We start from the raw sequence: 60948 nt of genomic DNA, 5'->3' as shown, positions 1-60948 counted from the left end.
GTGACACTGACAGCGCATCTGTATGGGAACTGCTGAGTCACGGCCTGAACCTCTGATTAGTCACCTGAGGTGAGCAATGAATCAGCTCTGGGAGCACAGGTGAAAGCAATTCACCTGTGCTGCAGGAAGGGGTGGAGCCTGGCTCCACCTCTCCTAGACCCATTTAAGAGCTGACTACCAGGGGGGAAGGATCTCTCTCTTTGGAAGATCTACTCCACTGAGTTTCCTGAGTGAGCCTATGACGGGGTAAGCATCCTATTTATTCTCTTTGTCTCGCTGTGCCTAACTCTCTTGCTTATTTCATTATTATAACATCTTAATATTGTTAAATTATATAATATTCCTTTATATAATTTTCATTGATTATACAGCATCACCTCCACTTGTGCAGATTCTTATGCATGTGGTATGCAGGCTCCTGTTCATTGTTGGTGAAAATGCCTTCTTGGTGGTGGGGTCTAGGTTGAAAAATAGTGTTTTGTAGCTGAGAATTTGCTCTATAAAGAAGTGCTGTTGTGCTCTTTGTTGAGTTTCCATGGAAATAAATGGGAGTCATTACTTTGGGAGCAACCTATATGCATACATATACTTGTTTGTTTTTTCTAATGCATATGATAAACACAAATATTTTCATGTGTGATATTTTTGTGTGTTTAAACCAGAGATTTAGAAGAATACGAATTATACTAGTGGTTTTAAAAAATATATTCATCAGTAATATCTCACACAGTACGTATGCTGCTCATGGGACATATATACATAAATTTTAGGTCAGTGCTTCAAATCCTATAATGGAAACCATCTGCTGCAATGTGCTTTTCTTTGTGAAAAGGTCAGTTTCAATGGGGAACTCTTTGAACTAGAAGTTCAAAACTGCTAGCTTTCTCTAGGAGTCTGGATTATTTGAAATAGATGATGAGGCTGTACTCTGTGGAAATATTCAAGCATTTCAATTGCTTGAGCTGACTAGACAGAAAGACCATGAGGAAACTTACAAATGTGTGTAAACCTGAATTAAGTGGCCCCAAAAAGGGAATGTAATTTTGAAAATGACGTGGATGGTGCCCCATGTCTGAGTAACACTGCAAATCCATAAATATGGTACACTGAGCCCATATCATATATAATGTGTTTGTATATAGTGTATATCATATAGACTGGGCTCATATAAAAAGCAGAAGAAAAGCTGGAAAACAAATCTTTTAAGTTTCTTAGAGAAGAAACATAGAAATGCTAGGTGAAGGAACTACTCACCTTTTTAAATCTGAACAGGATTTTAGACTGTGATTCTGTCACAGCATGGACATGTCTAAAGGGTATGGTATGTGATACTTCAGCTGGGTGTCCAAGTAGCTCTAAGACTAAAATAAGTTACTAGCCATCTTTTCCCTATGGAGTAAAGGGTTCTCTTTTGCCTACTGCTTACAAAACAGTACAGTACAACCAACTCCATTTAGACACTAACTGCTAATGGTTTCCTTCTTATCGATTCTAAATGGTGGATTTACTGAATCATACTAAGCTTGCTCCTCCAGGGGGTATGTAAAAACAAGCTTTTGTATCCTTAGGAACAAACTGCAAATCAGCAGTTTTAATGCTGCCTAAGGTCCACTGTTTTCTTTTCCTGTGTTTTGTTTTAATTACTAACATACATCAACTCTGTGTTAATAGTATGAAAACAGAAATATTCAGTAATGTTTAAGGAACTAAAAGTAGTTAACCTAATTCTAAGCTGCAAAATATTGGAAGAGTCAGCATGTTAAAGGAGTTGCAAAATTATAGTGGGACTTTGCCTTTACTGGTGTTCAGCTTTTGCATGAAACTACATTAAACTTAATTTTGCTAAATTAACCTTTTCCAAATATCATTTCCTTTACCCTCCTTCTCTCTCACTCCCACAGTTTACTTTTTCACCCTTGCGTAATCATCTAACAGGTCACCTTTGCTTAGTTGAAAATATAACTTAAATTTGTTTCTCCTCTGGTGTGCAATACAAACACTTATTTTTCATTCTGGATAATGACTTTGTAAATTTTTATTCAGAATGATAAAGAACAAACATTCTTGTAAGAAAGAAAATTACTCAGTGGCTTGTTGCCCTGCAAAAATCAGTGCGAAAAGATGTGGTGTACCACTCACTGGTGTACTCCCAGGAGTGCTGATGCAGTAATACTGTACTTTCTGTACTGTCCATTCTGTGCAAATCTGCAAAGGAAAAGGAAAACCTTAAGTATGCATATTCACTTATACGGGTAAATAGATTTGGGTAATATAAATTAATGGTTACTTAATCTTCTAGAGTATTGATTTATTACTTTCTCTGAAAATCCAAAAAGCTGCATAAATTGGTGGCATTCAAAACTGTGCAGTAGATTATGTGGCTACAAGTGGCAGTTCAGAATAATTTCTAGGACTATGGACATAGCTGAGCTAATTCAGCTTATTTTATGGCTATAGGCAAAGAAGGTTGGACTTAATATGTGCTTGATGTTATTTTGTTGGAGTAAATGTCTTCGAAATACCTCAACCTTTGCATAATACACAGCAATGTGTCACATCTCAGAAACTTTTACACTGAAAAACATTAATTAACATTTGAATAAAAGGCACAGTGATAATAGAAGTAAGCAAGCTTCTTTATTTTCAGAGGATGTTGATGTTTTAAATTTATAAGCATACTTTACAGTGTTTATAGGTTCAATAGCTCTATTGAAAGGGTTCACAGTTGCACAGCGTGACAATGCTGAGATATCCTCATGCTGAGTTATGGAAAAGGTAAAACAGGAGAAAGAGAGAGAAAAGAACACCCTAAATTCTTCTGGGTTTTGCAGAAATAGATGAATCAACATGTATTTTTATGTTACTGAAAATATCTGTACACCAATTTTAAAGAAGGCATTCTGAAAGAAGATGCTTATCTGCCAAGTTAGAAGTATCTTTAAAAATAAAAGTAAAGGCATAGAAAGTTACCATGCAAGCATTTTCTTTTACCTGTTAAGACAGAACAGATAGGGAATAACAAAGATCAACACAAACTACCCACCTACTGGTGAGTACTTTCAATAAAAAGTATGTCTAGCTTCTGTATTGCAAAACTGCTTGAGTAAGAATGCAAAAGTCATGACAAATCACTTTTTCCTATAATGTAAAAACATCATTTTCTCCTTAATTGGTCCCTGTGAAAAATCTGTGGCTTTGCTTGAAAAGTGGTCTTTTTGTTTAGTTTTAATGAATACGGTGTCTCTGAATGGTCCTATATTGACAACCGTGAAGACTTGTATCATCTCTTTTTTTATCTAAGGAAACATATACCTGGGGCAGTGACACTGCTTGTATCACCAAGGTGCCATGCTTATACCTTTATCTCAAATAATGACAGGTTCTGTCTCCTTGACTTATCATTTCCTTAGCTCCCTATTGTGAGAGAGGCCCAGCTTATAGCCAATTAGTATCAGATGTTGCAGTGATGTTTCTGAGCCTGTATATGTTTGGTCTTTGGGAGCTGAGTTGAATGCTCCATACTCCTTACAGAAGGAATGTTAACTCCTATTTGATGACAATATGATTTGCTCACTCTTTTGTTTGACCTATGACCCTATATATACATATGGAGTCATTCAGTTCATTTGGAAATGGATTGTAAGAATTAACAAAAAAGATTAGGAGGCACATTTGTTTCTTGCTATAGCCCTTTGCTAGGTGAGTCTGTACTTTAGCAACGAAATTAGAGAGACTTTTAGAAGATTTCTTTTTGGTAGATAGTGTTCATATAATCAGAATAGCAAAATGTTTTTGCAAAAGCATTTTTTTATAGAGTGAATAACCATTTCAAAACAAAGGAGCGCTATCTGCTTATTATGTAACAAAACCAACTATATTATAGTAAGCTCTAATAAGTCATTTAGTAAAAATCCAAGCTTTGCAGTTCTAACTCTCAACAGGTTTTTAAATGTAATCTTATAAATTCAAAGCATAGTATTCACATCATCCTGATTATTGTTAGATGGGAAGAAAAATGGTGATACTGCAAAAATCTTGTGGTTTAATTTGCATTTAAAGCTCTTGCAAATGTATTTTAATTAACATTATGTTTCACATCGCTTCTTACTGACAAAGTGGTTTTAATCTGTACATTTTTAAAGAGTGCTATTCAAAACTAAAGTGTACTGTAGAGTTCTGTAGCAAAGCTCGAAGAATTAATTTCTTTTCAACACATTAATAGTCTTTAGGAATACCTGTGTCATGCTTTGCTAGTGACTGTAATTAAGACATGGAGAATACAGTCCAGTCTCCTCCTGGCTGTTTTGTGAATACTCAGAGAAGAAATAGTGCAAGGAACATTCCTGGGGGCAAAATTCCTATTCTACTCCATTCATGTACCCATAAATGAAGAGATAAAGAGTACTGCCCACTGATTCTGTGTCTGCCCCAGTGCTGATAGTTGAATAAATGTGTAGAAAGTATCAGCAGTGGGCCAGGAATTCTTTTCCTCTGTGTAAGGAAGACAATTCTCTTAGGATGCAAATCTTAATTTTCAGAGAGATTACTGCAGCCTCCAAACCTGGGTTCTCCTTACAAAAAAGTGGTCATGGTCTGCAGTTTTGCTAAATCTGGTTTATGCAAAATATCATCTTGGCAAATTTTAAGCAATTAACAAGTTGCTCTAAAAATCCTTCCTCTCTGATTCTGGTATTTCTGAGCTGGTAAAAGACAGTAGAATCCTACCTCTCTTGCTTGTCTCAGAAAATAAAGGACAAAAATGGATTTGTAGGCATATTCTAGCATAGGAAAAACAATTCATGATTAAGTCTGTCTTCCAAATGCCTTCTTTATGCTCCTTCCCCTAGTGGCAATATCATTTTAGATCCTGATCTCCTTTATTTCCGGTCTTCTTTCCCCTCTCCTTTCCCTCAGTTATGCCAATAATGTTCATGGGACTGCACTGGGAACAGAATACAGTAAGTACTGATGTTAAAAATACTCCTACTGGGAAAATAATAGGTTTCTTAAAAGGGTTTCCAAATTGTACAATTAATATTCTTGTGGGAATGGGTTTCCAAGAGTGAAGTGAGGAACAGAATCCACATAAACAGCAACATCTGCTAAGAAAAGAAATACTGTTCATATTATTAAAGAATTCAGATGCAAAGCTTCTGGCGGAAGTTTTGTGTTTTGCCAAAGGGAAAACTAAGTATTCCCAGAATCTCCTAAATTTTAGTTTTAGATTTTTCTTCACATATTTCCTTTCTTCTATATTTTATCATGGTCTATTTGTTCAGGAAGATAAGTATGTAAAATGAAAGGATTGAAATGTATTCAGTTGTGGAGATCCCTATTACAAACTTAAATTGCATGCCTAACTTAAAGGCTAGATACCTATCTAGAGGACATGGGCACGCAAGAAAGGATTTATAGCTTTGTCTCTAGTTTAGCAAAGTGCCTTTGAAGTAGCTTGACTACTTTGATGGGCAAGTAGACTTAAAATTAGAGCTTATTTGACTTGTACTGAATGCAGGCAAATCTCTCTGTAAACATTAGCTGCTAATATTAATGGAAAATGCTTCTAATCCTGACATAGATAAGGTAACAAATAGGAAGGAGCACTTGTTTACATTATTTATAACTTTTGTGAACAAGGTTCTTCTCATTAACTAACCTAATGTAAATGGAGACCTAAAAAGTTGAACCTAAGTGTTTAGTACTTTTATCTGCTTACTGAGAAGGGGGAAAAGCAGAGGACAAATCTACAAAATCTCTCTACCAAGAGATTGTCTTAAATGTATTCTAAGGTTGCTAAGGATGTTAAATGATGTAGGAGGTGCAGCTCAGTTCGTTGTTTTTTTTCTTTTTGTTTCCTTTCTTCCTACCTAGGCTCCTCTTTTCTGATTTACACCCTTTGATAGAGTCTGGATGAGAACAGAGACCAGTACTTGTGACAATATGCTTGCTTCCCCAACATTCTCCTTTGACCTGGCCATTACGTACAGCACCTTGCTCAAGCAGAAAATGAGTGCAGTACTGGTAACGTTTCAGGTGTTGCTAAGACTGATAACAACCCCAAATTTTTCTCAAGCTGACAGGTGAAAGAACTGATGGCAGACACTTGGTTCAACAACTGAGGGACAACTGATTGTGTGCTAAATACTACAACTATATACCAATTATCTTACCTTATAAATAATGAGCAGCTGTAAGGGATAAGCCCCAAGTGACTGCAAAGGTGAGCCCAGAATACACTCTGGAAGACTATCGAGTCACAGGGAGCAGCAGGCTGTCCCTTTCCTTAATTTGACTGGTCTCTACCACTCCTGGCAGAGTCTGTACTCTGACTATATTCTAGGATTCAGTTCTTCTGTTTAAATGTCCAAGGAATAGTCAACACACAAAAGGGGCTTGTCTAATGCCTCAACCAATCCTGGCACTGGAGTAATTATCAACAGGAAGAGAAGGGAGGCCTTTTTTCCCTTTCTGCACTGATACTATACATAGAAGCTGGGGAGGATGGGGAAGAAATTTTTTACAATAAGGACTGTGAGACACTGGCACAAGTTGCCCAGAGAGGTGGTGTATGCTCTGTCCTTGAAGAGATCAAGGTCAGGCTGAACGGAGCTCTGCACAACCTGGTAGAGCTGTTCACTGCAGGGAAGTTAAGGCTAGCTTCCAACTCAAAACATTCTATGATGAATCCTGTGGCAGCAAATAATCAAACATACCTTCCCTTTTCCAGTCCTCTTAAGTTACTGTCTTACAATTAAGCTTTGTTAAATTCTATTACATTATTAAATACATTCCTGCCTCTCTCTTATGAGTACAGTGTGGTTTCCACCTGTGACAATGCCATGTAAGACTATGTATGATTTGCATGTTTTTTTTACATTTGTTTAGTTTTAAAAAAAAAAGAATAGTTCAAGTCATTCTAGGAATAAAATACTATCTTTCCAATTTCCTGAGGGAAATAGTTTGTTTTGACTCACTTCAAAACAGACAGAAAATTTGTCAATATTCTGAGGGAGGGAGAAGGAGGAGCTGAGGAGGAGAAAGTGAAGAGAGCTCATTGCTTCATAGAGAATTTTTTATCAAAAAGCTTTGCTATCATCTCTTTCTCTTGACCAGTCAGTACGGAAGATGTTAAGGAGCTTGTATTTAATTCTATGGGGACTCGATTTCCCACAGTTCTGTAGGAGTTCACCTCTAATATTCCTTGCATTTCTTAATTGGTGGTTTTACGTGACTTTATGCTTTTAATAAAGTCTTATTCAGTATCCCTTGCTTTTTGTTGCCTTGACTTGTAATTCAGTTGAGTCTAATGCATCGTGCTGGCATGCAGGTAGTACAGGTAGATTTATTTGAGCTCTGACTTATTTGAAGGCAACTCCTGCATCATGTGTGGTTATCTTCTGCCATCACTGTTTTTCAATATCTTTCAACCAGCAAGACATGATAACATTCTGACAGCATATCAGACTCCCTTGTGACATCCTTCTCACCAAACTGGAATGATATGGATTTGACAGATGGACTGTTTGATGGATAAGGAACTGTTTATAAGATCATACCCAAGGAGTGGTGGTCAATGGCTCAATGTCCAGTTGAAGATCAGTGATTATTGGTGTCTCTCAGGGCTCCTTACTGGGACCAGTGCTCTTTAATGTCTTCATCAGTGGCATCAACAGTGGGAACTAGTGCACCCTCAGCAACTTTGCCAATGACATCAAGCTATTTGATATGTCTGAGGGATGGAGTTTCAGAGAGACTTAAATAAGCTCAAGTGGTGAGTCCAAGAGAAACTCACGTGGTTCAGCAAATTCAAGTGAAAGACAGCAACTCCTGCTGTCAGTATGTGCTTGGAAAAAATAGAATGGAAAATTTTCTGTTACTCATTGTGTTCTGTACTGTCTGTGTTATCCTGTTATAAATAATCTCAGACTTCTTGTGGTAGTTAATATATTTAAAGGATGTTGAAGTTCTGGAAATCAATGCGATCCTCTAATGTAAACTTTTTCATAGCAAAGTTGTAGGACTTGACAGTATCCATTCCTGTTAAAATCTAGACAGCTATATTTGAACTAGAGGACACCTTCTTAAAAATAAATAAATCCCATGTTGAATGAAAGCCCTTCAACAATTCTTAAAAAATACATCACTAATTACTTTCATATGTTATCTGACTTCTAGGTTGAATTTTTCAGATTTCCGCTGCTAGCCATCTGGCATATTAACTTACATCTGCTAGATTTAGGTGTTCTGTTCCGCATATCAACTTCTCTCTTTGAGTCTCTTTTGAAGACTTTTGCTCAGGATGAATTTTTCATCCTCCAGTCATTCTTTGCCCCTTTGTAACTTTTAAACATTTTTCTCAATCTGTATATATAGGACTAAACCTGACAGCAATCAAACTTGTTTTAGGTAGGTGTGCTCTTATTTCATGTTCACTTACTTTTACATCTAAGGGGTTGTTCTATTCTATTGGGCAGAGCATCACACAAAAAGCTCACATGCAGCCTAATAGTCACTGTAACTCTTTAATCTTGTGGAGTTGTTATTAGGTAGAATATAGTAGTGTGGAAGATTTTTGCTGCTTCTATGTCTGCCTTTATAATTTGGCTCATTGAAATGAAGCAGAAGTTGAAATGAAATGATCATACTTCCATTAATAACATCATATCTATGATAGTCCCTGCCAATTAATGATCTTTAATAGAAGAGAACAGAGAGTATATACTAAGAAACACAGCTAAATAGTAAAACTGCTTAGAATAATTCTTCTGTTCTTACTGATATTCTAATACATGTATTTCCTGTTTATTTTGTATCAGTTTACAAGTTGTGACATCCTATAGCAGGAAGTCTATTACCTTACTGATATCTGTATATTGCAACAACATTGTCTTTCACAAATTTGCCAAGTTGACATTTTGCAGATTTTGTGTCTAGGTATTTGAAATTATCCAAAATGCAGTTTCACCTTAGACTTTATTCTTGCTAACCTGGAAGCAGGGCTTCATTTATGTGGAAAGAGTTGCCAGAACAAGGCACTAGAAAACTAAACCATTAAAAATTGCAGCGCTGACAGGCGAAAGAGGTTGCAGCGTACATTTCAGAGGATTTCATAGATTTAGACTTGCTCTAAGGAAAACATCAACTTTAAGAGATTTTTCCCTTGAGCATTCCAGTCTTGCACCGATTTAGCTTGATGATGATCTAAAGTTGTGTGTACATGTTATATACTTGTACATAACTTGTAAAGTTACATGTACTCTACTTGAAAGTAGAGTACAAACCGTGTTTTTGGCATCTGTGAGCTCTATCTGCTGCATTCATTCCATAGATCAAGTGTTCAAAGTAACATCTTCAATTCATAATATATTAGATCCAAGCAATAGCTATATTTTCCCCCAGTAAACAGTGATTGATGTCAAAAAGACATCCTACTTCTCCTTCTTTTCTGTTTGCAGTTATCATTAACTAGGACAGGGAAAAATGTAGTATGAACTAGAAGTGGGAAGATGCTCCACAGATAATGTTTAGGTTGAGTGGGGGTTGTCTGACAAGGGAGATGATATTGACCATTTCTTCCTCATGTGGGAGTGGGTATTTGCTGCACACAAAAGATTTCTGTGACCTCTGCTTGCTATCAGATGGAGAAGATAGAAGCATTGAAAATACGTTTACAGTTAACAACGTTTCAGTTGAGGCTTTTCTTGCTTTGTTGCTGACTTCTAAGTAGCAAAACTGAAACACATCTTCTAATAGATTCAGTGTCATTAATGGAATTATACCCATTGAGTATTTCCTAGAAATTGTGTCCACAATATTTCAGAATTTAGTTCATTAAATGGAGCATCAATCTATATATGCCCACATGAGTAGAACTACAGAATAGGGTTTCAAATCAAAATCAGGATTAGTATCAAATTAATATAAAAAAGTAGTATGTCAAAATGCATTTGAGTGAGGACAGAAAGTGGTTTGTTTCTGGCAGATTCATGGTAAACACATTACTTTTAGGAGTGTCCCTGTAGTGATGATGTCTTGGGTGTCCAATTTCTAAAGGCAGTTATTCAAAAGAGTTGTACACTTTGTGTTCCACTATATATTAGCTATGCTGAATGCATTGGCAGATTTCTTTGGAAGAAAATTTCCGATACTAAAGCTAGTATAATGTCATTGTTATGACTTCAGTCTTTCAGTTAGAACCTCATTTAATGACGGGACAGAGAAAGCTACAGAATGATTCAGTACAGGAAAGGAAAACTATGAGAACTAGAACACAAGTGTAAGGTACCTGTGGTATCTTTAAGGCTATGCAAAACAGAGATGGTTTTCCTGATATTTTTATGTTTCCCTTGAATTCACTGCTGACTTATTTAAAGTCTTGTTTTGCGTGAAAACTAAAAGTGAGAACAGAAGGAAGAAAAAAAAGTGACATTCAGCTCTTATTGGAAAACTTCAATTTACTTACACTTTCTGAAACAGCTGTTTATCATTTCATTGTATCCAGGAGAGAAATGAGATGTTATGAGCTCTAGACAAATAAGAACAGTCATGCTGTCAATTACTGAGTAACGGAAAGAAGTGTAATTGAGGATGTATCATCAGAAAGCATGCAAAAGTGTTAAACAGCTGTTTATCTTCTCTCTATTATTCTAACTACTGTTTTCATTATCTGTACAAACTCTCTTAGAAGAGACCATGTCTACCTTGATTTTGATGTGCACCTTCAGGCTTGCAGAGATCTTTCATGTGATTCTTTGTTCCTCCTATGGTTAGGTTCTGCACTAATATTTCTGTGGAAATGATCCCTTCTGAAGTCTGACAGAAACTTGTCTGTCTTTGAGTGCAAATACTAAACAGAAGACATTGTGAGTAGGATATTTCAATGTTCTGACATTGTGAGTAGGATATTTCAATGTTCTGACATTGTGAGTAGGATATTTCAATGTTCTGACATTGTGAGTAGGATATTTCAATGTTCTGACATTGTGAGTAGGATATTTCAATGTTCTGACATTGTGAGTAGGATATTTCAATGTTCTGACATTGTGAGTAGGATATTTCAATGTTCTGACATTGTGAGTAGGATATTTCAATGTTCTGACATTGTGAGTAGGATATTTCAATGTTCTGACATTGTGAGTAGGATATTTCAATGTTCTGACATTGTGAGTAGGATATTTCAATGTTCTGACATTGTGAGTAGGATATTTCAATGTTCTGACATTGTGAGTAGGATATTTCAATGTTCTGACATTGTGAGTAGGATATTTCAATGTTCTGACATTGTGAGTAGGATATTTCAATGTTCTGACATTGTGAGTAGGATATTTCAATGTTCTGACATTGTGAGTAGGATATTTCAATGTTCTGAATATATACTGTATTCTAAACAGTATCAGTTGGTCAGTATTTGGACAGGCACATTCAGTGAGCAGGATGCTCATAAGTGCCATGCCCAAATCTAGGAGGTAGGAGTATATTTCAGGAGTAATTATTAGGAGAAATTTCGGATTTATGCTGTTAAAAACCAGCCACCTTGGCTGGGAGGATAGTAATAAGGTGCTAATACTAGAGTCCTGTTATGAGTGTCATTTTAGGGGCTAGAATAACATCACAGGGAAAAATATTCCAACCAGCCCTAAAGAGGAAAATGGTTAAATTTTGTAGCCTAGAGAAAAATACTATGCATATAAGCAGATTTAGATGGATGGCTGAATTCACAGCTAATTGAGGAGAGGTAAAAAAAGATATGGGTGAGCTGTTAGGAGTTTGCTATTTATTGTCCAAAGTATGATGGTCCCTCCCAATATATGTTATAGGAATGCAGTGGCATTGGCTACTTAACAAGCTGCAGTTTCAATTTGGATTGGTTTTTTTTTTTTGTTGCTTTTCCCCCCTAAGGTTTTCTTTCTGAGCCTGTTATTCCCTAATCAGACTGAGAGTATGGCCTTAAGGCTGCTTGTCCAGGTGCAGGGTCTGCTTCATCAGGGAGATCTATTTCAGGGGTTAAGTGCTTTTTGTTGCATGATTTATTGATGGGCTTCCCCTTTGATGCTGTCTGTACCTTCTGCCTGTTGTGCAAAACATCTGACTAACCCTGCTTGAGGGCTTGCCATGCACAACAATTAGCTTGGAGTTGAAGGCAGGGGCCAGCACACATTTGCACTTCCTACTGAAGGGGGATTGAGATGAAGCGTGCCAGGGCTCACCATTGTACAGGCATCCTGAGGTTTTTGCAATGCTCTTTTAGTTGTACAGCTGTGCATTTAATCCTTGCCTTTGCAGGCTTTTCAATATACTTTTGTGCTGAAGGTGATTAAGAGTGGACTTCCCACAGTTGTGTTTGTAGCACTCACATGATAACATGGCTGGGATCCTTTGGCAAGGTAGAACACACAGGGACAGATCTTTATATACAGTGAAGGTGAGGACCATAGAAATGGAGTTGGTTGAGTGGAGTGATTAATCAGCTGTATATGAACACACATGTGGCTTCCAGGGCATTGGAGCTCAGAGTATAAATGCTTTCAACAACATAGAAACCTGGACAATTGTGAAATGACATAGGAAAAGAAATTGAATTGAACATTTTGGAGGCTGGGCAAGAGACAAATTATGAGAGATAATCTTATGCTATGATAGAGAGAGCTAGTATGCAATATCTCTTGGAGCTGAAAGTCAAAGTTCTTTCATCAGAGAATTCTTCCTCAGAACTTTTCACATTAAGGAAAAGCTGAAGCCCTTCTTTTTGGAATGCTTCTCTCAAAGAACTATGAGAATTAAGATAATGGCATGAAATTATATCCTTCTAAAATTAGATCAAATTCAGTGGGAATAGATTTTTTTGTTTGTTTATTTTTAAGATAGAGATCAGGGAGACCATGTGGGTTGATATAATCAATGTGAATAATTAATCCACTTGGTATACCAACCTAAGTGTTGATATAAACAGCAACAAGGACTCGGTTCTGTCTTGGAATTAGCTTACATTCAGTAGTGCTGATTCTGATTGCCTTTTTCCCTGTCACATGCAGGGAAGTGACTTCCCCATTTAATATTAGACCAGGCTGCTGAAGGCCCCTTCCAATCTGGCCTTGAACACCTCCAGGGACGAGGCATCCATAACCTTTCTGGGCAGCCTGTTCTAGCACCTCACCACTCTCTCTGTAAAGAACTTCCCCCTGACATCCAACCCAAGTCTTCCCTCCCTCAACTTAAAACCATTTCCCCTTGTCCTGTTGTTTGGGCTAAAACAAGTTTTGCCATAATTCTTCATCTATATTTGTGGACTGATCTGTATCTGCTCAAGCACTCTTTAAAGAGTTATTAGTGTTCCTTTTCTTGTCTTTCCTTTTCTCTTCAAGTTTTCTATCCCTTCTTTGAAGAACTATTTAATTCCATTAGGAGCTCTGAGATGATGGGCCACAATCTTCCGTATATATGGCTTGTTACTGACTTGACCAGTAAATCTTTTTGTAATTTTCTTATTTGTTTTATCAGGTACGTATTTAAAAGATCTGTTATTTTAAGGACCTATTTGTATGTTGCAAGTGAATTCTCAGAAATGAAACATGCTTCTTACATTTGAAGTTATCAGTCCTTTAATATCATGTGTTTGTATACGTTCTAAGCCTCACTTCTAGGACTGCTGATATAAGTTCTCAACCTTTAACTTAATATCTTTTATAAAAGTATATATGTTTTTTATGTTGTAAAGGAGAGCCTAAGGAAAGCTTAGAGGTATCTCCAATAGACATTTCGTTCTTTGTATGACATTTTAAATTAAAACAATATTCTTATGATATCTTAAACCAGTCTCTTGTGATTTGGGGAGGGAAGAAAGAGTTCTTAAGCCATGGGTCTGAACCTTCGGGACCAGATAAAGAAGCCCTTATAGGCACACTTCTTCCTCTGTTCTGAATATCTGTAATCAGCTACTTAGCATTCCTCTATGAGTTTAAAGGAGAAAGCTTTGTTCTCTCCTCTATCTATTTTCAAATAAGTCACATAGAGCTTTCAGAAATAGCATCTTTCTCCCTTGTGTCGGATTCTCTGTGGGATGAAAGTGAAGCCTTTCTAAAAAAGAGTTATTACTGAAGACTCTCATAAGGATGTCAGAACAAAAGGCTGCTTGTTCATTTCCTATTATTAGTTTGGCCCACATTAAAGTCTTTTCTATTTCCTCAGAACAGGGAGTTCAGAATCAATCACACTTATATATGTCTACAGTAAACACCTCTGTCTCACCACACCCACAAAATATGCCATTCAGTTTTCCTCAATTAATAAATATAATAGAAGAAATCCAAAATTTGAATTGAAAAGTGAACACAGGAACTCTTTCCTCCATCACCATCTTGTAAGCTACAAAAGTCATGATAAAAAAAAAAAATCATTCCCTGCGACAAAATTTCTTTAAAGTAGGGCAGGTAGAGCTGATGTTTCTATTGTTTTCATTTGCTCCTGTCACCTGTCTTCCTGGGATTCCATCAGTTTCGTAAAAAGCAAATTGTTCTACCTGTCAGCTTTTATCAGAAAACACAAACACATCAAAACTAAGCTTGGAAAAAAATGCTTGCGTGTGATTTGTTCGTTTTCACACTAGGCTTGAGCTACACCTTATTACTTTCTATACATGCTGTTTTGCTATTCAGCTTGGGATTAAAAAAGTACATATTTATTTTGGGTTAGAGTGTCACTACATGCCCTGCAGTGCTGTAAACAGAAAACTAAAGAAAAAAACTCATGTTTCTGTACAAAATTAATGACAGCTGAAACTCCAAAGTCCTAATTTCTGTATTTAATGTGAACCCCTACCATCTTGGCCTCGCAGAGGGAGTGAAATAGTTTTAAAAGCATCACTTTATAAACTTGTAAGCATGGAAGTGTTTGCTTACATTGCTATAATTATGTCAGTGCTTCTACTGCCAACTCTATTTTTTATGGATATAACATTTGACTCTCAAAATGATCCTGGCTGAACCTTTTAAATTAATGTTGATCTATCCCTTATGCTGTCTCAAGCCAAAGTTATTATATGGGAGCTGAGAGAGAAAAGGAAGCCATTCTTAATAGTTTATACTATTGATTCCTGTTTCTATGATTAAAAAGAAATAGAACCCCAGAATCTATTTGCACAAGGGCAGCTCTTTCTCTGTTGGCTGCATATGTTCCTAATGATGGTATATATGCCATCATCTTTGGAATGTAGGAGTACTACTTCCCTTGCTACAAATGGTTTTATCTCCACTATTATAGAATATTACAAAATGTGTTCATTAAGAAGGCCGTTTTAATCCCTACTCCTTTTTTTTTTTTCTCCCCCCCCGCCCTCCATACAAAGAAAAGTATAATTCACCTGAATTTACTGCAACCCTTCCTAGCATTTTCAACTTTGCTAAATTATGTTCTGCTTCCTCTCTGCCCTGTTTGGCCTTCAGCATTTTTATGTGAACTTCTTTCTGCTTCCTTCCCTTCTGCATGCCAACCTGCACTCCTATGTGAAATGGGACATGATGGAATGTTCAATATGTTGTTTTCAGAGCCTGGATCTGTTGATCTGGCTCTGCAGCTCTCTTTGGTATATGAACATTTTACTTCAGATAGATTTACCTCTGAATTCTGGTCAAGTCTAAACTGCTAAGGAATCTGATATTAAATTAAAAACTACAAAATGAACTGATCAGTCCATACAATTGAGATCAAGATATGTAATGAACAGGTGCCACAGAGCTTATGAACAGTTCACGCTGTTAAATGGTAAAGTTGCCAGCTACAGATGATATTGGAACAAAGAGCTATGTGATAGCAGATTAAAGAATCCCTTCCCATACCAAAATACAGTATTTCATCTTTTCATGTCCAAGGCATATAGTATGCAAGGTGAACAAAATGATTGGCTGGGATGTGTTTTCCCAAGCTGTAATGGAAATGCTGAGTCATGGCTTGAATCAATGAGCACCTAGGGGGAAGGCAGTGCCAACCCAGGGGAGCTCATGTGCATGCAATTTACTTGAGTGACAAGAAGGAGTGGAGCCAGGATCCACTTCTTCCTATACCTCATTTAAGAGTTAGCATTCCTAGGTATTTATACAACCTTGGGGATGATCTCCCTGAGAGCAGTCCTTTGGAGAAGATTTTGGGGGTTCTGGTGGATGAGAAGCTGGACATGAACCAGCAGCGTGTGCTTGCAGCCTGGAAAGCCAACTGTGTTCTGGGCCCTATTAAAAAGGAGTGGCCAGCAGGGAGAGGGAGTTGATTGTCCCCTGCTACTCAGCTCTTGTGAGTCCCCATCTGCAGTACTGTGTCCAGCCCTGGGGACCCCAGTACAGGAAGGACATGGAGCTCTTAGAGTGCATAGAAGGTCCATAGAAGGGCCACTAAGATGATCAGAGGGCTGGAGCACCTATGACGAAAGGTTGAGGGAACTGGGTTTGTTTAGCTTGGAGAAGAGGCGGCTTTGGGAAGGCTTCATTGTGGCCTTCCAGTACTTGAAGGGAGCATATAAACAGGAGGGGGGATGACTATTTACAAGGGTGGATAGTGATAGGACAAGGGGGAATGGTGTTAAATTGAGTCAGGGGAGATTTAGGTTAGATATTAGGAAGAAGTTTTTCACACAGAGGGTGTCAACACACTGATACAGTTGCCTGAGGAGGCTGTGGATGCAGCTCTGGGCAGCCTGGTCTGGTGGTTGGCGACCCTGCACATAGCAGGGGTGTTGAAATTAGATGATCATTGTGGTCCTTTTCAAACCAGGCCATTTTATGATTCCTGAGGCCTTCTGAAGTTAAGTAGCTTTTTTTTTTTTATGTCTTCTGTTGTTGCATTTGAGTAGATCCTCATTTCCTGCAGCCTAGGGCTTTGCTGCTCTGCTGTCACTGTTGTGCCTTTCCATCATGTTACACACATTTACAAGGGGAGAAAGCAGTGGTTTTTCATATGGAAGAGGGGGAGGAAATAAAATATAAATAAATAAGGAAAGAAAATTGAAACACTAGCAAAGGAGAATGCTTCTTATCACTGAGACAGTTAACAAAGTAGTTATTTAAGCCTTAAAGAAACATTCAAGAGAATATAGAATATTAGTAAAAACTGCTCTGAGAGATTGGTTGGGTGCTGGAACAGGCTGCCCCGGGGTGGTCATAGAGTCCCAGTCCCTGGAGGTGTTCAAGAGACATGTAGACATTGTACTAAGGTACGTGGCTTAGTGGGGAAATATTGGTGTTAGGTAGACTAGATGATCTTGGAGATCTTTTCCAACCTTAATGATTCATTGTTTCTTTCTCGATCTACAATTCAAAGGAATAGTTAAATAGTTACTCCTCTTATTCTAAAAAATAAAAGTTTCTAATACAATGAAATAAAACCAGGCCACTTTATCTTAATTTAGATTTATGATACATTTACACTAATAAAATATGAACTAATAAGAGATTTAGAGAACAATTATTAGTGTAGTCAACAAAGAATTATCTCTAATCAGCAAATGGAATAGCATGAGCCTGTAAAGTAGAATTAATTTACAATATCTACAATTTTAATCATCTTATGTATTTTAAATAAAATTTATAAACAAGTTCCATATGTATATGATGTTTATGTTCATGTAGTTGATGAAAAATGCATAGGAAAAATATGGCTGATATTGGCTTTCATATGTAAATTACTTTTTCTTTCTCATATATATAAATTCAACCAATACATGCACTTAAATCACAGATTTAGTAACAATATTCCCAATAAGGCTGAAGAGCAAACAGTTCAGAAGCTCAGTGAGTTAAAGTTGTTTTATGTTAATTTTCAATAACTAAATACAGTAATCCTTGCTAAAACTTTATTCAAGGCTCACATCCACTTCTATAGTGTGTAGCAGATGATGATTAGCAGAGAAATTTTGACAAGAGAAACAGTTCTTGTACTCTCTGAAGATCTGTGTTAATTTCATTCCATTAGAGTTTTGACAGGAAAAAAAATACAAAAACCTTAGTAAATCTTTTGTATTAAATAATGTGGGAGTCATATTCACTAGAAATTGTCAAATATTTATTCAGGAATAGACTGTTTCTTGTACATGAGGGATGCTTTAATATGACAGCCTGTCAGTGAGGTATTGCAATAAGATGGTGTAGATTTTGGTTAATGTTGTTATTGTCTCAATAAAAGATGGAAAATACTCTGGTCACATAGTTGAACGTGACAGGTAATTGTTTGTACTAGTTGCACCATTGTTAATGGTCTGAAAGAGTGTGTTTCTAGGTACATTTCTAAAACCTATTTAGATTTTAGGTCTGAATAAGTTTTGTTAATTTGTCTTGCATGTTGTTGTTTCATTGCCTCAAAATATGAGCCCCAAATTTTTAGTTAAATAACAACTGGAAGCCTGAGCAAATATATTTATGTGTTTATTTGCTAAAACTGCTTATAAAGTTTTACTTCCCTGAATGTAGTAGGGGAAGAGGAACAAAATGAGAACCAAGCATACAAACCGCTATTTTTTTCCAAGTATTCAACTTGCTGCCAACCTATGCAGAAGATGATGTTTTCTATATTCTTTTAAGTCTTGCCAAAAATCCTACTTTCACGTTTTGGTTAAGCAGGAAACTTTAGGCTTGTCAGACCTTATTTTCTTATCTATTTGCCTTTGGCAGCGAAAGGTTCTGATTTGCTATTCAAAAAGGGGAAATAACTGTGGCTTTTCTTATCCCTGTTAAGGAGTTCTTGACACATCCTTTGATTTTAATGAAATAGGAGACTTGACCCAAGACTTCAATTAGTACTTTTCAGCTTAATATTGCACTGTATTAGCATGCAAAAAATTTCCTATGAAATCTCATCTTCTTGTGCTGGTACCAATTATATTTGTTATACCTATTGACTACTGAAAGCTTTACTTTATGTCCACCAAGTGAAATGGTGTAGAACTGCTGTTATTACTAATACTCAAGGAAGTTGTGAAGACTTTGAAAGACTTTCATCTTTGCAAGCACGAAAGAACATTACTAAGCCACAGAGAAGTTTGTTCACAAAAGTAATTATGTGTGTATATATATGCTTTTGTCTGAAATGGAAAAAACAATGAAATCCTTCTGGAACCATACAGGAGAAACTAGATGAGGGCTAGTAAGTGATGTAGATAGTACAGTTTGTCACAGCAGAGAAAATGACATAAATTATCAGCAGAGTAATAGAGGTGATACAGCTCATAATAGTCTGGATTAGCTCATAAGAAGTGTTATAGTAGACCTTGTGATTGTGGCCTGTTTGCATAACAGTCGTTGAGAAAGAATTGAAAGGAATTCTAGAGGGAAAACTTAGGTTTCTTGGAAAAAAAGCTGAAAAAATAGTACTGATTAGTGGCATTCTATCAAATACTACATTTCAGAGCATATCTAGAGATAGAGGATGCTATTTTTTCATATATATATATATATTTTTTTTTCATATATATTTTTTCAAATATATAAATCATATAGTCAGAACCTGCTCAGGAAGGATAGCATTCAACAGAGACATGAGGGATTGAAGGTGCTGTCCTTTGAAGGAGTGCTTGAATTGAAGCATCAAGGTGCAGAAGAGAACAAGAAAACACCTACAACAGAAACATTATCCCAGAGAATTAAGATATTGAAAACAAGCATGTTCTGGTGCTATCTTCTCAACAGGTGCTGTAAGCCACACCTTGACTGATGCCCATGATCTCTGTGGAGCATCTCTGTGAAGTGTTTCCACCATATGTTCCCAGTGTGCCCTGGAATCAGCTCTGAGTACAGGACAGCTTGCTGAGGTTCTTCATCCTCTCCCCTTGGACAAAGGTGTAGTAATAGATAAAGCAGTGAAAGGGATGGACTGTGTGTAAGGAGATGACTGTAGCTTTTTTTTTTTAGAGGTAGACTGGGTGGGGCCTGCTAACCCAGTGTGTGGTTTGGTGGAGGAGAGCTGTGGGGCACATGCTCAAAGGACTTCAGTGGCCCCAGGATGCTAACTGGAACCCATCTTCTGGAAATGCTGCTAAGTATATCTCTGTTCTGGCCTGCTTTTCACTGATTTTGTGTTCTCAGATAACCTAGTGTGCACTCAGAATTGTGTTACTGATCCTGAGTATAGGCTCTAGCTGTCTTGACAGCCTCTAAATACGATATTTAAATACCAAGCCTTTAAATACTAAGGCATATGAAATCTTGGTAGTGTCTTGACCTATAGTAGGTAGGAAAAGCACTCTGGAAATTTCCTCACAATCTGATGAGATAAATGTAGGTCAGTCTTTGTAAAACTGAAATGAGCAGAAGGAAAATCATATCTTGTCATATCAAGGGATGCACACCTGGCAAGTTAGTATGAGCATATATCCTGAAACACCATACGCATTGGTGATATGTCATCAAAATGTGACAGGAGCAGTACAGGCCTAATAAAGCATAAAGTATGTTTGATGCTATTACTGTTTATGGAGAGAGAAGAGTAAAATTTAAGAACATTACAAAATAAAGAAGCGTGAGAGAACAGTCAAAGCAAAATTATCTCTTCATTCAGAACTGGAATGATAAAAATATTTACAATATGTCTGGTCAATAAAACGGGATTATGTATTTCCCAATACAATAATTTCAGCTATATTAGATAAACAGCACTTATGTTACAACTGATTTGCAGATGCTTGACAAAAATAAAATCATCTGGTCAGTTCATTTAGGTGAAAAATCTTAACAGCAGTAGAAAATCCAGAGGCAATTATGAGGCTGACAAGGAATGAAAATATTTCTAATGTTAAAAAAATATCCGAAGACAGGCTTTTTTTTTGCGTGTATGTTTATCCTTAATTAGTCTTTCCCTGGGCAAGCTGAATGTTGCAAAACTGAATGTTTGAGGGTAAAATTGAGTATTTATGCACACAAAAATGACTTCATTCTTTTTTATTTTGAAGTTGGGATAAAAACAATGAATTAACAAAGGGCAAAGTAAATGGACATATAAAATGCTCGAGTTCTTACAGAAATAGGTGATATCGATTACAAAGGCAAAGGCTCTTTAAAGAGATATAATTTGAAGGTGACAGTTTCTCTCAAAGTAAAAAACAGGTGGTAGATGAAAACTGCCTAGGAATCAATGTCCTATAATACTAATGTGATGAATTAAATGGAATTTTGAGGATTAAAATAAAAATCTGAAGTAAAGGAGAGGTAGGGTTGTTTTCTGTGTATCTCAAATCCATTTTTCTGATTTTGCTTTTGCAATGAAAGTACTGCTTTCAAGGATTTAGCAGAATATTAAGAGGTAGCTAGGATTCCAGATAGGAAGGATTTTCTTTTCCAAAATCTATTATACATTTCAAGTAATTCTGGTAAACCTTACATGTGGTTTATGGATAATAGGCAATAATGTAATGACTTAGATTAAGTCAAGGACTTGTTCCATAGAATTAATTCCCTAAATTAATTTTCTCTAGTTGTGAGTTCTGTATTTTTTTCCAGAATTATTTGTACGGAGACCAAAGTATTGCTCCATCATCTATTATGTTCTCATCATAATTCCCCTAGTATGAAAAATTTTAAAAACATCTGGTAAACATTAGATTTTTAAAAGTGAATGTTGTAATTTTGGGACAGGACAGGTGAGCTCGACAAAACAAAATGAAGATAATGAACAGATGCAGCATATTGGTTCGTTGTTTCCAGAGGAAAAAGCTGATACAGGGAGTGAAAAATGCAAGTCATCTCTGAGTATTGGTATGAGCAGGGCTTGTAGGAGTCATCTTAATTTTGTTTGTTCAATGTGAAGTTCTGTTTCAGGAGAAAACCTTCATAAAACAATTCCATCCTTGCCTTCCTGGGTATTATTCTTGAAACCTATATGGATAAGGATGTTGTGGATGCCCCATCCCTGGAAGCATTCAAGGCTGGGCTGGATGTGGCTCCAGGCAGCCTAGTCTAATGGTTGGCGACCTTGTGTATAGCAGGGGGGTTGAAATGAGATGATCATTGTGGTGCTTTGCAACCCAGACCATTCTATGATGTGAAATTACAGCTTAGTATTTCTAGTTCTTTGCTGCAATTAATATATGTTATAAGATACTGAGAACAGATGACTAGAACCAATATTTTATTCTTGTTTTGTCCCTGGGATATACAAGCAGGGTATCCTGAATGGTAGGCAACAGTATAAAATCATAACTTTGGCTGTCTCCTGGTTAACAGTATAACTCCAGGAAGAGACCTTATGCATCCCTGCCTTTCTACTTCTATGGCTTGGGTCAGACAGAAGCTTTCCTTTGGCAGTCTGTCTTGGTTCTTACAGGGTACTCTATGTCTTTTGAACTTTTGGTTTTTATTTCCCACATGTGGTTTCCTGTGTTGTAGCATCCTTCAGAACACTAGCAGTAATGTTAAGCTCATCTATTAATCTGTTTTCCATAGGGTTTTCCATGATAACATAATGGTTTTATGTTGAGCTGTGGAGAGAACAATTACAGAAGTACTTGTTGCATGATTGAGTAATATGGGGAAAACACACAATCTTTAAAGACGACTAATTCCCATTTTTCTTCTGGTAGAGCTATAATAAGTTGCTTGCATCTCTGGTATTAAAAATGGCATGCCAGATTCTCAGCTGGTGAAAGCCAATGATACAGATCTAATACAGATAGAAACTTGGCAGGCTGGATGAATGAGTTAGGCATTTTCCAAAGGCAGATTCACACTGACTGCAGACAAATTGTTTTTTACTATCAGATAATTTATAATAAAGCTGCAAGATGATAGAACTATGTTCAGCATCTTTCAAGAAGCTGTTTGTCAAAATTGACCTTTCCTTTGGAAATATCTACAATTATTAGTTGATTCAATTATCAAAGTCATATCAGGAAAGAAAAACTGTGTCTACCAGTCAACATGGTTTTGATCTAGCAACTACTTTAGAAATGTGAAAGTCCTTGTGTCTATTACACCAAGGCTGAAAACGCCTGTAGGGCTAAATAGGGCACTTCATTCAGTACCACAGTAACATAAGTGAAGGATTTCTTTCCTTCACTAAGATAATCAAGTACTGGGGAAAAATAAATTACTTTTTTTCTTCTGCCAGGGAAGGAAGCTTTTATGGTGAGATCGCTTGACAGGGCATCCAAATTTCCTTGCCCTCAAAATAATGCTCTGTGACAGCATTTGCACAATGCTGTAAAGCAAGCCACTGTGGTTTATTCAGGGAAAGATGCCACAGGAGATGGAGTAAAACACCAGTTAGTTTTCCATGCTTGAGTCATAGCCTCAAAGCCCTAATCCTTATTCTCCTGCATGTGGAGAAGGCAGCAGCTCTAGCTCCCTTTTTTTCTGCAATAGTATTTTGTTCATAGTTATCTCTGTCAGAAATATTTGTTAGTTGGAGATGAACTTAAAATGGTTATAGCAATATTTCTGTGGCATTGACTTGGAGAGAATTAATATGTATAAATAACTAAGAATTTGCATTAAATAAAGATCTCTGCAAATGCCAGGTTAGCTAATGTCCATTGCCTCCAAATCTGTAACAATAATTTAAAAACTCGTATCACAAAATAACTAACGATCAAAAGTATAAATTATAAAGGATAGTGAGTGGCAATGCTGGAAGAAAGAAAGTCTGTCACTTGAAAAAAGTTTCATAAAGATTTAACAGGAAAAGCAGCTTAAAAGAAGACATTAAGTGTTAGACTCATCAGTTTACATGCACAAATAAGCCTGTACCCTTTGTATAGAATGGGCAGAGACTTTGTTATGCAGAAGGTGTTGAATTCAACATAAGATAAATCTGGAGGTAACTAAATCACCTAGATTTTGGTGATTGCCTACTGACTAATCTTTATCAACTGATTATTTACAATGCAAGCAAGCCAGTGAAAATGCCAATCGGTATACATTTTATAAGTATATACATGTATATGCATTTAAACAGTAAGATTATAGTTTAGAATTTTCCAAATTCTGGATGAATGAATATGATTTGCAGAAAAAAAAAAAGAAATAAAGACAGAGAGAACAGAAATAAACAGGGAAAATTCTCTAGGGAAAGATTAGACATCCAACATCTATACCACTACAGTGAAATGGAAGACAGATTTGGTTAAAAGCCTGTGTTAGTTCTAAGAGCCAATAATGGCAGCAATTAGAAATAAAGACAACCCTATCAGGTTTCAAGTAAGTAGAAATAAGGTAAATTCTGTTATAAATGGAAAGATTTATAAGATAAAAAATACATAAAAATATCAGGAAAATATCCACAGCTGGCATTGCAAAGGATAATATAAATCCAGTTCTATAGTACAAGAGCTGCTCCAAAATGCTTCTTATTTTTATTATGTTGGCCCATAATGTCAGAAGCAGCTGTTGGTGGCATGGCAGTAGAGGTTGAACCTTCACACCAGTTTTCAGTTGCATTTTGTTACTGTGCAACAGATGGCAGCAGAAATGCAGTACAACAAAATGGTGTCTGACATAAAAGTGTGCACATGAGGAAAAAGTAATTTAGTTTTTCTATGTGGATAAAATGGCACCTATTGACATTTATCAACCCTTGCTGAATGCCTATGGAGACCAAACAATGGATGTGAGCACAGTGAAGCAGTGGGTGGTACATCCTAGCAATGGTGATGGTGGCAGCGGGTCACCCCTGCTGGTGCAGGTACTAATGTATGAAATGTGTAGGCTCTTCTTCATTGCTGATGAAAATCCATAGCTAACTGTGGTGACTTTGTTGAAAAAATAGTGTTTTGTAGCTGAGAATTTGCTCTATCAAATAGTTGTCTTGCTCTTTTCGTTTTCATAGAAATAGGAAGCATTACTTTCAGAGCGATCTATGTACATTTGAAACAAAATGAATCTCAGGTTTGATATGAACAAGACAAGAAGTACAGATGGTAAAACTGTTAGCAGTGATGTAGAAAAAACTGAAGTGCTGAATAAATATTTTTTACTTTCCTTGGAATAAGGAGGATAATACACTTATATAAAGTATGTTCTGGTCCATTAGTAACTGTAGAGAATAGAATGAACTGCAGGATAACCTTTTAAAATTTACAGGTCCAAATAACTCCCAGTTAGGAGTACTAAAATCATGAGGCAGGTACTTCAGAGACCTACTGGTGATAGTTATTACTATGTATTAAATAATGGGGGTAATATGAGATGCCAAAAGAATGAGAACACTCTGCTAAGCATTCAAAGCACTCATACCAACTGTATGTACCAACTGTATATGGGGCAGGGCAACTCTGGAGATAAATACAGACTGGGGGACAAGAGGTTGGAAAGCATCTCCATGGAAGAAGGTGAGTGGTAAACTTGGATTGGCTACTCTTACATTAGCAACAGATTACATAAGCAAAAAGTGACAAAGAATTTGATTTTTTTAAACATCAGAATGAAAGAATGTTACTATAGCCAATAAGAGGTGAAAAAATTATATGGAAATAAAAATCTAACCAATAGATCTAGTTTTTTATTTTACAGATTTTTGTGATTTCCTGATTAAAATTAGTTGTAGTTACTCTTATGTTTTTGTTTTAAGCCAGACACTGTAGAATAACTGTAGAATTTAAGAATTAGGTGATGGACTAATATGAAAGACTCTAAAAAGGATTCTGTCAGAGTAACAGATGTGGTGTCATGATATGTAAAAATAGAAGGGAATACACTCCAGGTGGAATTTAATATATGGGATTGAAGAATACCCTGTTATGCTGTCACTTTAAAAATGATGTTGAGAACAAATGAAAAAGATACAAAAAATTTTTGGTAGCTTTTGGTTTTTATTCTTTTAAAGATGTGTTAAAGAACATAATGAAGGTGTGGAAACTTGCTTAAAGGGGAAAGAATGTATTAATCTGTAATAGCATAACAAATAAACATTGGCGAAAACAAGACTGAAAGTTGAACAGGAATACAACCTACTTTTAGAAACATTTTTAATGTTGATGACAATTCACACCTAAAACAAGCTGCTAAAATAGACAGATTATACATTTTGGTGTGACGGTAGAAAAAAAAGATGGCATGTTTCTGAAAAGACATATTTTCTAAAAGACTTGACCGTTGCTGATTTAACAATTGTCACAAAACAAACAATTGTCACAATACAAAATGGCCTTGAACTCTAAGAAATCAGAGCACACGTTTATTCAAGTTTTCAATTATTTGAATGTGTCAATAAGTTACTCAATCTTAATATGGACTTTTGAAAGCCATTGGTGTCGGTTTCCTAAAATGTAGTAAAAGTGACCCTAACTTCAAAACATGTTTAAAAAATAAGCAACAAAAAAGCTTTTGGAAGAAATACTTGGAAAAGTATTCAAAAGAATGATGGAATAGAAAACAAAAAATGCTCTGAAATTATTGGAACCTGATCACACCTGTGTGGTGTACAAAAAAAAAAGAATAGGATAGGCTGAAAGAATAAAATCATAGAGTGTGATAGGCCCCAAGTCTACTTTTATTACTAAGAACATCCCTTTGGAAAAACTAATGTGCTGTGTAATGGCTGTGGGAGAGCTAAAAATACTTTTTATCTTTGAGCTGCTCTGTAGCATGGGGGATGTCACCTTGAAGGAAGGAAGAAAACAGCTCTTTACTTTCTAGAGCAGCAGGAAATAAGTCTTTGCTGCAGCTGCAAAATGGGCCTTTCCCAATTAAGCACAGTGTAGTTGAGGAGTAAAAGCTTTGAATAGGTTTGCTGCCAACACTTCCTAACTGGCCTTGTTCACTTTTGTGTTTAACAGTTTGCCAAACTGAATATATATTCTCAAATGGTTAGTATTTGTAACTAATGATGATTACAGGGACAGGATAAAGCTCAAGAGCTGCAGTGGAAAAGCAGTATAATGGTATATAGAGCAATCTTGTCTTGGTCTACAATATGAATCAATAGCTCTGAGAAGATTTTCATATATATATAAATATTTTCTTTCAAATATATACACTGATCTTTTTTAGAAAATCTCTGCTGGTAGTAGCCGTGCATAACTGGGAATCAAATTGAGATAAATGGTAGAGTATTGGCAGTGTTAATTGTATATGGAAATTGGTAGAAAGAGCTCACATTGTAAGCATTAAGAAAAGTAAAAAAAGTTTTGCTCATAGGATCTCTAGTTTACTTTGGTCTATGTTGAATATTTTTTTTCTTACATTTAGTATTTTGCATTTGTCTGTTTTCTGTTATTTTATAATATCAGGAATTCTCATTCAATTTCTTTCAGAGCAGTACTGAAGCTAAAAAATGCTTGCAGTATATATAAATTTTGCTGGCTTTGCTTGAGTTCAATTTTAATAAAAAGTAAATTTAGAAACATTTTCCCTTTGGATATTATCACCAGTTGGAATAAGATAATTAAATTAAATGACCGTGTACTCCCTCAAGGAAGCTGTGGTTTCCTTTCAACCAGTCTCTTAGATACTGTGACTTTACTTTATAACTAAGCAATTATTACAGCATATAAAAATGGATTTATTCCTAGATAGTGTTTTAATATAAAATATTTCAAGTCAATTTTAAGCTAATAGCAAATAAATGTATCTAAGAAAACTTATATTAAAAAAACGTATTTCTGCTGTGTTTGTATCCACTTTGACAACCTGAGGTTTTATTTAGAGAAAGTCTTTAAACAATTTGCCCGAGATGAAGTTTTCTTTCTCAGGTATGTATGAGGTTTATTGTTTTCCTGGAGGCTTATATTACTTACTTATGGCAACAGTCTAATGAGTTTATGACCTCGCCATAAGCTTCCTCACTGAAACATTACTTTTATATTTGTATGGTTAGATAAAACATGCAGTGAGGGAAAATTCTAAAAAGAACTGATTATAATTCAAAGAAATGTATCATAGATTTTATCATCTTTACTGACAATGAGAACCCATGTGTAATGATGATGTCAAAAATAATCCCTGTTAATTTGATCTCCTTTTATATTAGGCTTGACAATTCAGATCTAGTGTAACAAAATGAAAAAATCAGTGATACATATTCCAAAGTGGCAGATTAGAAACTTATCTACTTGGTTATATTATCAAACTATGACTGCTACAACCATCAGTGAATTCCTCAGTGGTATATAAGTGTTTGAAGTAGATTGTAGGCAGTAATGAAATAACCCTGAACTGATACGGCACCCATGGGCACCAATGTAAACATCTGTTTCTTTCAGTTAACTTGATGTATTAAGATTCTATTTTGTTATAAAATGTGCTTATATATATGTACATCAGTATGGATCATAATCATTTTGAAATGTCCGAATAAGTTTTCATGACATTTGTGCTTTCTCTTGTGATGTTACCTCAGAGGGCATTGAGTTTTGTATGTACTGTTTTGTTACTGATAGTAGGAGGCCTCAGAATATGTACTGGCTTGGCAAGACCATACATCTGAGATTTATCAGACAATGCCTTTATTTGCCATGGCCTGCCTGAAACTTTCGTGTTTTGTTGTTCCTATTTTTTTTGTCTGGAACAGCCATTTTTCTGATGGCCTGTGGCTATGCTCAGTTTGTTTTACTTTTGAACAAGCAATTGACAAATATAAAATGTGTAATATGGGATCAATGTGGATAAATGGTCAGAGAAGAAAGAAGAGATGTAGGCATTATCAGTAAGCACATAAGAAACCGAAGTGAGTCCTAGAGAGTGAAGGAGGAAACTAAAACCATCACAGTCTTCCCAAGAGGGTGCTGATGTTATCAGAGAAAAAGGGAGTAGGCGCTCACATTGTGTAATGATTTTTATTTTATTATTGGTTATTAAAACTCTTTCTGCAACCATGATTTTTTTTCTTGAATAACTCAGTATGAGCTGATTGTTCTTTTATAGACTGCTAAGATTTCCATAATTTTAACAATCATTGGCATTGCATATGATGTGTTTTCTTTTTGCTCCTTACATGAATTTGAGAATAACAGTAAGTCTGTATGGCACAGTCCAGAGATCTTTGAATTGTACAGGGAGTTCAATGTATCCACATAAAAAAAAATGATGTCTAATATAACATACCACAGTGGTGCTAGCTGTAGCATATGCATATCTATACCCAATTCTATACCATACTCTAATGTGTGGGACAGCAGATTTATTATGTCAGTATTCATCAGAATTTTGTCTCAAATCTATCAGGCTTGGAGAAAGTAAAGAATGGTGGAAAACAGTTTTAAAATGTCCACTCCTGTTATGGCTGCAAAAAGCCATATAAACATTGTATTGAGTCCATGAACACTGTGGAATTTATAGATGTTTTATTTACAAAACCGGCTACTATGCTTGTATTTAATATCTCAACCTAAAATTTAGCTCTTTATGGGAACTGATATCTCACTTTTTTGACTTTTTGAACTTTCTATCTAGATTGCCAATACTGGCTGAATTTTATAGTGGTAGATTTGGTAGTGGAAACACAAGTATCACAACATTTCATGTAGGCACATAAATAACTATTACAGCTAGACAAACCAACCGGCAGACAGATATAACAATGTAGTGCTCTAAACTAACATGACATCTTGAGGGAAAAAGTTCAGAAATGTTTTAAATCTGCACTGTGGGAAGGCATTTAACTCCAAATGAAAGCACAAAGGTACTTTTAAATGAGATTTTTTTTTTGTTGTTTTTAATTTCTTTTCACAGACACATCATTTTCAATGTCTTGGTGTTAAGAAATACATTACTTTAAAGGAATAACGAGTGGCAGTGTATGAGGGCTGGAACTAAGGGACTAAAGTTTCATGTGGGTTTGTGTCTTGTGGCTAAGTCCTGATTCAGGAAATTTTCTCATTAACAGATCTTAATGATGAATAAAGTAAGAGGTATTACAGATATTTTCCACATAGACAGCTTAAGGTTTTGTTTTTTTCCTGAGGTGAGCCAGTGGACTGAATACTTATTGCAGTAACAATACTCATACATAAGAAGAGACAGCTATCTGTGCAGGTAATATCTTTACACAAGCCTTAGTTTACAAAAAAAAAGTCTTTCTTCCTAAGTGGTAAAGGTAATTTGAACTTGCTATAAAAGGCATCAGTGTAAAAGTTTTCATAAGTCTATGCTACTCACTTTATGGAATGGAAAGCCTTTCTGCAAATAAATACAGTATGTTTTTAGGGAAGATGGTAGCTTAAATATCCATCAGAAATAAAACATGGAGAGTTATTATGAACAATTCATGTTTTCCAGGTGTGATATCTAGTCTCTCGCTTGAAATAACTTAGCAAAATATGTTAGATGCAATTACACATGCAGGCACTAATGGTATAAGAATGTGTGCATATATCCACATCTAAAGGGGTCTGAAGAAGGTAGCATAGGAAAAACTGGGAGATTTGTTATGGTGAACTGCAGATTGGTCATTCTTTTCTAAAGCTTCCCTTTATCAATGCCTAACTTATACCTGCTGTGTCTTTGTTGAGATTTTCTGTCAAGGTTTCACATCTTTGTCATTACACTTTATATTTATTTGTACATATAATTTTACCTAGTATCCAAGCACAGATTCCTTAGTTGCAAGAGACAAGCATCTTATTTGTATTGCTTCCCTTGGGGAAGGAAGACTCTTTTATTGCAGTCTCTCTAACTATATTTCCCTTTTTCCACAAATTTGCTCAAAGTCAGAAACCTCCTGCAGTTCAAGTATGCTCTGATGCATGCCTAGAGCTCAAACGTTCCTGTAGATATCAGAGCAATATGCAAATTTCAAGTCACTTCTGTCTCAAAATGAGAATTTTCATTTATAATTTCTCTCATGATTGTGAGGATGAGCTTCATGGGTTGGCTGAAAAGAGAAGCGGTTGCATTCAGAAGCATGAACACCTCAAAAGACACTGAAAAAAAAGGGACATGTATGTATAGTTGTATCTCCAGAGGTCTTTATGAGGGTGGAGGAAAAGGGAATAATGTCAGCATCAAGAATCTCATAAACTGAGTCTCCTGTATCCTCACAGACTTGTAAGTTCTAAAAGGAGGCTAAAATCTACCTACTCTATTCAAACTGTTCTAAGCGGGAGGTAAAGAAAAAGTCTCCTTATCCTAAAAATTGAGTTGAACTCTAAGTGCAAGAAGGCATGCAAAGAAATACTGTTAAGCTCAAGCAGAAAAGCAGATATCCACAGCTTCTTAGCTGCTTACACAAAGCCACATAGTGAAAAAGGGTTCATTTGTTAAAATCTAGGAATTCCCAATGAAGCCTTCAGTTCACCCAATGAAATAAAAATCTGTATTTCAACTTCCTCCTAAGGCAATGTAAAGGCTAAGCTCTTCAGAAGATTTAGTAAGAGGAGAAAGGAAGTTCTTCAGGAGACTTATTCATTTTCTTTCTCTTGAAACTCAGGAGTTATCTTTTCACAGCTGTAGAAGAAAATCACGATGTTGTAAATTTTGTATCCACGTTTCTTATGGTGCAAGCCTGTAAAAACTCCTATGTGTACTAGATGTCTTTATCACTGACTTCTGCTAGGTCTCTTTAACTGTATTATAAACAGTTAAATCTTGAAGAAAGACTGTCAGCTGCTGTTAATTTTTAAAGCTGCATATATGCATATATTGCATAAATGTCTAGAAGTCCCATTCATATATACTGGTTTTTCTTATTTCTTGTAAATATAATATTGCATTGGAATATTTAATCTTCTCATGCACTATGCATGAGAAATCTTTTGGTTTGTCTGTGTTATTCTTTGTGGCTACTTTATCTGAGCCTCTGTGATATTATCCCATCTCCAGGCTCATCATGACTATGTATTCTGTGCAATAAACTGCAAGAACAATTTAGCAGACCACAAACTAAAACTATTAAAAATTAATTCATTTGTTCTGCTTCTCTATATTTTTTTTTCAACACTATAATAATCAGTTTTACACAGCTTTGAAATCACATAAGAACTTGTGCTTAAATTTACTGTGTATACGAAAGCCATGACTGATTAGCTGTTTCTTCAGTCTCTAATGTGCAGTTTAATCAAACTGGGAAGCAAATTTGTGTCAGGTCCTGATCTTTCTCCTTCCAGGCCAATAATATTTCCTGGAAATATAGTTTTTAAGTACACAAAATCTGGTTTCCACTAGTTTTCATGTTGGTGTTCTCCATGCAGTGCAAAGTGATAAGTGTATTCACCAGTGTTTGGAAATTTCTGCATGTATAATATGAAGGCTGCTCTGAATGTAGTGCCTCCTGTTTCATTATGGCATCCTGCAATGTCGGAAGTGGATGTTGTTGGTATGGAAATAGAGGTTGAACCTTCCTACCACTATCCCACAATATTTTGTTGTTGTGTGGCAGATAGGCAGTCTGACAAAATGGCACTGAACATGCAAGTGCACGTGAAGGAAAAGTGTGTCACTGAATTCCTCCCTGTGGAAAAAGCACACGCTGGCATTCCTCAATACTTGCTGAACTTTTATGGAGGCCAAATGAGGAAGTGACCACAGTGAGGCTGAGAGTGGTGCATTTCAACAATGCTGCTGTCATTGCCACTGTGAAATAGTGGATTGTCTTTGCTGGTGCAGATTTTTTTACATGCGTGGTGTGGCGTGCACGCATTTGTTCATCACTGTCAAAAATGCATAACTAATTATAGTGACTTGAAAAATAGTGCTCTGTAGCTAAGTATTTGCTCTATCAAATAGCATTATTCTGTTCTTTCTATCTGCTCTAACTTCTGTAGAAACAAATACTAGAAATAATCACTTTCAGAACAACCTATATAATTGGATATACAGGCTCTGAATTAGATGGGGGTCCATGACATTGACACTTTACAATGAACAGCTGTTCTCTATGTAATTTCCAATCTGAAGTCAATACTTGGCCAGTGGGTTAACCTCATGTGCATTTTCCTGCATACAAAAAAGTAGAGAAAATATGGAATTATTACTACCATTCTAAGTGACAGAACTTAAGCCCAAAAAAACTTCAATTTATTTTGATAAAGTGCTTCCAGTTATTTTTAAGTAAATATTTGTTCTAATTCTTACTTAGTGAGCTTATACTGATATGTTTTCCATATCTAAATGAAATATGCAATTCACAAGCTTTAATACATTTCAGGATTTTTTTCCTAGCTATTAGTAAACCTTTCTATATGTAGAAAGGAATATTCATGAACTTAAAGTATAGTTACAACCACATTGCTGAGCTCTGGCTCAAATGGCTTGTTTATATCCATATTTGAGTCCTGAACTGAATTAGGTTTTCTGATTGATAATCTAGCCTTTACCATAAAAAAACCTCTGTAATGGTAGGTGTTACATATGCAAAACCTACATAAACAAGTGAAATTCAAATGTGAAAATTCTCTTATTTTGTATTGAAAAGCAATATTGCAAGAAAATTAATCACACAAAAAGATCCTAGAGAAACTGAAATTGCAGTCTAAATCCTGACTATAATTCAAGCTTTTCTGATGCACGTATGTTTCTGATTTTACATACAGACTTCATATTTACTGTTTCACTGATATTTATGAATCTAGCTATGAACATAGGTAAATGATGCTCATTTTCTGCCAGAGACTAGCTTGCACAACAGTAGTTTTTTAAGCCTCGCCCTATCATAATCTTCATATCTTCAATATCCTCTTCATTCCCTTCTTCAAAACTGCCATAGTAGCTTGTGGTAGCAAAGGTAATGGGAGGATGGTTGGACTAGATCGTTTCCATCCTTGTGATTCTATGATTCTATGATTAAGTTTAGCTGGTAGTTTTCTCATTTCTCTCATTGACTTCTGTAGAACTCTAAAATGGAATTCCTCTGAGCCCGGAGCTTATGTTGCTTTGTATAGCTGCAATTGCCTAATTATCTACTATATGTAAAATTGCAAAATGGGAAGAACTTTTAAAATTTTCCTGCCTCCTTTTGGGTGTTGGTTTCTAGCCTCTTCTTGTTGTTATGTGTGATGTTATGTTTATCCATCTCCAACACCAGAATATACCTTTACTCCTCTTTTTCTGTTTGCTTTCTATGGGTATGTAAATAGAAGAATATTTTACAGTATATCTTGTTTTATCCTGCTATCTTTATTTTATTAGGTGCTTTTCTGCAAACTTACTTATTAATTTTCTATAGACTCTCATAGATGTCTGTACACCATTCATTGTTTTCTTTCTTTGGGCCTTTAGATGTTCAACAAAGCAAATCTTTTTCTCTATACACTCTTTAATTTGTGTTATTTATACCCATTCTTTGCTTTATTTCTGATGTATTTTTACTAAGTGTCATTATTATGCATGCATCGTTTTTCTTTACTAAGTGTGTCTTCCATGCGTCGTCCACCCAGATTGACTTAAGGAAGCTTCTTTTATTTTTCCTTTTTTTATTTTGATTACAAGCACGGAAATCTTACCTTCTTTCACAGATTTTCTTTTGCTTTTATATCTTCAATCATATTCTCTGTATTATTTCCTATCAAGAAAATTACTGTGGTGTTATTTGTTTTCAGAATTGAATTTGAATGCTGCTTCGTATTATACATGTGTGTCTATCTGTTCCTACAATCTCATTACTGCACTTAATGTACTCCCAGCTTTACCTAGGTAATAAAAATCTCCTTCTTCTTAGTACTTTGGCCTCTTTATACTTTTATTTGCTCAGTCAGTTTATAGTCTACTTGCCCTTTCTTTGTTGAGGAATTATAATAGGTTTCTGTAACTACAATAGTTTGCTCTTTGGAACATCTTCAGTCTCAGCTCATAAAGACTTCAGCTGATACAGTTTCCACCTAGCCTAATAGTTGTAAGTAGATCTAATAAAGACACATATTGTTAGCAAAATACATGTCTTCTGCTGTTTGCATTATACCTTTATGCACGTGATAGAGATAAAATGCTACGGTAACCCAAGATTAACTTGCTTCTCTGTTTGCTGAAATCTGACAAAAGGTATATTGCAATACATCCCAATGTCAAGGAGATTGATACTGACCCATTCTTCATTATTCTTTGGAAAAACATTATTCTGATCACTTCAAAAGAAATGAAGAATTTATACTGAGTTGGGCATGGACATCCCTTTGAAGAAAGAAAACTGTCTGAAGAAGAAACAGTCTTGAGTCAGAAAGAGTGTGATATTTTAAAGAGCATTAAAATCAAGTGTAGATATTCAGTATCATTCTTTGGTATTACACACCTGAAGTTTAAGATCACAACATGAATCTCTCAGGGGAGCATTGTTATGCAGTCTAATACTTGTTCAGTAATTCTGCTGTAAAACTACTTTCTTTCATATTTCTGCTGAATTTCTTTTGTACTACTTGTGGGAGAGGTTTATCTTTGAGCTTGTGTGTTAACTTGTCTGCAAAGAATGTTCTGATATAAGATTTATTAATTTCCAGATTGTAAAGGTTTTTGCACTAATAATTCAAAACCATTCATAGTGAAACAAAATGCCCACCATCCTCTGTCACAGAACCTTTCCCCAACCCACACCTGACCCTCCCCTGACACAGCTCCATGCTGTTCCTTTGGGTCCTGTTGCTGTCACCACAGTAGAGGTCAGGGCTGCCTCTCCACTCCCTGTGAGGAGCTGTAGGCAGCCATGAGTCCTCCTCTTGCCTCCTCTGCTCTGGGTGAGTAAACCAACGGTTCTCAGCTGCTCCTGATGTGTCTTGCACTCTGGACTTTTGTCTGTCTTTGTTGCCCTCCTTTGGGTGCTCTATTGCTAAGTCACAGCCTGAACCAGTGATTGAGCACCTGGTGAAGGAGCAGTGCCCTGAGAATACAGTGAAAGCAATTTACCTGTGCAACCAGAAGGAGTGGAACCTGGTTTCCCCCCCTCCCTAAGCCTCATTTAAGGGCTGGCTGCCACAAGGGAAGCATCTCTAACTAGGAAGTCAATTATTTTCTCTTTCCAGAATTACATTTTACCTGTTATGGCGATCATTGCTTGGCTGTTTTAGAAATTGAGCAGAGTGTTATATAACTTTAGAGACAATGCTTTGGTATTTTGTTTCTGAAACTGTCCTGTTTTCTTTAAAATTTTTCAAAGTATGTATACGTTAATTGCTGTCCCTGAACTTGACACTCTCTTTGATATGTGTCGTTATTTACATATAATTTATTTTAATACTGTATTCTTTGCAACGGTCTTTCCTTTCCTCAATAGCACCCTCTAAAAGTAATACTTGTCTAAAGAACCTCAACAGTGTGCCTCAACACACATGTTGTGTCCAGTGCACTCAGTTTTATTTGTAATAAAACAAAAAAAAATTGTTTAATGTATTTTTTTCTTATTTTCTTTAGGGCATATTTGCTAGTCTTAAAACATTATGATTTTTCAATCTAATACTTTATAGATTTTTAAGTACCCTTAGTTGTTGTGCACTAAAATCATTGTTTAAAATGTTAACTGTGCTATTTTTCAAGGCAGGAATTTTTGTGCTAGTTTTTGTTCATAATGGTAGAACTAACTTTGCTTGCTGAAACATTTTCTGATGTAGCAGACCATACACTGTGCAGATGGTGGAATGAGGGAAACTGATAATAATCTCAAGAGACGCTAGAGTATGTCTATAATATGTGTGCTCTGTTGTGAAGAAATCCCAGAGCTCTGAATGAGATGATTTTGGATCTGGGAGCACTATGTCATGTGTGAGGTAATTGAGGACCCAAGCTTGGCATCACTGGATGTCATGTCGTTATATTACTATGCTTGGCATTAATGCAGGCATCTCTAACAAAGCACTGCTATGAAGCATCTGTTCTTAATTTCCTATCCATTTTTAATCTGTGGGATTAATGCTGCATACTGAGGAATTACTGTGTGGGCTGTGTTCCATATAACTAGGGGGTAATCTAGATTGGCGTCAGTGGATGTATGTTTCAAAACTTTAAATAAACATCATAGAAACACAGTTTTCTCTAGGAATAACTGCTGTAGAAGTTTACAACTGCTGAATTCTGAAGTTGGTTGTTTAAAGGAATGGCTTATGAAGGGGCATGTCTCTGCCCACCACAGACCTCACAGCTGCTGGACAAGCCAAAAGCTGGACCTTTACCATCAGGAGGCCTTCTCGGAGTCTGTGGAACTTGGCTCCCAGGCCACAGTTAAGATTCAAACCTCTCTCAGCTGCCAGTCATACAGATCCAATCACAATGTTTCAAGCAAATGCATATATTATTTTCTTTGCTTTTATTTAATCAACATCAGTAAATTCCTGGAACTGGAGGGTGGCTGGTAATGGTCAGTGGTCAAATTCATAATTATGCATGCATTACCTGAGTAATTATTTGCTTTTTCTTTCCACATGTAGTTTGAAGAAACAATCCCAGTATCTCTGAGCATGAATAATTATTAGTTAAGGACTTAATAAAAGATTTGTGTAAATACATTCTAGCCTGTCACTCTGTGGACAACGTATTGCTTTCATTTTTTGGGTACAATTTGTAATAAATTAAGTCCATGCTTCTGATTTGTAGATTAATATTTTCAAAACAGTAGGATAACCATTAGTATGAGCATATAGTGGTAGTACACATTTTGATTGTATCTAGTAACTTTTTGTCTAAAATTTCTCTTCAGCACGGCTGGAGAAGAGTTTGATGCCAGAAATTTCAATGTAACAATGATTCTTTTCATTATACTGTCAATTTATTATTATTTTTTAAAATTGGAGATATTTCTTCATTTTACATCAGGGGAAGGTCTGCCCTATTAGCCCTTCCTTTATTTTTTTCTTTGAAATCAGCCATCTGCTTCAAACAGAAGATGTCAGGAACAATTACTATGCTGCAGTAAAGTGTTTTCTTAAGTACTCCAGATTTATTTTTGTTACAGCTAATCATAAAAAGAAATGTGTAGGAGCTAAATCAAATAGAGAGGAAATCAGAGGCAGTAAGTATTTTAAAGTGTTGGATAATATGGTGAAGTTGACATTCAGGTTGTATACACTTGTTGGTATCCACATATTGTAAAACATTACAATTTATACTCTCACAAACTGCACATGTTATAAAAGCATAACGATATTTTTCTTTCATGGTTCTATTGACATGAGAAAAATACTTCAGATTCCCTATCAGAGCCTAGAGTGTCATCAAATGTTACTGTTATAAAACACACCTCTGTGCAGAGCAATGGAATATACTTTAGTTTATGCTCACATTTTTTTTTTTTACAGTGCATGAAGAAAACTTATGTTCGTTATTCATAGCTGGTATATCTTAGTGGATCTTTGTCTTCAGACTCATTATCATGGATGCTGCCATTTGTAGTACACTGCCTTGGCCACTGGTGCTGAATGAAGGGTCTGAGGCTGGCATCTGCTGGCCAATGTTTTGTCATGTAATGTAGAGGTTTCTAGCAATCTATATAACAGATACAGTTGCACCACAAACTAGAAGGTGGACGGTGCTCTTATATTCCTTATATTCCTTTCTTATAATTTTATATCCATCACATGTTCCATTTTTACCACACAAATCACATGAGAATGTGCTACGAATGTGCTACCTGGTTTATGTGACACAGAAAAATAAGTCTTCACCTAAAAAATATTTAATTTTTCAATTGTTAATATTCATTGAAATTGTCTGACACAACTCTCTATGTGATCATAATTCTCTTCAGTAGAGTATGATTTCTTGTGATAACTATCTGTGCTCTGCTCCTATTTCCTGTCCTCTCTCCTTCTTTCTCTTTCTCCTTTCAGATAAAGCAGCTTAACTTTCTGGTAGGATAAGTGAAAGGTAATCTCACTCCTAGGATCATTTTGTTTGATTTTGTCACTTTTTTATTTATTTATTTTTTCTCATGTATCCTCAAGTGAAATAAATAGACGACTAGCTGACAGGTCAAAAAGATATATCTAATTAGTGATCAGTAATTCTCAAATGTTTTAAGCAAGGCTTCAGCATCTGTTTGGTCAAGTTCCAAGTCTACTTCAGCAAGTTCAGAAGTCGTCAGTTGTATCCTCTCTCATTTATCTCAGCAGTTTTGGGGAGCTCACTGCTGAAGTAGGATGTGTTGAAGTTTAAGATTAATTGTCTTTTTCTTATTGTCTTTATTCTCCTCTTCAATCATTTGATCTCTCAAAGATGTCTAGAGATGCATTCTGATCTTCCATTTTTAAGATGGATGTGGCTATCTGGAAAATGCATCATTTGTGCATTTAGGAGACGGTTAAGTAGCATGCATTGTTCAGCCTATGTGGATAGAAGTCCAGGAAGTCATAGCATGGTTAAAATTCAGGCATAGCATTCCGTCCCTTTCCCCTGATGCTCCTATTAATTTCAGAGCAACTTCTATCATGACAACATAAGCATTTCAAAATGCTGTTAGGTTTCCATTATTGCTCTCTCTAAGGAAAGTAAGGCACACTTTGAGTCTATGTGCATTTCATGAAAATGAGTGATTGTAAAAGACTGTATCAAAATGACCTTGGCAGATGTCAACACCAGCATTGCTGATGCATTTAAGTGTCTTTTCTAAGTGGGAGTCATCAGCTATGCAATTATCCAGTAGTCAAGGAAGAAATTTTTTTCATGCTAAGTGAATGATATAAAACTTGCAGAACTTGACTATGTGGTTACAAGGTTATCTTGCCATTATTCTGCAGATCTCTGATGACAAATCCTGCATACATTTTTTGTTAAGCTTCACTGTGGAATTTTTATCAAAAATATAGGAAAGGTAAAAGTTGGATGCTGTCATCTTGACGATATTTTAAAATACAGTAAAAACAACTAATTGAATGTAGAAACATAATGTGTATATTTATTTTAATGGAATACATAACATAGACAATAAAGAAAATGAATACAAATTCTTGTTTGAGAGTATCTTCTGTATGTTTAAAGATGTTCACAAATCACTTTTTTTTTCTTACTTAAAGACGAGTTAGCTTAAAAAATGTTTTTAAGTTGAATTTCTCTATATAAAGCATGAAAACTACATTCATCCTAACGCATCCAAGCCAATTCTATCTATAAATCATTAGGTATCTCAAAAGACTAGTCTGTCTTATATTTATTGAATATCTTTATTCCTCTATAATCAGGATATTTTAAGACTTTATAAACTCTTACTGGCACATTACCTGTATGAAATATTAAACGTGGAATTTTTCTTTCTAGTATTTTCTTTTATCCTGGCTTAAATAACCACAGCTTGAGCAGCTTCTTTTTTGTGAATGTATATATGTTTATTTAAATCACTTGTTATCCATTATTAACACTACTACAGGGGTAAGAACTCAGCCTTATCTGAGATTGTGCTACTTTGTTATAAAGAGAAGTCGGTGAATGCAGTCTGCTATTATCCTAAGACTATTATTTATCATGATGCAAAAAAGTGTTATTACTATAAATTAATTTCAGCCATCACAGATTTTTGTAACACAGAGTTTGCACGGTATGTCAAACTCTGACCCCAAGACCAGAAGAAACATGGGTCATGAGTCAGGTGAATTAGCAAACTTGTATGAAATTCCACTTAGCAGGTGTCAGCAGTACAAGCAGTTTCCTCTCATGAACAGGACTATTAGATGTACTATCATAAAATCACTCTCTAAACAGTTATTTCTGAATGTCTTAATATCCCTACGCATTATGTCAGAAGCTATGGCAACAACAACTCTAAACATACGGAAAGTTTATCAATGGATTTCTGTGTAATTTAGGAGCTTTTAAGGAGCTGAGTTGAAATAATTGCTTGTCATCTAACTGCTTACTTAAAATTTAGTGTTTGATGTCTGCTGGGATAAAGGGATGGACTGCATATGTTGTTGGCAAGAATGTGGAATGTGTATGAGCTAGAAGTGAACTAGAGATGAGTGATAAGACTGGAAAAAAATGCTGCTAATCCTCAGTTTCAGAACTGGCTTTTTTTTTTTTTTTTTTTAAATTGAGCATGCTGATAACCTCTTTTTTTCCTGCTTGTTTCAAAGTAGTATTGTTTTACAGATGAAAACAACTAAGAAACAGCTGCATGTTTTTAATACTGAGCTTTGCAAATTGGCACTGTTATTGTTATGCAACTAATATTGATAATTATGGATAGATAAATACAGCATGAATTCCTTAATGCTACTTTAGTCAGTAGCTTCCAAAAGAGGACTTTAAGTATCTAAAATGAAAAAAAGTTTAACACAGCATACTAGACTAATACCCAAATCTTAGGTTCAATCAAGAGCAGTTTGAAGCACAGGTGAATAAAATGTGTTTAAGGTATAAAGTCAAACTCAGCCTATACCTGTTATACTCGGTGCTGAAAGATCCCTGAATAACTCCATGAAGATGTGGAAACAATTAAAAAAAGAAACAATTAGTGGCTATACATATGCAACAAATGTATTAGCCTACATGAAGGGAATATATGTAACTCCTGTGAAGGGAAAATTTGCTTCTTGCAGAGTTTAAAGACTGTGTATCAAAGTGGTCCAGTTAATACAGCGTACTGGATTTCTTCACAATACATATCTCACAAAAGACTTAAGGAATGACAGTCATTTCAGAAGATCCTTTCATAGGTAAGTAATTATTTAGATTAAATAGTTAAAAACTTGTCTAAAGGACAAGAAAATGACTTTCTTGAAAGGGTGGGTATCACAGTGAATTTTTGCAAAACCTATACTGTTGAAAACAGTGAAAATGACCCCAGAAAGGAAGAGAATAGTGAGATGGGATTATGTGCTGTTGATACAAAGTTATTCATAGCAACGATGGTGAGAAAGCACTCAATAATTACAGACGGACATTATGAAGCTGAAGCTGAGTAACTAGCTAGCAAAAGAGTTCATAAAAATCATTGTAGGCAAATATCAAGTGATGCTTATGTAGGGGGAAAAATAATCTTAATTTTGCACAAAAAATGATGAACTCTTACGTGACTATTACCATTCAAGACTGAGATTTTGTAGTAGATTGTCTCATCAAAATATCAGCTCAGTACTCAATAGCAATCCAAAAAGCATGCCAAATTAGTAATTACTGGGGAAAAAATAGAAATCAGTCAAAGAATCTTATTATCCTACTAATCGTATCCTTCATACTGTGGTCCATACTGGTCCCCTCATCTCAAATAGATTATTTTGCAATTTGAAAGACTGCAGAACAAGGACAGAATAAGAGTGTCAGAAGCATAGTAAAGCTGCCATTTTAGAATGCTTTTGTAGAGATAGGACTGTCAATTTAGGGGAGAAAAAGGATCACGAAGAAGGTACATTCTAGAGATGTTTCACATTCTGAATGGTGAGAAGGCAACAAGTGATTTATTCATTATTCACTCTAATGTGAGAATAAAGGGCCTCCAAAAGCCTACCTAAATATACACCTAAGAAGATATTTTTCACTCACTGGACAGCAGACATGTAGAATTTCTTGCTGAAAGCTATTTTACATGTAGTCAGGTGCAGAGGAGGAAAGATTAAAGCTTGGAAAAGAAGTAAAAGTTTGGACTGCTTGACAGATTTAACACAGTAAGCTCAGGAAATTTTTGAAGCTAAGCATATTTCATAAAATCATAGAATGGCTTGGGTTGGAAGGGACCTCAAAGATCATCTAGTTACAACCTCCTGCTTCAGGGAGGGTTCCCATCCACTAAAACAGGCACTAGAAAAGGGCCCCATCCAGCATGGCCTTGAATGCCTCCAGGAATGGGGTATTCACATCTTCTCTGGTCAGCCTGTTTCAATGCCTCACCATCTTAGTAAAAAATTCCCCCCCTCACATCTAAGTCGTCCATACTTTAGTTTAAAAAGTTGATTTTCCTCCTATTTTAAGCTCCCTGTAAATACTGAAAGGTCACAGTGAGGCCTCCCCAGGGCGTTCTCTTCTCCAGGCTAAACAAGATCAGGTTCCTCAACATTTCTTCATAGGAAAGGTGCTCCAGCCCTCTGATCATCTTAATGGCCCTCCTCTGATCCATTCCAAGATCTTCCAGTCTTTCTTTTGCTGGGGCCCTAAGTCTGGATGCAGTGTTCCAGATGGGGCCCTCACAAGGACTGAGAAGGAGGAGGCAATCGCCTCCCTCTCCCTGCTGGCCACTCCTTTTTTAATGGAGTCCTGGTTATAGTTGGGTTTCCAGGCTACAAGCACTCACTGCTAGCTCATGTCCAGCTGCTCATCCACTAGGACCCCCAAGTCCTTCTCTGCAGGGCTGCTCTTGAGGAGTTCTTCTCCCAGTCCGTATAAATACCTGGGATTGCCCTGACCCAAGTGCAACACCTTGCACTTGACCTTATTGAATCATATTCTCAGCTAATAGGCTTGAAATATACATGAGGGTTTCAACTTCAACTCTTAAGCTGCAGGTAGATTTTCATTGAGATCAATAGCAGATAGGCTTGCTCATCATCTTAGGGCTGGGGTCAAGTTTTCACCACTACAAAAAAATGCTGCTTGTTTTTTACTACAAAAACATAATTACTAACAGATTACAATTACAAAATACTATGAGTAGATTAATGCACAATACAATTACTGATCAAAAACTGAGGAAATAAACTAATAAAGATGCAAAAAGGCAGTGTTAGGACAACATTATGCAGTGACGTCAAATTTTCAGACAATATAGTCACACGTGTATGCTCTAGAGAAAAGCCAAGCAACATGTGTGGAACATATACTAGAATGAAATGCTAACAAGCATAGCAAGGATGAAGAGAGACACGTGATTTTTTTTCCTGTAATACAAACTGTTCCATATGAGTGTGCACATTCTCAAGATGGCTTCTCTCTTATATCTTTGATCTTTTTTTACATATCTGTCAAATCAATTTGAGTTACGTTAACTGCTCAGTCAAAAATGAAAACTCATAACTTATGCATAAAGTCACAAACTCTCTGTGGATAACATAAACAAAATGGTATAGAAATCATTATGAGCAGAACCTCAAAATGCAAGATGAGAAACAACTTTGCTGGTATAAATTCACTTGCATTAATTTGTTTTATTGAAGAATTAAATGCAGGGAATTAAAGACCTGCCAATTTTTCAATTAGGAATAATTGCAAAGCAATCTTTAGTGAAATTTAAGGAAGAGAAAGAAAAAGAGCAGTATGGCTACCATGAAAACATAAGAACAGAAATTGAAAAAGACTTCTTAGCATACAATTTTTAAACCTGAATGCTACACTGGCAGTTCAATATGATTGGTTTAAATGAAAACATTACTAGAATGTTTCACTTTGCTGCCTTTAAAAGTGCAGTATAATGGAAGTTCACACAATTTTGTGCATAAATTCTTACACTAAATCAAAGTTTACAACTTTGCAGACTTAACAGTTTTAAATAGCTTGCATATAATAAATACCTACAGAATTTTAAAAAAAGTTTATTATGAATTAATTTATGCATATGCACATGCATAGGTGTTCTATGTCTTTACTACAGTAAACAAAGGCAAATGAGTCACTTTTCAGGAAGTGATGTTCCTGAGTGTTACAAATGTTATGATAATTTTGTGAAAATATTGATGTGTCAGGTACAAAAAAATTCAAAAGAAAAATTTTTGAATTTGGAGACCAGATTAATTACATTTTCAAATGTTTCTCAACTGTTACAACACACCAATTTTTAATTTGTTTTGTTAGAGGTTTAAATAAATTTAGTAATACTGAGACAATTTTATTGAATATGGCTTAGTAATTATTTATAAATATCTGCCAATTGATTATAAGCGTGAACCAGTCTGGAAAGGAGAAATTTTTTCTGATGTGGAAAGATGGTCACCTGAATTATGGGAACTAGACTACCTGCTAAATGTGTGAGTTTATAGAGGCTTCAGAAAAGTGTTTTTGTCCTCTTTGTTTTTAAGAACCACTGTCTCTGAAAAAAGAAAAACAAAAAACAGAAAACAAAAAAACAAACAGACAAAAAACCCCAATAGTAGAAAATGGGTCTGTTGAGATTTGAGACAAAATGTTGGAGATTTCTCCTCCATTCTGTGTCTAGCCAAAATCTTCGATGTGAATTTGACCAACTCACCCTATTGCTTTAAACCCAAATTTTCTATCTCCCTATCTGTTATTAAATCTTTGACCCTCAGTTCTTTGGGGAACTTTGGAAATCTTGGTCAAGATTTCTATATGCTAACCTAAACAGTGCTTTGTCTTGATTCAAGTTTATGTCAGGTTTGATTTCAATCTATATCTTTCTATACCTATTATAAAAACTTTATACCAAGTGGATGGCATGCATTTTTTCTTATTTACTGAACTATAGGTGTCTTTTTTACAGAAACACAGAGAAGCTATTCCTTTTTCTTTTCATCCACGAACACAGGTATTGCCTTTTTGTTTGTGCCTTAAGTTTTACAATGGGTGCTCTAATGATAAAGATAATATATTTAGTATGATCACAAGCATAATCTCCAATTTGTTTGGGGCCAAAACCTTGCAGAAAGTGGCTGATGTAGCAATGGTTGAGAGAGACTGGGCCATTTCATGAACTTTTTATAAAACAAAGAGGTATTGAATATGGAGCAAAAATTGAGAGAAATTCTACCATTGCTACAAGCAATGTGACTGCTGCCTTATCCTTTTAATAACATTTTCTTAACTCTGCTAATTCTGTAAAGTGCAATATGGTATAAATAGTGATTTATTTCTACATGGCAATAAGCTGTATCAATAAGATATATCAAATTAATTTCTTCCTTGCTGTTATGGAAAACCTTGTCATGACTCTTGAGCTAAGGAGTTCGATTTTGCATTTAAATCAGGTATTGATCATCTTGCTATCTTTGAGAAATACTACATGTTCTTCACAAAATTACATTTATTCTTTGGGCACAGAGTTGATGTGTGAAGTCATTAATTAACTTACATTAATTACGTGCTAGATACTGTGAGGAGTTTAGCAACTTTGTCCATCATTTCTTTGTCACTATAGGTTTCAGCAAAACAATGGAGACACCTTCTATGTATATGTTAAAATGGGTTGAAGTCTCATACAGATTCTGCCAGAATTGTAATCAATCATAGAATGGCTAAGGCTGTAAGGGATCTTAATGTTCATCTAGTTCCAACTTCCTCGCCACCGTATAGATCAGGTAATTAGCTTATTAATAGTGTTTATTGTATTTGTAGTCATTGTAGTCAACAGATAATATATTCTGAACAATGGCTCAGCAAATTGTTAGGTCTATCAGAAGAAGAAGTGCAAACAAGTATTTAATTCCCTTCTAGAAAGCAGACTGGCAACATAGATGGGGCTCTCCCTGAGGTAGAAATACTGTAGCCTTCTGTACTCTCTTCTCCAGGCTTTGCAGCCTGGCATCACTCATCAAGTAAAGGAAAAGAGAGCCCAGCAAGTCCAGAGCTTGGCTTCTGTTATCATTTTAAACAGGGAGACAGACTGGCAAAACAAAGATCAGATTCAGCTCATTTTTCTCTGCTTAGGCAGCCAGCTCTCACATAAAACAGTCTGCTTGTTTTCTGCTGGCACTTATGAATCTGTCCTTAAAATGAACAATAATAATTCTAAAATACTTATTTTTAATACCTTTTTATTTCACTTGGTTAAGGACAGCATACAGTAGCATCCATTTTGAATTTCTTTTTAAGTCCTCTTGGAAAGAAAAAAGAGTGCTAAGGCAGGATAAATATGAATAATTTAACGACATAAAACTTTACAGGAATTTTGTAATTATTTCCATAGTAAGGATTCAAGGCTTTCAAATTAAAGTTAATATACCTTTACAAGAATTCTAATCATTTTAAAATCAGAAGTGTGAGATTAAAGTCACCACACAGTCTTAATTTGGTCCAGCAATGATACCTAGTGAGAAAAAATTTATCTATATAATAAAAAATATGCTATTAAATACCAGCTAAATCTAATCTGCGGTTTCCAACTTTAAAATGTATTTTTCCTAACTATATGCTTATTAGCTCGTGTCACTATAAAGCTGGTAAGGTTATTGCGTGTAGCATCTTAATATATATTTTATCTGGGAGTTACATACATAATTCATCTTTATTGAAATAGTTTATTAATATGTCCAAGGTGAATCAGTTGACCCTGAAATCCACGGTTTTAGGCCTTCTAAATGAAACTAGCAGGACTGTTCATTTGGTGCTATTAATGAAGCCAGTGTTACAAAGATCAGAATTAGCCCATCAAGTGTGCACTGTTTTTGCACAGAGTTTTTGTCTCTCTTTCTGTGTCTTGCTGTCCCTCCTTCTCTACCGGTGGAGGTCTGGTGTGGGTAGTAAGGTCAAAACGGGACAGTAATGTCTAGCAGGACAAGGTAGAGCTTGCTGCTGAGAAATATAATGTTTTCATAGCTCTCAATATATACTTATTTATAAATCATTTTTGAAAACTCCTTACTTTTCATCTGTCAAGGGTTTAACATAGAATATCTATAGATATGAGAAAGCCAAATAATTTGCCAGTTTAGGTTGAATATCAGGGAGAACTTCTTTACAGAAAGGGTTGTTAAGCACTGGAATAGGCTCCCCTATTAACCTGAGCAATTATATGATTCTGTGAAATTGTACAGCTGCATATACAACAACATATTAAAAGAAAAAAGTGTATTCTTGAGTGCAGTTCTGTAGATCTGTGATCTATGATCAAATCCTTTGTTTATGAACAAAAAAAGAGATACTGATACAACAAATATCCTTATGCTATCTTAATACTTATTCTCACATTTAGTTGGACAACAGAAAGGGGAGTGAGAATTTTGGTCCATTTTCCTCCCATATGAACTCAGACAGCAAACTTAGAGGCAGATATAGCTGTGACAATCCTATCATTGTCTGCTTGATGCCAGCTTGCAAAGAGGAGTTTCCTTTCAATTAAAACTTCTTGTTTCTTGCTTGCTCTTTTGTTTCTGAAGTATGGAGGTCATCCTAGAGTTCAGAGTTGATATTAATCTAATCTTAGCATTATTATGAGGATAGAATATTTGATTGTTCACATTCATAATTAATGACAAAGGTGTTTAAGGGGGCAGTATGCTTAATTAAGGATTCCTACACTTTATAAGCAAAGGAACTGCATTTGAAAGAAATGTGGCATCTAAACTTCTAAGAGTTACAAATTGATATGCCTGTAAGAATGGAAAGAAAATGAACAAAGGCTGGATGCTAAGCTAAGTGGGGAACAATGTGGGTTTGGCCTCCAATCTTCCCTTAGTGACCAAGTCTAATGCTGACCACATCCTTGGACACATGATGCAAATATCTTTGTAAGCCTACTCAGCTACCCTTTCTCTTTTTCCCACCTGCATTCAGTTTGACAACCTCCACCCTCCCAAATTAAATAGTATTGGAAGTATGGAGAACTTATGAACAATGAGCAATGGAGTGTCTCAGTTAGCAGTGAATGCAGTTACTCATAAAATATCAAAAGCCAGAGAAGATAATAGAGAGGGTTATTAGGGAAAAAAAAGAAGAAAAATAATCTTAGATAACGAGACAGAATGACATACTGGGTCTACACTAGAAGTTTTGTGTGTTTTTTTTTTTTTTTTTCTGTCACAGTTACTTTGGTTATTTCCCAGCTATTTTATGATGCAGTCCAGCCAACAAAGCCCTAGCAGATTTTTAGATATATGAGCTCTTGACTTCTTAGCATATATTGGTTATTGAAATAACAGCTATAAGGAAAAGCACTTCTTTGCAAATATAACTATATCAATAGGAGGACAGTTTTAGGGGCAGAGCTGTGGCAGTAAAATTAAATCAGCTAAATACTTAAATATCGGCAAGTTTAGATGGAAAGAAACTACCAGGAAAAATAACTGGATAGAGACTTAAAAGCTGGAAGTTATGCAAGAGAAACAGGAAGGTAGAACAACTGATTGCAAAGAATCTTTACAATTCAAAATAATTTCCTCAGCAGCTATTTCCTACATCTAAAATGGCATTTAATAGTAGAACTGATAAAAAAAACTAACCTGCAAAAGAAGTTGTGGATGCCCCATCCCTGGAGGTTTTCAAGGCCAGGTTGGATGGGGTCTTGGCAGCCTGATCTGGTGGGAGGCAACTCTACCCACAGCATGGGGGTTGGAACTAGATGATCTTTAAGGTCTCTTCCAGCCCAAGACATTTTATGATTCTATGATTAAAAAAATATCTTTCATATGTTGAATTGATAAAGTAAACCTAGCTTTTGGAAACTAAAAAACTTTGAGAAGTAGTTTCTGAGCAAAAAAAGGAAACTTTGGTTTTGTGCTGTGAATACAACAGCATATCTGAAAGTTACTGGCATGCTGGCAGTTAGGCTTCCCCTTGTGACCTGTCTTTCAAATAACTAAATATTTATAGTATCTGAACAGGCAACAGGATTTCTTTCCAAAGAGGAAGGGTCAGTTCTCCTTTTGGGATAGGTTGATATGTAATTCACTTTGATGTACTGTGACTACTATACAATAAGATCTCGTATATGATTCTATCTCCCCTCAGAAACTCTCAAATTCTGGTTTCCCCCCTGAGTGTAAATCATGTCTCTTATTACTTTTTTCCTCACTGCACTCTGATTACCAGACAGATCGAGGTAGAAATATCGACCTATGGTAGAGTAAATGCTCTTCATCTGAAGTAGCAAAATTTCTCTTCAGCTGTACAGGAAAGTATAGGAACAACCATCTTTTCTATATGGATATTCTGCGTAAGCCTAATTTCTGAGTTGACATTGTTCAGTCCAAAAGATGAGATTGTAGAGGTGTTATCTCTAAAGCTAAAAAATTTATATCATTTTTCTCAAAACTAACATTTTATTTTTATTGACAGAAAAATAAGTAAATAAAAATTTACGTGTTTAAACAAATATATAGTGTCTTCAGGATGAGCCTTGGTAACTAAACAATGTCTGCTGGAAGTAAAAAATAAAATAAAATAAAATAAAAATGTTATTACTGTTAGTAAGGCAGTCATATGGCCCTGCAAAACACTGAGTGAAGAAAGGAGGGAGGTGGTGAAGCGAATCTGAAGAGATATGTGAAGAGTTTATTCATTCTGTACGCTTTGCGCCAGATCTGACAGCGATGACAGACATGGTAAGAGGTTAGTGTTACATCATTTTACGAGGTGGATATTAGCTAATCTAACTCAGTAGCTCTTAACCTTTCTGCCCCACAGCTGCCTTTTTAGTCTCCCTGTCCATACGAAATATAGCTGTCACTCACTGCTTTCGGTAGTAAGACTAGGACAGACAGTCAGGGTTTGCAAGTTGAAAACTCATTTGTTTTCCTTTCAGAAAGGATATTCATATCTCCCAGTTCAGAAAACCAGTAGATAGTACTTGTTCTACTGGTTTTGTCCTTCATATCTCTCTGGGAACAACAAACTTGACAAAATGAGATCATCAGTAAGCTTGCCATTTGGGAAAAATGAATCTTTGTAGAAGGAACTACCAAAATTACTCCTTATAGAGGTTCTCCATACAAAAATTGTTGCACAAAATGAACAAACAGGGTTCCCTGCAGGTACAACAGCTCTGGATAATTGAGATCTGACACGTACTGCATATCTCTAAAAATAATTTAATCACAATCTGATCAAAGTTTCATAAAACAGATAGTGCTTTACATTTGCTTGAGGCTTATGACAGTTAATTATAATTTTGATTATACCACCATGCTTTAGGCTTCTTTATATATCAGAAGGATTCCTTCTGTTACTAGAAAGAAGTTTATTTTTCTTTGATGAGCTGCCCCTAGAGGACAGGTAACTTGTGCCTACTCATTTAGGTGCATATGCTCAGTAATGACTCCAAATGACACATGTAGTGTAAATAATTTTTCTATTTTAATTGTGTTGCATCATTTATAAACTGATAACTTGTGGTTGGTCAAAATATACACAGATAAGACAATTGTGCTCTGCTGTTGTTTTACCAAGCCTAGCAAGTATTTTATTTGCAATAAAGAGACTGAAGGGCCATAAAAAATGTATACAGCCATCTGCTTCTGAAATTAGTTTCGTATTAGGGATTTAAGTCTTGGTGATGCTCTTCTGTACAGGAAACTGAAAATACTCTTTTCTGTTTGTTTTTAAGTACACAGTTGAGTATTAAATGTATAGAGTATTGATAGCAACAGAGAGCTCACTCCTGTGTCTCTTCATCTCAATTTGTGAGCACTGCTCTTTTCTATGGCACAAATATAGCTACAATTTGGAGCTTTTGCATGAAACATAAATTGTACCACTAGTGCTTAGAAAAGAGCTGACTTCCTGATTAAATAATAAGAAAACTACTGCCAAATATGATACATAACATGTGTAATAATAATGGCAGAAAGCAAAACGCTGCTTAAGGCTGATAGATGAAAAGATCAGGTGTTTGGAAAAGGCAATGGAGCCAATTGGTATCTGCTATACCAAAATCTTACTACTGTGATACCAGCTCCAACATGTTAAACAAAAAGGAAAAAAACAGTAAAGCCCTATCTACTTGAGTTGCTCTGAACATAATGCCTCCTATTTATTTCCACAGAAACTACAACTGATGCAAAGAGCACAATAACACTATTTGTGAGTGCAAATTCTTGTCAATTTTTCAACATAGTCACCACCATTAGCTGCATATTTTTTGCCAGAAGTGAACAAGAGCCTGTATGCCACATTTGTAACAATCTGCATCAGTGGTGGTGATCCAGTTTCATAGCTTCTATGAAAAGCACCACCCACTACTTCACTGTTTGGTCTCTGTAAATGCATTGATGAATGTCAGTGGGTGCAATTTTTTTACATGGAGGAATTCAGCAACACCCCTTTGCTTCATGGGCACTTCCATGTCAGGCACCATTTTGTCAGAGTGCCCCTCTGCTGCCATCTGTCACATGGCAACAACATGTCATGGGGTATTGGTGGGAAGGTTCAACTTCTGCTGTCATACCACCAACACCCACCTCTGATGTCATGGGCCAACATAATCAAATAAGAGGCATTATTTTCAGAGCAACCCTGGTATTAAAAACTCTTAAGATAGTTCCAGGAAAGTAAAATGGGACTTTGCAAAGGGTTGTTGATTTTGTTACAAGCCAGATGATATTTGGGGAAGGTTCACTACAGAGACTTAGTTTCTTAATGTGGCAGTTAGTCTACTAAATCCAAATTAAACATCATTGCCATAAAAAAAAAAAAAAAAAAAAAAAAAAAAAAAAAAATCCCATTTCGTTTGCTGTATTTCCTTTGTGATGCCTGGAATCCCTCAACATTGAATTTTCTGCCAGGACATGTATAGAGCTACCTGAATCTTTAATTACCTGGATTTTACTGTATCCATAGTATGTGAGGGATTGAAAAGCGAGGCATTTTCTCATTTTAACTATCTTAGACTGTGTGAGCTAGGAGTTGTGATCAGAGTGTTCTGTGTGTGTATTTGAGATTTCAAGCCTTGGAAGGGTTAGAACGCCTAAGGATCAAAAACAAAACAAAAAAACTGCGAAGTGCAGTGAGGAAGAAGGAAAAACTGGAACTGGTTGAGGACAGAAATGCTTCTCTCCGAAGGCCGTGATTACAAGAACTGTCAGGAGAGGCAGGCTTAAAAACTGCCTTGTGTCAGCATTCCACCCTCAAGACCAGCCTAGCAATAAACAAATGGATATTCTGTCACAGAACTCTCTTTCAAATGTTATCTTGAAGTTGATTTATATTCTATAACGTAGATTGGTTTTTTTTGGTCTGGCTATAAAGCTGTTATGAGTCCTTAGTTAGAGAAATGATCTAATGCTGCAATGCAAACTTATTAGTTAGCACAAACACTGAACTGTGTAGCCTAAATTTAAATCTCATCTCCAGTGACTGGAGAACAGGAACAGTCAGGAGACTCAACAGTGCTGTACCTCAGCTGCTGTGGGATGATGTACTTAGGGATGATCTAGGCTTTGAAAAGGAAAAGATTATTCTGGACCCTGACTCACCGATCAGATGGCTGCTCTTAATGGGATGAGAATATTTCTTAGCTTTTTGCAAAAATGAAGAATTCTTAGAGAGAGTAAGAATGTTTCATTCTTTAGAATTATTGCAATCCTCTGACAAATAAATTTAGTATTGTTCTGGACATTTCTGACTGTTTGGATTGAAGTATCTATTTGTCTCTCTCTTCAGCTTCTCTGTGTTTTGAGTCACAGGAATCTGCTTTGGAATCTGTGTTTAAACATTTCTGAAACTCTGAGTTTTTTAAGTCTTGAAATAGATGACTTTCAATATAGTGACAAATCAGATTGTGCAGCATGTTTATTTTATTTATTTATCTTGATTAGATGTGTTATGTGGAAGACTTTAATAAATTCTCAAATTTTGTAGAACCCAGGGTGATATATTTTGTGAACTATACTATAAAGTTTATAAATTCTTTTTCTAATGTGGAAATTCATTTTCATTTCTCCATATTATTATTCTGAAATTTCAAAACTTATATATAGTTGTCTTAGAAATGTATATAATAAAATCAACTGAAGTATGTCCTACAATCCTAGACAGTATCACACCAAGCAGAGAAAATTCTGGGGTTCCTTGCTTCTTCAGTAGAACTGCAGAATCATCATAGAATCATAGAATGACTTGAGCTGGAAGGAACTTAAGAGACCATCTATATCCAAACCCTCTGCCATGAGCGGGGCCACCAGCTACCAGACCAGGTTGCCCAGATCACCACCCAATGTGGCCTTGAGAGCCTTCAAGGGTGGGGCATCCACAGCTTCTCTGAGCAGCCTACAGGACACAGATATAGCAAAATGGAGTTGGATTTATCTCCCAAATAATCTCAGACATGGAAAAAAAAAATTAATACCTGATCATGCTTTTGTTTGCTTTTTTTTTAAAACAAACAAACAAACAAACAGAAGGTCATAGCTCCTAACAGCGAGAGCAGGAATTAGGAAGTGTGCACCAATCAGCTTAAAGAAACTTCTGACAGGTAGAAATGATAATAATGTTGTTTAGGATCTACAGTTTATAAAGAATTGTTTGATGGTTTTTATAATGATGAAAGGTGGCAGTTGGACACTACAAACAAGTTTGTAAGAAAATATTTAAGGTAATGATAAACAGCTAAGGTTATGTATTTGAAAACTCGGAGAGATCATTTATGATCCACCCATGAGAAACTGGTAACGTGCCAGTGGAAAAGAGAATAAGTGTTGCTCAAATTTAGAATAACATCAAATATACTTCTAAAAAGAATCTTTACTTTGACTTTATTCCAGCTACCACTAGTAGATTTAATAGGTACCAATCCCTCTCACATGATAGAACAGTCAATATTGATTACATTTTATCAGCTTGAACTATATGAAGGTTGTTTCCCAACTATGATTTCTGTGCAAATGTGTTGGTTGTTGTTTTTTTTTTTTTTTTGTCTTTTTTTTTGGGGGGGGGGGAGGGGAGCAGAAAACACTGCTAGTCATGGCCTTAGGATCAACCACATATCTGATGAGACTTGAAAGAGTTATCTTTTTTTTTTTTTTTCAGAAGCTGTGTTTATCCAGATAAACTATTCATATTATCAATTTTTTCTTGTATTTCCAGTTACATTTTCTATATTAGCAATAACCAGCTGGGACAGAAATTTTATTTCTCATTTATAATCATATTACTGTGCATTTTAGTGTGATTTTCTGTGACAGTGACAACTGAAGGATCCTCCAATATTTTTACAGTATCACTATCATTTTACGTTACTCTTTACAGTTTTGTCTAGGGTGTAATGCACTCTATCCATTCTTGCAGAGCAACCAGCACATACTATAGCCAGTTTTGTCATGCACTAATTTATATTCACTTCCGGCCAATTCAGTGAATCCAATTACAATAATACTAATTGTCCCTGGGGCTTGGCTATGTACCCTGCACTTTGGACTGACATATTTGCTACCATCTGTCTTTTCTTTAATGCATTCTGCTATAATACATGCTGGTTTGTTTTTTTTTTTTTTTCCCCACAGTAATAAAACTCTCAGTTTCTTTTCTGAGTCCTCCTCTGACAGTGCACATATAATTAGCCAAATCTGTGATTTTTTTAAAACCTGTACAGCTTTTTTTTGTTTCTATGAATTTATGTCCACGTGTATATTCATGTTTTCTTTCTAATGACTTGTTCTACTAGGGCTATAGCTCTCACTTAATTTTGGAACCAAATTCAGGATCTTCTGTCCCATACACTTTCCTGCAATTACATACTTTTGTTCCACAGTACCCTTGATAGTTATGAGGCCACTTTTTCATGTTATCCCTGTTTGTAGCCTTAAGAAAATACCAGAATTGGGATAGTGCAATTCTAGATTCAAACATACATCAGTTACATAAAAAGTACTTTACAAGTTCAACTTTGCTTTCAGCAGACTCTGTAACTCCTGAAACATTATTTCTGGGCTCTTTTCTTCCTTGTTTATGAACCTTTTGCTTCTCAAAAACTCTTAAGAGATTTCAGTTCCCAAATAAATCTTCTATTGCTCCTTTCTGTGCTCCAACAAGTGTAAAATTTGTACAGTTCCTTTGAGTATCTTAATATATCTATATGATTTAACCTGAAGATTATTCCTTTCTCTTTCAAAAACGAATGAAAGTTTGATTAGTCAATTAATAAATTAATAAATTTCATTCTGCCCTCATGATTTGACGACATCTGCATGAAAAGTGTAATGTAAGCTTTGATTTCATAGTCATTAGCTAATGTTTCAATGCTGTATTTCTGAAAAACAAAGATAACAAAGAATCAGAATGACAAAGAATGTGCTTAGGAAATTCTATTCTTATATCTTCCTTTTTCTGACATTATACTTTATACACAAAGCATAGGTATGTCTTTTCTATTACATATAATTGCCAGTAACAAAATAAATATAATGTCAGATACTCCTAAAACATGCCAATATGTGGTTTCATTTAATCTTCTCAACATTCATGAGGGGCTTTTCACTTTCCTCAATACAGCTTTGTGACTATAGAAAATTTACTCACCTTTTTCCACTCACTGATGAGAATTAACCATTATTCTCATAATTTCTTCTTTGAAATAAAAAACAAATCAACAACTCACAAGTCTCAGAAAGTTCTTCCAGATCATGCAGAAATAGAACTTTCAGCTTCCATTATGTTCTTGCCAATGTTTTTTCAAACAAGTGTTCCTTATTTATTGTTCTCTTGTGGTGAAGAGTGTCATGCACTCTTGTTTTGCTTTCAAGAAGTTAGTTGTCATATTCAAACAGACTGAAAAGAATGATAAAAATATTCAAAGCATTACTTTCTAAATATTGCTGATCATCTGTATTTCTTCCATTTTGCTGATTGTCTCAACACCTTCAGCTCCACTCACCTTTTGTGATATTATGATATGAAGTTTCAGTATTTTCTTTTTGGATATATTATTATTGAATTATTTCTTTCCCCTTTCTCTCCTGTCTTCTATTTCAGCCAGTGGATATTCTCACTGATAGTTTTTGATGACTGGTTTATTTATTTCCCACAGTATTCTCTATTAATCTTTTGTATTTAGTAATATACTTGATGATGAGTCTTGCTAATTTATTTCTTTTAGCTACCCATCTGTTCAGGCAAAATATTAACAGTTTCTGTGTAACCTAAGTATTTCAAAACACAAAAATTATCTTTCCACTATTTTGCTCAGCATAGAAATATTTTCTTTACCAGACTGCAACCATTTCTGCTCTTCTTTCCTCTTATTGTTTTGGTTCCAAAGAATGACCACCTACATTTGCAAAATGCTGCTTCAGTTTATGCTGTCAGCAGCTGTACACGTTCTTCTTATGTTTCTATCAATACCGATGATGAGCTAGGCTACATATTCAGAGCAACATCTTCATAAATTTTCTTGCCATTTTTATTTTACTTCACCATGTTGAGAATGTTATCTCAGGAGTGCAGAGTTCCCATTCCTGGGCCTAAAAACACTTGGCAATATTATTGTACTGTTAACCTAAAATCAGAGTCCAGTAGTAGATCATACATTGCAGTGTTCTAAGGACTAGAACCACAGAGAACTAAAACATAACTTAATTTCAACTTTTATTATAATTTTGTCTTTAAAAACAATGTGCAGAATGCAGAAATGTATATGTGCTAGATTCCCTGCTATATGATCTTTTATTTGATGTGCATCTTCTAAGTAGCATCAATTAATATTTAATTTTTAATGTATTTTCTTTTGTACTGTTACTTTCTTTCTGCCTTGTTTATTGTGTGAGGCATGTTAGACTTACTATTCTATCTCTGGCACTTGTAATGATGGAACTAACTGCAAAATAATGAAGTCATAATGACGTAAGGCATTCTTGGGTACTGAATTTTGGCAGGATATCCATAGAAGCAAAAGAAGAGTGTGTGGGTATATCACTGTAAAGAGTGTCTGTAGCCCTAAAGCTATGTGTAATGAATCACTTTTCCTTGTCAGCTGACGCAGCCAAGATATAGGTGCAAAATCAGATGTTCCCAGGGTTGGATTTCAAAACCTTTATTGCTTTGTTACTACTGTCCAATTTAAGCAAACAGAATGAGGAGACTATGTAGTCAACTAAGAAATGACTAAGGGCATTTTGGGTGGACATGTACACTAATGGAAGATGTTCCTGTCTGAGAAGATATTTATTTGGATAATGGCTGAGGTAATACAGCTTAACCGCAGTGTCATATGCCAAATTTGAGGAGTATAGATTTAATCTAGATGATAGGCACATCCAGTTGAGAACACGAATTTCTTTACACCACTATAATGATCCAGATGACAAAATCGTGTGTTGGCCAGATCCTGTGCTCTGGAGTTATGCTGCACTGTGAAAGACTTTGAGTGCACCATCTGCTGTAAGATAAGCTGCTCTTGGATTTTATTGCTGGTGGAAAATAAAAGCCCAGGTGTGTTACAGATACGCTACAAGAGGCGTGCAACCAACGAACTGTTAGTTGTGGAGAGAGAAAGCCTGCAGCTCACTGTGAAGCAAAGCTACTGGCCTAAATGTAAAGGAAAGCTGGTTTCAAACTTCATCTGTTTGTGCCTTGTATATGTCGCTGGGGGGAGAGAATTTTTTCAGGACTCAGTATTGTCTAGGGAACTAGCTAATCCTTGTCAAACTTAGCAGCATAAAAAAGCCTGGAGATAACTTTACAGAATAAGATATATTCTCTAATGAATAGTGAGTAGGAAGAAAAAGCTCCTGTTCTTCAAGTTTCTTAAGATTGTTTCAATTTATACTTTAAATCTTTGTGTTAAAATGTCCCTGTTTTTACAATGAGTGCATTTTTATAGAGTAATTTTTCTGAAGGGAGCTGCGTGACTCTTGCTAAGGGATTTTGGTATATTCATAGTAAATTTTAATTCTGTACAGCAGGATTTACAGGGCTATTTCCTTATGTCTTTTTCTTTCTTACTTCAAAATGCACCAGTCTCATGGTTTGAGACTGTTGTGGCTTTTATTCCAGAGGAAAACCCTTTTCTGAGGATACTGATTGTGCAAGCTATCCAGGAAAGTTTCGGAGATGCAGAGCTTTTTGGCCACATCTGACTGGTCCAAGAAAGCACTTAAATGTGAGAAGAGGTGAATGAAAAAGGGGGAAATGCAAGCTGACATACAGCAGTAAAAGAGAGTGGAAGCTGCAATATTTAAGATGAAATTTTTGCACTTTAAGAAAAAAGGAATTAGACATTGTATGTACAACAACCTCAGTGGTCAGAGTCCTCTTAAAAGGTATTATCTTCCTTATGCAGTATTATAAACGTCAAACATTCCAGTCATTCTTTCCCTTCCATGCTTGCTTTTGAAGCATACCCAAGACCTACACTGGAGATTCCACATTCTTTAAAGAGTAATGAATTTTTATTTGGATTATAGTACAGTTTATGGGTAAGACTCTAAATGAGCCTTAGCACCAGGTAGCAGTTAATTAAATGAATTGATTGTCTCTCAAAACAAACTGCATTTTCTTAAAACAGAACTATGTTAAAGAGGAAGGTAAATTTAGAAAATTTGAACAAATTGTAATTATCTACTGCTATGCACCTCTGGATTTGAGGGAATGATTATTTTTAATGACTTTTCTCCCTTTCAGTAATCATTTAGATATTATTTAGTCATCTTTCCTCATAGCATATTGCAAATTATGTTCTTCCACAATGATGACATTATAATTAAGAAAGAAGTTACATTCATATTACCATTTGTATATTTTGACAAAGCACAATTAAAAAACTTTCTTTGGGGAACAATAAAATAAATGAAAGAAAATGTCCCACCAAATATTTCCCTTTTGGTATCCCCTGTTAATATTTTTATGAGCCTCTTAAGCTTATCTAAGAGATTTTTAATGCAGCAGGGTATGTTATTAGACTTGTATTTTTTTGCACAATATCATACATTTCAGTCTTTATCACAGTGGGAACAATAAAATAACAGACCGCAATGCATTAGCATCATAAAGAAAATGTAATAAATGGCTTTATAACTGTAGTAAAAGTTGCATGAGCACCAGCAGCTGTAACAGAGATGTTGCTACAGCAGCATTTTATGACCTAATAGCACTCAGTGGGCTGATAATATTATGTGTGTGTGTGTAATACCAGCAGTTGCCAGGGCTTAGATTTCAATTCAGATAAATAATTGAAAGCACTTTTAGACTTTTCCATAAAATGTTTAATAAGAGATCAAATCCTCCCTCCCTGTAGTGGAAAATTAAATAGTTTTTACAAGGATGTTTTATGATGAAACTCTAAATATTATCTATATGAAGAGGAGATATTGGTTTCTTTTTTAATGTTGTTGTTAGAAATAAAATACATTTGAAGCAAGCCTTGTTTGCTTCGTCTCTGAATACCAGTAGTAGAGAATGGTACTTGTTTTTACCCTAGGTTTCCATATCATTGGAGGCAAGAACTATAATAGTAAGAATTACTAAAATACTTTGAATATGATAGTAATCATGGCAAATGTGTCTGCATTTCTAGAATGAGAAAAGGACAGGAGGGCTGCAGAAGGGCCAATCTTTGGGAAATGACGGGATTGATAATCATACGGTATAAATGTGCAATTCAGCTGGAGTTCTCTTTTTTTTTTTTTTTTAAGTGATAAGTATTTTCCCATCTCCTTCTCAGAAGAGATGAAATGTGAAATGACTGTGAGATGGGTGGATGAAAATATCATACAATGTACAGACTGAGATCGCGTTTGCACTTAAAGCACATACAATATGTATTACAATATTCCTTTTTAAATAGGATTTTTGAATTACTTTCTCTGTTTTACAAAGGCTTTATTTGTTTTAAAAAACTTGACTGAAAGAAATACATGGGTTTACATTACATTAACTACTCTGTTAAATGCTTTTGTTTGGCATATTAACCTGCTTCTTCTGTTCTAATCTTCCTGTTCTGAACACTTGAATAATTACTAATAAAAAAGTACTTGAATTTGTCAAAATGCAGCTTATTTGACTGTCATACCTCCTTTCAAGATGTCTTAAAACATCTTTTGAACTGGACAGAACTAGAACAATTTTGAAAGTGTGGAATGAAATCTGGCTTAGTTCTGACTGGGAAACTCTCTTAATCCTTTTGCACTAGCCAAAGCTAGAAGCAGGTGGGATGAGGAACAAATGAATTCTCCAACCATTATTCTTTTTTTCTTTTTGCTTGCTCTCTGTTCTCACAGGAGGGAGAAAAAAAAAAAAAAAAGTATTGTGATTTATACAAATGAACTTTATTAGCATAACGTTACCAAGGTCCCTTTAAATAATTTTATATTTGGATTTTGGAAAGTCAGAAAAAAAATGAGTAGAGGATAATGCCTTATGAAGCAGAGACTGTAAAGAAAGAAGGGCAAGAGGACATTCAGAGGGAAAAGAGAAGGGAGTTGAAATATACATGTTAAATTTTTTTGGAATTATCACTTTAATGTGCCTCTGAATTTTTATATTATGAATGTTATAATAGATCATCTAGATCTTCCAAAAGGACTTCTTTATTATTTTAAAACTAAATGAATTAATATAGTAATAAAAATGGATGGAAATATCATTTTTTAAAAATCATATATATGTAATGAAAAATCCACAGAAT

The 60948-nt window shown here is 35.5% G+C and overlaps 1 long non-coding RNA gene across 1 annotated transcript; it reads left to right on the top strand.

The window, feature by feature from the left end:
* The first annotated feature begins 202 nt into the window (after positions 1-202).
* On the top strand, positions 203-29932 carry LOC149918116 (uncharacterized). The gene is made up of 4 exons (XR_016466390.1): positions 203-246; positions 19662-19811; positions 19884-20011; positions 29863-29932. It is a non-coding gene; the product is annotated as an uncharacterized LOC149918116 (long non-coding RNA).
* Positions 29933-60948: the final 31016 nt, after the last annotated feature.

Source organism: Phasianus colchicus, chromosome 4 (genome assembly GCF_987193195.1).
Source record: "Phasianus colchicus chromosome 4, bPhaCol1.hap1.1, whole genome shotgun sequence".
Lineage (NCBI taxonomy): Eukaryota > Metazoa > Chordata > Aves > Galliformes > Phasianidae > Phasianus > Phasianus colchicus.
This window is presented reverse-complemented; position numbering and strand designations above follow the sequence as displayed.